This window comes from Microcebus murinus, chromosome 2, assembly GCF_040939455.1.
Source record: "Microcebus murinus isolate Inina chromosome 2, M.murinus_Inina_mat1.0, whole genome shotgun sequence".
Lineage (NCBI taxonomy): Eukaryota > Metazoa > Chordata > Mammalia > Primates > Cheirogaleidae > Microcebus > Microcebus murinus.
This window is the reverse complement of record NC_134105.1, coordinates 57,187,854-57,259,942: the sequence shown is the minus strand read 5'-3', so window position 1 is coordinate 57,259,942 and position 72,089 is coordinate 57,187,854. Positions and strand designations below refer to the sequence as shown.

General features: G+C 33.6%; 1 long non-coding RNA gene across 1 annotated transcript; it reads right to left on the bottom strand.

Moving 5' to 3' along the window:
- Positions 1–36,256: 36,256 nt before the first annotated feature.
- Positions 36,257–70,925, bottom strand: LOC105862097 (uncharacterized). Its single transcript, XR_012923666.1, has 5 exons — positions 70,491–70,925; positions 70,194–70,266; positions 69,722–69,874; positions 66,570–66,629; positions 36,257–36,806 (listed from the first exon to the last, which is right to left on the bottom strand). It is a non-coding gene; the product is annotated as an uncharacterized LOC105862097 (long non-coding RNA).
- Positions 70,926–72,089: the final 1,164 nt, after the last annotated feature.

The following is a 72,089-nucleotide window of genomic DNA, read 5'->3' as shown; positions in this document are numbered from 1 at the left end:
CTCCATGATCTCCTTCCCATTAGGTATTCTAACTACAAGTTTATTTGGCCTCTTGGAATTGCTCCATAGTTCACTGATTGTTAACTTTTTGCAGTATTTTTTTCTCTTTCTGCTCCATTGAAATAATTTATATTGTTATTATACATTTTCCTGTACATGAATATTTTCTTCTGCACTGTTGAATCTTCTTTGTTAAGGCCATCTACTGTGATTTCCATCTCAGGCATTAAATATTTTATCTCTGAACTTTCCATGTGGTCATGTCCTATATATTCCCTGTCTCTACCTAACGTGTCATCTTTCCTCTAGCTTTTTGGCCATATATTATAATAGAATACAGTCATGATGTATTATTCTTATCTACAAATCCTGTCTGTGTCACTTCTGGGTTTGTTTTAATTGATTTATCACTTCATTTTGTGTTATATTTTCCAGCTTTTTAAAATAATTACCAATTTTATTAGATGACAGGCATTGTGAGTTTTATCTTGTGTCCTCGATACTTTTGTATTTTATATTCTTCATTTTTGTTTTGAGATGGGATAGCTTCCCGAAAATAGCTTCTTCCTTTCATTTTAAACATTTTGTTTCCTTTTTTTGGTGATACCAAACAGCTTATTTATTTAATTGCCAACTTCTGAGGCACTCTAAACCAATTCTCCATGAATTGTGAGGTCTTCCAAGTTTGTCTAGTGGGAACAGGCACTAATTCTAGCTCTGTATGTACTGAAGATTCAATTTCCTTCCATTTTTTCAAGTGATTCTTTTCTTAGCTTTGGATAGTTTCTTTTCATATATTAACAACTCAGTACTAAATTGAATACTCAAGGGGAAATCTCACCAGATCTCTAGAGTAAGTAGTATTTCTATGAAGCTATCTCCTCTATGGTACTCTAGCCCTCAAATTCTAATGGCCTTGGATTCTCTGGGATTCAGATCTATTGCCTCAATTTGAGATTACATGGCTCTGACTAGATTCCTTTTCCCTTCACCTCAGCCAGGAATCTTTCTCCAGGAATGAAGCTGGGTCAATCTTTGGGAATTGTCTTGTTTTTGTCACTCAGGGACCACTGTCCTTAATTGCCTGATGACTAACATCTTGAGTGCTATTGTTTCCTATATTTTGTCTGTTTTTTTCATTGTTTGAAATGAAAGGATAATACTAGTCATTTTACTCCATCTTAGCTGGAAGCAAATTATATATACTTTAAAGTGATAAAACTATATATATATATATATATATATATATATGTATACACACACATATATATTCAAAGCAGTCACATGTGATATCCATTTTATTGAAAATGTGTTTATATGTTTCTGTGCATGTATAATTCTAATATCAACAGTGCTTATTTATCCTTTGATACTGGATAATGCTCACCTCTTTGTTTTCTTCAATGTTTAGAATTTTCTACAATGGAATGTGTACTATTTTTATGATTAGAAAATAATAGCTAAATGACATTTTACTCAAAATTAGAGTTATGAAACTATTCATACCCTTATTTGTAGTTTCTGCTGTCAGTGTGTGAGTGCCAGGTCAAAAAAAATGCAGAATTCTAAAATGAATTCAGGGGGTATATTTGTTAATAATAGAGCTGCCAGCTTGTTATAAACACTGCTGGACAGGTAGTTTTGAGATACGTAAATTTATCAATTAACCTTCTACTTATCATCATTTGTTCTCTTGATTAATTGTTGTAGAATGATGTTTAAATATCTATGTATATATTAAAATGTGACTGATGTGGTTAGCAAGCTAAAATCAATCCAAATAAACAGTAGCAGGAAGGATGGTCTTCTTATTTGCTGATAATTAATATAAATGATGCACATCAGCTTCCTAATTATTTTATTATTGCTTTTATTTTTATTATTATTAACTACAATTTCTAAAAATTTGAGCATGCAGTTTATAGTTTTTTTGATATGAAAGGGTCAGCATGATCTGCTTTTAAAGTGATTACCAATCAATTGAGTCTATTTGAGCGTGTGGTCATTCATTTTCATTATTAAACTCTTCATGGGAAAGATATTAATCCTTTCTCCTGTAGTTTATCAACAGAGGCTCAGGGATATAATTTGATTAGTATCAATGAAACATAGTGGTATAAATGCCTTATTGCCTAGGTTCTCTCTAGATAATTTTTTTCATTTACTCATATATTCATCTTTAAAAATATTATTCTTAAAAATTAATCTATATTCAACTATTCAAGGAACTGAGTATGAAGAGAAAAATAGTCCATTATTTCATGGCCTAGAAAGAGGAGAGAAAAATACTAGATAATTAAAAATAAAGTGTTGTATGAAATTATTCCTTTTCAAACTAGTATGGAAGAGTACACGGTCTTTTCATTAACAAGCAATTCACATTTGCACACAATGGACTAGGTATTGGACAATTCTAAAGGGCAATTGCTTTGTGTTATGTGATTTACCCGATAAGGTAGGATGTTCAGTCTGACCTTAGGAAAAATTACAAACTCAGTGACAAGTTTTTCTTCTGAGGCTGTTATTTGAGACTCACACACAAAGTGAAGTAGAAAATTGAGACAATTCTCTTGACAATTAAGGTTGTTCTTAGGGTTGCATCACCTAGACAATTGTCTTAGTTCTCTATTTTACTTTTTATGTGTAACCATCTTGCTATTAGCATAAAAGTTTTTTGTGTGTGCATTTGCATGTGTTGTTTTTTAAACAATTTTGGTAATATGGGGATATACAACTTTGTAAAGCCTGTCAAGTGATTCTTAAATTGTATGTGAAAGGGGAATAATCTTGCATTCCATTTTTAATCCTTGCATTGTCATCACTAATGACAAACTTGATGTTGATGTTCAGATCTGCAAATTTTAATTTTTTAAAAAATGACATTATTTTCTGTCAAAAAAACCAAATTTTGAACAAAACGGAGTAAGTTACCACAAAAAATAATAGTGCTAATACACTGAAACTCTTAAATGTCTACCATTATGCTAATTCTTATTTCTCATTTCAGAGTTATAATATATGCACTTGGGCATCCAAAGCTTATGTATGCAAAATATTCCAGACCACACAAATAAACAAAAAAAGGTCTGCATTATCAAATTAAAGATTATAAATGAGAGTAGTTCTTGCAAGGAATAATTCTCACCTTGAATCATGCATGAAATAAAAATCAAAGAAATAATGTGAGACAACCATGCAAGTCTTCTTTTAATGGATTGTGTCTCAATAACTACCACATTCATTAAAAACCTTCATCCAAATACATTATCTACACCTTCACCATGCCACTTTACTCTGATTAGACAATTTCACTTTACAAAAGGATGAAAAATGAATGTGAACAGAATGGCATAACAAAATATTATTTTCTTTATACTAACATGTTTTTAACTCTGATTTAGAATATTTGAAAATTAGGGAAATATTTTCATGGTTTTGAATTGTCTTTAGATATGTTTCCAAATTTTGATTTTGCTTTATTCTAAGTAGATATAAATAACAACTATATAGTAATCTATATAATAAAACATTATATAATATTATCAATCATATACATTTACAAGTATAAATAATAACATGATATGCACATATATTTTCCTTAATGAAACATTTTTCCCTTTTAGAAACTAAATGATAACCCCATTATTTATTTTAAAATATATGTATATATGATTTCATTATTTAGTGTATTACTTGGTTCATTACTTAGTTTCTAAGAATGATAAATAATCTCTGATTAAGGGAATATAAGACAAAATTCAATCTCTATGGTACTGGATTTCAATTCATTGTACAAATTTTTAAAATGAGGTAACACATAAGTGTCTTTACATATTTCCGAAATATCTGAGCAATTTAGTATATCTCATGTTAGCAATTAAAGGGTTGTCTTATAAAGCAGAAAAGAAAGCAAAACAAATTCTAAAATTATCCAAACAAGTTATATTACTAAATATCTAGATTGTGATGGATTTTTATCAATGATCAATGATTAAGATTTTTTTGTAAAATATGTTTTAAATATAAAAAACATAATTGTAGTAAAAAATTTTTTTTAAAAACATAGTACCTAAGATCAGTAATCATATGACATAAATTCAGATTTTGGTAAGTCTTTTTATTTAAAGGTTACTTCAGAAAGAATCAAAATCAAATGCCTACAAAAGGTAGACAACAAACATAAAGGCTTAAGCTATTTCTTATTCTTGCCTAAAGACATAGATAGAACCTGTGATCCACTATTCAAATCAAAATGGTAATAATAGACATCCTTGTCTTATTTCTGATTTTAGGGGAAAACTATTCAGTTTTTCACCACTAAGTATGATGTTAGCTATGGGGTTTGTGTAGATGGCCCCTATCAAGTGGAGAATTCATCTCTTTATTACTATTTTGTTAAGTGTTTTTTTATAATGAAAGGGTCTTGGGGGTTTTTCAGATGTTTTTCCTGAATTTGTTGAGGTTATCATGTTATTTTTTTCATTATACTGTTAATATGATTTTTGTATGTTTAACCAATCTTGCATTTATGGTATGTAATCCTTTATAGATGTTGCTGGAATAGGTTTGCTCTCTGTTGAGGATTTTTACATCTATATTCATGAAATGTTGAACTGTCATATCCTTTTTTGGGGATATCTTTGTCAAGTTTTAATATCAATAGGTAAAAATGAATGAGTAGATAGAAATTCATAAAATGAGTTTGCAACTGTTAGCTCCTCTTATATTTTTGAAAGAATTTGTGAAATATTAGTACTAATTCTTCCTTAAGCGTTTGATATAATTCACTGGTAAACTGACCAGGAACTGTTTTTATTATTATTATAATTAATACTACTAATTTGACCTCATTACAAGGTCTATCCAGATTTCATATTTCTTTCTCCCTTCCAAGTACTAACCAGGCCCGACCCTACTTAGCTTCCGAGATCAGATGAGATCTGGCACGTTCAGCGTGATATGGCCGTAGACTGGATTTCCTATTTCTTTCTGAGTAATTTTAGCAGTTTGTGTCTTTCTAGAAACTTCTCTGTTTCATCCAGATTATACAACCTGTTGGCATGCAATCATATTATTATTTCTTATTTTCCTTTTTACTTCTGTCAGTTTGGTAGTAGTGTCCCCTCCTTTACTTCTAATGTCAATAGTTTGAGTCTTCTCTCCTTTTTTCTTGGTCAGTCTAGCTGAAAGTTTGTTGATCTTTTATATTTGGTTTATTATTTTTCTATTCTGTATTTCCTTTATTTTCACTTAATATTTATTATTATCTGCCTTAAGCTTGCTTTTGATTTTGTTTGCTCTTCTTTTTTTTCTTAAACTGGAAGGTTAGATTATTGAATTGTGATATTCCTTCCTTTTTAATATAGGCATTTTTGGGTTTAAAATTTCTACTAAGCATTGCCTTTGCTGCATACCATAAATGCTAGTGTTGTCTTTTGGTGTTCATTCATCTTCAATGCATTTTTTCTACTTTCCCTTCTGACTTGCATCTTTGATCCTTTGCTTACTAAAACATGTTGTAAAATTTACCCATATTTGTGACTATCACCAATTACCTTCATTTTATTGATTTCAAATTTTATCCATTGTGGCTAGAGAACATCTTCATATTATTTAAATCCTTTTAAATGTATTGAAATTTGCTTTATGACCTAACACAGATCTAACTTGGAGGATGTTCCATGTGCATTCACAAGAATATATATTGTGCTGGCATTGAGTTTGTTGTTCTATAAATGTCTCTGAGATGTAGCTGATTTATAATGTTGTTCCAATCTTCTATTTCTTTGTTAATCTTCTGTCTATTGTTTTACTTAATATGAGGTATTGAAATCATCAACTATCATTGTTCATTTGTCTATCTCTCCCTTCTATTACATTTTTGCTTCAGGTATTTTGGGTCTCTATTGTTAGGTGAATATAATTTATATATATTTATTATTATAAAATACCCTTCATTGTCTATACTAAGTTCTTCTTAAATTCTGTTTTGTCTGATATAGCCACTACAGCTCTTTTTCATCACTGTTTATATGGAATATTTTATTTCATTATTTTAGTTTTATTCTATTTGTATTTTTCCAAGCAGAGTGTGTCTCCTTTAGACAACATAAAACTTGAGTATGATTTTTTAAATCCATTCTTCCAATCTTTCCTTTTGATTGAAATATTTACATTAATATAATTACTGATAATATGGGGGTTACTTCTTATATTTGGCATTTGTATATGTCCTATATCCTTTTTGCTCCTTTATTTCCCCAGTGCAGCCTCCTTTTGTGTTAAGTAGGTATTCTTTAGTTACCATGTAATTTCTTTGTTGTTTCTTTCTTTCTATTTTTTTTAATGTTTTCTCAGTGGTTTCTCTGGGGATAAAATTAACATATTAAATGAAACTAATCTACTTCATATTTATACTATATTAATTTCAATAGATTATAAAATTTTGCTTCATTATATCTCTATTTACTCCCTCTAATGTATGCCATTATTATCATACAAATCATATGCTATACCTCATAAATTAATCAACAGTTTTATAATCATTATTTTATGTAGTTATCTTTTAAATCATATAGAAGGTGAAAAGTGTTACAAACAAAGTGCATTTATACTGTTTTTATAAATACCTACGTAGTTACTTTTACTGGTGCTTTTTATTTCTGTTTGTGAATTTGTGTTATCATCTAGTATCATAGCATTACAGTTTGAAAGACTCCTTTTGTATACCTTTTAGTGTGAATCTGCTTGTCATAGATTCTCTCAGTTTTCTTTATCTTATAAAGTCTAAATTTCTACTTTTTTGAAGGATATTTTTGCTACACACAGAATGCCTAGTTAACAGTCTTTATTTTTCAGCACTTTGAATAAGCTCTTCCACTGTCTTCTGGCCTCCATTGTTTCTAATAAAAAATTGTTGTTAATCTTGTTAAAGATTGTTTGTGACAAGTCACTTTTCTTTTATTGCCTTTAAGATTTTTTTGTTTTGTTTTTGGCTATTGATAGTTTGACTTAGATGTGTCTAGGTGTGTATCTCTTTAAGTTTATACTACTTGGAGTTCCTTGAACTTCTTAGATGTGCAGATTAATGTTTCTCATCATATTTCGGAAGTACTTATCCATTATTTCTTCAAATATTTATTTACCCCTTTTGCTTTTTTTCTCCCCTTTTGGGGTCCCCATTATGTGTATGTATGTGTGTGTGTGCATATATATTATATGTATACATATATATGTGTGTATATATGTTTGTGTGTGTATCGGTATGCTTGAGGATATAACACAGGTTTCTGAGGCTCTGTTCATTTTTATGCATTTCTATTTTCATTTTGTTCATCAAACTGAATAAAACATCCATTGACATCTCTTCAATATAAAAGTTTATATGTTTTTAATTACAAATTCCAAATATGTTGAAAAAGAGATTTCTTAAAGATTATAAAATATATGCTCATGTTTTTATAAAACTTTTATAAAAATATAAAAACTTTTGTATTTTTACTTTAAATAAATATTTAGTGCATTTAGAATTTTTGGTATATGAAATAAGGAAAGAATAAAGTTTCATCTTGTTTCCAAATAAATAGTCATGTTTTCATTATGAATCTGTTAGTAAATAACTCAATCTCCTCCCTCTTATTTAATTCACAAAAAAAGTTGAATTCAATAATCAACAATTTGATATGGATATATGATATATGACAACACATTGCAAAGTTCATTAACTTGGGACTTGATAAAAGCCTCAATTGAATGTCATAAAATACAGTCAATAATCCAGACAATAATAATAATGATAGTACAATTATGCACAATATTTCTTGAGAACCTAATGCCATTTGTGTAATATGCATTATTTCTAACCAAAGTAACATTTCTCAAGTTAATTACTATAATGCTAATTTTTACCTTATAAAACTGGTGTTATAGATACCACTAGCTTTTTTGAGACAGAGTCTCACTCTGTTGCCCGGGCTAGAGTGCCGTGGCATCAGCCTAGCTCACAGCAACCTCAAACTCCTGGGCTCAAGTGATCCTCCTGCTTCAGCCTCCTTTGTCTTCTTCATAGGTACATAGGCTATATTTGACATTTTCTTTGTAAGTATATGTGATCATGTGACTACATGCTACTCTATGGAATGTGACTGCAATTATTATGTGCCATTTTCTGATTTTCCTAGAAAATCTTCCAAGAGTATCCCTCTATGCTCTTAACCCATATTAGTGTAATAGCGTTGATGATGATGACCCTGAAAACTACATGTTTCAGATGACAGAGATGATATTAACCTCAGTCTCTGAATAACTGCTAATAGGGTAGTATCCCCCCTACCACCATGCCCTAGAACTTTCCTGGATTAGTGAACAAGAAATACATTTGAATCTTATTTAGAAGCATTATATTTTGTGTCCATATTGAGAAGATAAAGTTAAATGCTAATGTAAAATAATATAAAATATATGTTCTGGTCTTAATGATTAGGAAGCAGACAGTAAGAGAAAAGAAGTTACAGTTTGGAAATCTGAAGACCCATTTTAAACAATGGTAAAATATTTTCTAAAACTGTCACCTGCAAAACCATGAAAATCATTCCATGTACCTATAGCTCTAGGAAAAATTGTTGGAAAAAAATAACTACCCATAAGTGTGGATACTCTTTGCTGCTTTTGGAATGGTATTACAACATAGAGATGAGCTCAGGGAAACATTGACTCATTGGTAAAGTGAAGAAAGAGCCTCTCAAAATGTTGGGGGAAACAACTGATTTTGGACCCTAAAGAGTAGAAGATGAGACTGAAAAAGGCTTTGAGCAATAATATCCCATTATGACTTCATAAGTCCCTTTTAGACCTGTGGCAAATATCAGATAAAGGGCTTATCTTCCTACTTAAGACTGTTTTTGTTCACATGATCTAAGGGCGATTACCATTAAGCAGCTAGTATAAAAAAGTGATAGGGTCGGAATCAATAAAAACAAAGAAGCCTTGAGAACCATGTCTATGAGAGTTTCCTACCTTGGGTGAATTACTAGTACCTGAAATTGTCTACTAGCAAATAATTCAGTAGCATAATTGTAAGGTATATTGCCAAACAAACAAGAAGACTGACCAAAATAGATCTCTAGTTGTTTTTATTTAAGCTGTAAATAAACCTTGGGCTTCCAAAGTTGCACCCACAGAAAACAGAAAGTAAAAACTGCACTAGTCCCTAAGACAGCATGCTTAACAGTCACTACTGATATGGCCATGGTGACTAATAAACAAGAAATAACTACTCAGAGGACAAAGTTGGAGCCACTGAAATCACTGAGGTTTCTTTTTAAGAAAATATTCAGGCTATAATCAAAACATCATCCTTCATTGCCAGGGTAGGAGTCTTCACAATGCCTGCCCTAAGAAATATTATCATTCTTTTCTTCATCCTAACAATTTCACTGTTTTCCCATTCCCATCTTTCCAATTAATTATTTTTGTATGGATATCTTTTCCCCCATCTGTCATATATTGAGTTTGAAGATACAGTGACTTGCCTTTTGAGTTTGGATATCTTGAGAAGTAGCTGTACCCTGACCTAACAGCAAGAACAATGCATCACATGGCCATTCTTCATATTGTGCTGGATATTGTTTTCTGCTTCCACAAAGTTTGTTGGGCCATATTGAGCAATATAAAGCCAGTGGAATGTAAGCAGATATGATGTATGTCCTTATATAGGCCTAAGATAACAATTTTCTTATATGCTTGTTTTCTTTGCTGCCTGACTGAGGTACTGATGTCCAGAGCAACCTTGAAGTCAAGTGTTGAAAGTAAGGAGTCAGTAGGCATTCTTGACACACAGCATGCAATACCTCATTACCACACCCTCCTCTGCACCCTTCTCCCTGCCTATCTTACATGGTCCAGAGAGGTTATGTTTGTGACAATTGCATTTCTATTTTTTGAGTCCTTACACTTTATATTTATTTGTAATAGTGGCATGACTACCTATATTTTAAGCTTCAATTCATATAAACAACTCCAAATATAAACCCATTTATCTCCAAATGCTATACTATTAAAATACTAAATAATAATATTCTGGCTTGGCACAGTGACTCACACCTATAATCCTAGCACTCTGGGATGTTGAGGGGGGAGGATTAATTGAGTTCAACAGTTTGAGACTGTCTTGAGCAAGAGTGAGACCTCATCTCTACTAAAAATAGAAAAATTAGTTGGGCATCGTGTCCCTTGCCTGTAGTCCCAGCTACTCAGGAAGCTGAGGCAAGAGGTTTGCTTGAGCCCAGGAGATTGAGGTTGCTGTGAGCTATGGTGATGACATTGCACTCTACCAGGGGCAATAGAGTAAGACTCTGTCTCATATAATAAAATGAATGAATGAATAATATTCTGACTAAAAAAAAAGACGAATTTAAAAAGAGTATATTTTACTATATATATTAACTTCAACACACATATCTGTTACATCAATAAGTGTTATAAAACTTTCATATCAATGTTTAGTCTTATTTTACTATTTTGTGGCCTATACTAGGAAGAAAATCTGACTTTTTAAATAATTTTCTCCTGTACTTGAAATAGTCATATACTTTAATAAATCTATAACTGTTCTATTGTTATTAAGGCAGTTTTATTTTATAAGTGAAATTCTTCAGGATAGGAAAATATATATGTATGTGTTTTATTTACATTCTAATTCTCCTATTTGGTAAAGAACTACAATATTAGCTATTTTTAAATTGATAGATTTTGGCATGCTATTATCTTGGTTACAGTTTTTCTCTTTGGAACATCCACTGGTCTGTTCAATGACATTTATGACTCTGAAAGATTTCTTATGGCAAATAGCATGGGCCTTGACTACCATCATGAGTGTTTCTTTTTCCATGGCTTTAGGATCTGAGGCATTAGTAGTAAAAATGTGAAATCATAGGAGAATGTTCCAAAAACATATCCAAGTTGACTTATTTTACCTCCCTTACACTAATCTAAGCATTTTTCCATGCATTAAGGTTTTCAAGACAGAACATGAATTTTCTTTTCTTCTTTCTTTCTTTCTTTCTTTCTTTCTTTCTTTCTTTCTTTCTTTCTTTCTTTCTTTCTTTCTTTCTTTCTCTCTCTCTCTCTCTCTCTCTCTCTCTCTCTCTCTCTCTCTCTCTCTCTCTCTCTTTCTTTCTTTCTTTCTTTTCTTTCTGAGACAAGGTCTTGCTATATTGCCCAGGCTGGACTCAAACTGCTGGGCTCAAACAATCCTCCTTCCTCAGTCTCCTGAGTAGAAGAGACTATAGGAGCTTTACAGAAATCTTATATATAATTTTTTTCTCTTGCATTTTTATTCTATTTCCCTGTCACAAGTAGAGGTGTATCCTGCTCCTCACAAAACAATCCTGCATATAAATGAAGAAACTATGCTTTATTGTTAAGAAATTTCACTATGTGAAAAAAAAAATGCCTGAAGTGAGCAAAAAAGTATAGAAAAGTGATAACATGAACCCTTCTGTAGCAAGCATATATATTTACTTCCTAAGTGATCTATTCTTTTTTATTCTCTTCCTTTTCAATCCTTTCCTGCTGAAATTGTGCAGAGTGAGACTGACAAGTATTGGCTGAGAATATTGCCAGGTAGATAAATATCCTAATATCTGCCTATTATGAGGCACAGAATCACAGAAAGAAAATGGCTTTTTAATGGCACAATGCAATATAAACCCAACACATTGGAAGTTAAAAGTGATGGCCTCTTACTTCCTTGGACAAAATCATTGTTCAGGAATTTCTCCTCAAAAGAAGTAGTCACCCTTAGAAGAAATATTTTTAATACAATCAAGTAAGCCATGTGTGTATGTGTGTGTGTGTGTGTGTGTATTTAATTTATAAAATCCGTAGTGTACTCTTATCATGTAAGATATTAAGATATTTATCATAATGAAGTCTAAGAAGCTTCAGCAAAGGCCTCTTTTGCATGCATTAGTAATATGATCTTTGATGGCATTGAAAGCATTTTATGACAAAATAAATTTCAGTTATGTGACTATGGCACAAATAAGCTAACAATTTTTGCATTTCATCAACATACTTGACTTCTTTCTAGAAGTCTCAGTTCTAACAAGATATTTTCAAAATGCTTTAAATACTAATTAAGCTGAACTTGTTAAAGGTCAGCATCCCCCCCACCCATTTATCTCATGAGATTATTAATGGACCTGATTTCTTTTAAACCTAATTAATGAATTGCATCATGAATGTGTTCCAAATGTTGATTTTTACATAAATTTAACTTGTTATTAATCTTAAACACATTCTCTAAAGCCATACTTCAGGTACAAAATGGGATTTTTAAAGATATAGTGTTCTTTAAAATGATATAACTTTAAAAGGAGAAGAAAAATAAAACTAATCACTGTTCTACATCCTTCTCCTGTAAATCTATCAAGTAACAACAAAAATTTCCAAGATGATTTTAAAAGTATTGAATCTTCATTAGGAAATAAATGAATGATTGTGATTTCATGTGGGTATATAATTTAAATGGGATACCACACTTCTAATTTAATCCAATTAGTATTTCCTTCTTATTGTAACCAGTCTGGTAGGAAACTAAATTAGGGTAGAAAGTAAACTTTTTGAACTTAATATTTCTGGTAAAAACAGTATGACAGCATTGGAAAGAATGAAAGGAAAAATGATAAAGAAAAGAAACATGACAAAATTACAAAGGAAATGGAAAAGTAAAGGAAGAATCAGAGGAAGTTTCAAGATTAATAGTTACTGTATATATTCTTTGCCCTAGACACAGTAGTCAGTGCTTTTATATAAGCAATCACAATTAATCTTACAGCAACCACTTGAGATAGGCAGGTATTATCAAACCTGTTTTATGAATGACTGTATTTAGGGTAACTGTAATCAAATAGTGACTACTTCATTTGAGGAGAAATTTCTGAACAATGATTTTATCCAAGGAAGTAAGAGGCTATCACTTTTAACTTCCAATGTGTTGGCTTTATATTGCATTGTGCCATTAAAAAGCCATTTCTCTCTGTGATTTAGGGTAATTATAATCAAACCAAATATGATCTATGCCACAAGATCATAAAGTTGTTACTGTTTTTAGAAGTCAGTTAAAGCAGAGAATCATGAAAAATAGCATAAACCATGTATAATACAATAAATCCTTAATGTTAACCTAAAACATTAGAGTACATTTATTCTTGAAAAAAAAAGGCTTTTGAGCAGGGGATTGCTGATTTCCTTCAGTTTTGTCTCACAAAGACAACTAGTACACAGTGTCATGATTTCTAGTTTCTTTTTTTTTTTTTGCAAAAGTGAAGTGAGAAATTGAAGATATTTCTGAAGCATTCCAAATTCAAAATCTTAAGTTTTCATCATCTGAAAGCTTTTCACTTTTCTTATTCATACCTAATTTAAAATTTTTAGAGCCACCTTTATAGATGCTTTCCAACACATTATTTTAATAACAACATTATCTCTTTTTCATAGTAAAAATAAACCAGTTAATACAGAGTGTAATTGAATTATCCAATCATTTGAGATAATGATATATGAAAAGTAAAAAAAAGATTCTTGGATTTCATATGGCTGAACTTGTAGTGTTTTGAGTATTTGCCATGCAAGAGGCAACAGCAACAAGAGAAGAATGGTAGAAGTTGGTTATGAGAGTTTCTACTGTAATAATAATAGCTATCCCTATTCGATAAATGGTGCTGGGAAAATTGGATAACCACATGTAGAAACAAGATCCATATCTCTCACCACTCAAAAAAATTAATTCAAGATGGATAACAGACTTAAATTTCAGACGTGAAATCATAAGATTTCTAGAAGAAAATGTTGGAAACACTCTTCTAGATATCGGTCGAGGCAAAGAATTTATGAAGAAAACCCCAAGGCCAATCCTAACCAAAAAATCAATAAATGGGACTTAATTACATTAAAAGTCTTCTGCACTACCAAGGAAACAATCAACAGAGCAAATGGACAACCTACAGAATGGGAGAAGATATTTTCATGCTATGTATATGATAAAGGGCTAATAAACAGAATCTACAAAGAACTCAAGCATATCAGCAAGAAAAAAATGAAACAACCCCATTAAAAAGTGGGCAAAAGACATACACAGAAACTTTTCAAAAGAAGATAGAAAAATGGCCAATAAACATAAGAAAAAATGCTGAATGTTACTAATTATCAGAGAATTGCAAATTAAAACCACAATGAGGTATCAGCTAACCCCAATGAGAATAGCTTTTATCAAAAAGTCCAAAAACAATAAACGATGGCATGGGTGTGGAAAGAAAGGAACACTTATACATTGTTGGCAGTATTGCAAACTAGTGCAACTGCTATGGAAAATAGTGTGGAGATTTCTCAAAGAACTAAAAGTAGACCTACTGTTTGATCCAGCAATCCCACTACTGGATATTTACACAAAGGGAAAAAAAGTCATTTTATCAAAAAGACACTCACACAAGAATTTTTATTGCAGCACAATCACAAAGATGTGGAATCAACACAAGTACCCATTGATTCATGAGTGGATTAATAAAATGTCATACATATACATCATGGAATACTATTCAGCCATAAAAAAGAGTTAATACCTTTTGCAACAATCTGGATGGAACTGGAGACCATTCTTCTAAGTGGAGTATTGCAATAATGGAAAAACAAATACCATATGTACTGACTACTACATTAGAACTAAATGATCAGCACTCATGTGCACAGATGGAAGTAAAACTCAATGGAAATCATGCAGGTAGAAGAAGGGAGGGGGGAAATCATACCTAACAGCTACAATGCACACTATTGTTGTGGTGATGGGGACACTTACAACTTTGATTCAAGCAGTACAAAAGTAATCCATGTAGTCAAAACATTCGTACCTCCATAATATTCTGAAATAGAAAAGAATAAAAATAATAATAGCTATTTATTGTTCATTTAATTAGAGGTAAGATCTTAACACATACTGTCTCTTTCATTGTTACAACTCTATGGTATAGGTTTTATATTACACATCTCTGCTTTAAAGATGTAGAGAAAGAAGTCAAAATATCCTCTCTAGATTGTTATCAATTGGCATTAACTGGTTAGGTAATTGCTCAAAGACACAAAGACGGAATTTCATGTCAGTCTGATTCTAAAGCTCCTAACTACTACAATTAATCAAGAAAACTGGGGTAACTTACAACATATAGGGAATACTCAGGAGGAGGACCATGAAATTCTTCTCTGAGATTCCTTACTACAAGAAGCATAAGTGATTGCTGGTCCAATATGAAGTACTTCTTTTGAACTCCTTCTCATTTGAACCAAGGTCATGCTTTTCAAGGCCATGCCAAATGATGAAACACTTTTCCCTAGGTAGGCAGGTACTTTGTAACTTGGCCTGGCCTTCCATAGGAAGAGCACCTCTAATTCATTCACACAAGTTAATGTATCAAAGATTAGAATACAATAAATGCACACTTTCATGTTGATTTTCAGAAAGTCCTGAATTACATTTATCCAATTGGTCCAGTCTTTTTTATTGTATCTTGCATTTCTCTAACCCATTCTTTGACATCTGCTGTGCGTATTTTACAGGATAGATGTGAGAATTAGATAAAATGATAGATGAGATGTTCATTGAAAGTATTTTAAAACGACCATAAATATATTAATTTACCTGAATTCCTTTGTTATATATAGATGCATTTAACAACTCAGTTATTAATTAAAATGTAAATAAACATACTTACCAGTAGTAAAAATATCATTGGAGGAAAATGGATGCTTTCTTAAATGGCAAAAGAAGTAAAGAAAAAAATTATAATAAAAGTCCCATATGTGCTACACTGAGCTATGCAAATTATTCTCCAAAGCACAAAATATATCTAATCTTAAATATGCATGTTGGGGAAGATGAAGGAAGAGCAGCACAGTGTGGAAAAGCAGGGGTCTGAAGTCACATATTTTGGTTAAAGATCGTGATTTACCTATTTAGCTATATGATTTCTCTGCACCTTGATTTCCTCATATAAAAATTTGTAATAATAAAATTACTTCATAGACTTGTTATGATGCTTAAATTATATAACACTTTATTAAAATGATGCCTACCATATCTTAAGTGCTTAATAATGTTATCTTTATTTCCTTGCTCAGGTTAGCAAATAAAGAAAAAGAACTGGATTTCAATTACACATGGAATAATAAAGATGATGATGATAGCTGCTGTTTAATGTGCATTTTCTACATGCTCTAGGAGAAATGCTTTGTAAATGCTATCACATTTACTATAAAAAATGATTCTGTGGGATTGGTATCCTTAGTTTGATTTAACAGATGAAGATCTGAGTGTCATGAAAATGAAGTCCAGGATTAAACAGCAAATAATTGGGAATAGGATTGAAACCTGGTATGTCTGACTCTGACGCCCACATTTATAATCCTAACAATATATTTTTTTTTACAGGAGCCTGAGGCAAGCTAAGGAGAAGGTATAGGTGATGTCATAGCCATGGCATTACTAGAAGTCTTGAAAAAAAAAGAAAAAACAAGAGTAATGGTTATTCTTTCTGTACAGGAGTTCTCATAAACTGCCTTCCAGCTACCACAAAAGGGCAAGGAGCCAATCCTCCCTAGGGGAAAAGAAACATTGCCATGCTTTCCGTTCTGTCTCTCAACCCACAGTTATCATCCAGTCAGCTTTAGAGAAAATGAAGTTTAATTTCTGTTCATGTCTGTACCCAAGGCCTTCAAAGTATTTTTCTCTACTTGTTTAGAGTGAAAATCATAAAAGAATCAAAACTTCACTCCATCTTTAGAGCTGACTCGGAAAGTGGGGGGGAGAATACATCATGCCATGTAAACTCCCACCCAGGTCTGATCAGTTATTCAATAAGTACAAATGGAGGGTCACCTAAGTGCGAGGAGAGAAATTGTAACTTGGAAGGAAAAAAAAGCAAAGAAATCCAATATGAAGAAGCTAAAGTTAAGCTTGTCTTAATCTAATTTTATTCTTGTTTATCTGAAACTGTGTCCCTAATTGGAGACGAAAAAGACTAGTAAAATAATTTTCATTGAACCATGAGATTTTCAACAATAAAGCTAGAACTATTTATAATTCATTTTACTTCTAAAACAACACAGGCATATTTTGAGGCTTTGGTGGTAGCGGTGTTTACAGAGAATTGTTAAAATGTAATAACTTTTTTTTTATTATCATTATTTGTAAATGGGTGATTAGGGCAACTAATGTACACATTTTCATACTAATTTGTGGCATAAGATGCTTTTTAATTTTCTATATCACTTCGAGTTTATAACATATTTTATATAATAATTATTCTACTTATAACACAAAAAAGAAAATTAAAGATAAGAGAAGTAAAGTAAAGAGAACTAAATTTTGACAAGAAATCGTCAGTCAGGACTAAAGCCAGATTTTTTAGCAATGAAAGCCTACGTACTTTCAACAAAACTACACTAGATTTAGGATTTAGAATTTCATGCTTTTTTCCATTTGCAAATACTCCACACAAACAAATAATTTAAAGTCAATTTTAAAGTTATATATTTCTGCTTTGTTCATTAGAAAGTCCATAGCAGTGTTTTTCAAACTATAGATTGAAATCCCTCAATAGATTGTGAAATCTATTTAGTAGTTCAAGACCAACATTTTTTTAGATTAATAGAGTTTCAATTATGTAATAAAATTTTTGATAGTCCCATGTTTTGTATAACAAGCTACTCTAAAAATCCAGTGATTAAAAAATCATTAGTGTTTTATTGATTTTGTGAATCCAGAATATTCAGACAGATAACCCTGGGTAAAGATTGTTTCTGCTTCAAGTAGAAGTTTCTGCTTCAAGGAGTTGGGATGCCTCACATGGCTGATGAATGGCTAGGGGTTGGAATAACTGGGAACTGGTCAGGAATCTCTCTTTCTCTGTCTCTCTCCCTTTCTCCCAACCCTCCCCTCCTGCCTGCCCACTTGGACTCTTCACTTAGCTGGCTTGGGCTTCCTCACAGCTTGGTGGCCTTAGGATATATGGCAGCAGAAGGGTCCGAGGGCATATGTTCAAAAGAGCCATGAAATAGAAGCTGCTAGTCTCCCAACGACTGTGCTAGAAAACTGGCAAAATATCACTTCTACCATATTCTATTGGTCAGAGCAGTCACGGAGCCAATAAAGATTCAAGGAGAGGGGATATAGACCTTATCTCTCCAGGAATGAAATTTCAGGAAGAATGTCTAAAACTGTGTGTGAGTATCTTTAATCTACCAAAAAAAATTAAGGATTGTTTCATGAAACTTTTGTTTCTGTTGTATATATGTAAGTGTATACTTGTTTAAGTTATATGAGATTTTTTTTGGGGGGGGGTGAGTAAAGTTTAAAAATATGTGAAAGCCACTAAAGTTCCATTTTTATATTAACTGTATTTAGTAGTTCTGCTCAATGTTACTTTATTATAAAAATATACAACTTAATTTGATTTACCCTATCTAATTTATATTCACTTTATAAAACAAATAAAATTATTATATAGAACAAATTTTGTATATAGTACCCATTTATATACATTTGAATTTTCTAGACACAAAATAATTGCATTTCTAGATTTTTGCATTTCTAAATTTTCTAGATATGCAATAATTGCCATTCTGAGAGCAGTTACTTCCATAACATTTTCAAATTCCAAGTTTTCCTCAAATATTGTCTCTAATCATACATCAGAGAAGAATAAAGTATTACAGGTTGTATTTTTATCTTATAAATGTGGGAAGTAAAGGGTAAATGACTAGAATAAGGAAACATAAAATGATACATATGAAATAATAAATTGATGAAATTTGTTGAACAATTACTCCAAGAAGTAATTTATTTGCAGATCTCTTTGATATATATATTAGTTACATGTAATTCGCCAAGAAACATGATGTCAAGAAGTGCAAAAGCCAAATCACACAATTGGCTGGTAGACTTGAAATACAACATAAATATTTATAAAGCTAGTAACATGTTCATAAACACCATTCCATGCTATTTCCTAAAGGTTTTTTGAATTTTAGACCAGAGGCTTATTTCTCCATACTACCTTTTTATTATTAATAGATCCTTTATATAAAGGACATAAAATATGAAAGATGTTACCAAACATTTAGTTAGATTTATCAAATTCTTAAAATGTATTAATAAAGCATTAACAGGTTACTTGCAATGCTTCTAATGCAATAATGGGAAATCTTCTAACACTAAGGGGACATTAGAATATTCATTTAATCACCTTTCTTCAGATTAAAAACAAAGCCTCAGAAAATAAAACCTTACAAATTTTATTTTAAATAGTTATATAAAGAAATGCCATGTCTCTTGGTAATTCACTATGAGATGGTTATATTAGAAAGGCATTTCTTATATCTAATTTCTGTAACTTTATTTCCATCTCTAAGTAATACTCTTTCATATATAATATTACTAAATTATTTTTGTGGAAAATAACTTTGACCAAGAGATGCTAAGAGTTACTTAAAGGGTATTAAATGTTTAGAATGACAAAGCAAAAATGAATAAATAAACATTTAAACAAACATATGCATGAACAAATATTTTTTATAAATAGCTACTAACTGTGTGTTTCATGGCATTTTACATAAACTAAAAACATACAGAAGCAGACATTGTGACAGTCACCTGGCACAGGCTATAGGTGGGACATACACAAATTAGATGAGAAGTAGTTAAATAGTTATTAAAAGGGTTTAAAGTATATTATTTGCCCTGTTTTTTAATATATGTTCATCCTTCCATTAGTTTTCTACTGCTGTGTAACAAATTACCACAAACTCAGTGGCCTAAAATAACACACATTTATTATCTCACAGTTCTCATAGCTCAGGAGTTCAGCACAAGTTATCTGGGTCCTCCATTAAGGTCTTGCCCAACCAAAGATATCAGCCACGGGTACAATTCTCATCTCAGCCTTGGGTCCTCTTCCAAACTCATTAAAATTCATCTTGGCAAATTCCATCTCACTGCAGCTGCATTCTTGCTAACTGTTGGTCAATGAACACTTTCAGCTCTTATTGCACACCCCAATTACCTTGCAACTTGACTCCCATAGGCAGTGTGCAGCATACCTATTGTATTCTTCCAGATCAGCTAGAATGTCTGCCTTTTTATCCCTCTCTAGTCTGATAAGATGGAATCATATATTTGTAATATAATTACAGGAATGATTATCTCATCATATTTACAGGTTTTACTCATACTCAAGGATAGCTGATTATACAAAGTGTGTATCGGAGGGAGCTGGAAACTTGGCCACCTCAGAATTCTGTTCTCTGCAACCCTGTATTATTATATGATATATAAGTTAAAAAGAAACATTTATTAATTATTGTGCTACTATTTTTTATTCATCTGTTTATATTAATAACATGAATGCAGGGGCAGAGCAAGATGGCGGACGAATAACACCGCTAGACAGAGTGTCTCTGCAGAAAAGACAGATTCTAGCAGAAATTAGAGGAAAGAAGCAAGAAGACAAGCATACAGCGGACAAGGGCCGAAGGAGGGGTACCTGAGACCCTGGGAGACTCCACGGGAGGAGGCTGCGGAGGAGAACTGGAGGCTGAGACCACCGGAGCAGCCCGGAGACCAGCGGCAAGGGTAGGTGGATTTGCTGTTTCCCCTCCCCTGCATTCGGGACTGCTGGTGGGCTCCCCAGCAGGTGGAGAGACCTGCGGACACCAGCCCAGAGACCGCCGCCGCCTGCCAACGGTGAGCCTGTAGCAGACGTGGCACCAGGTTCCCAACTTCCTCTGGGCACCTCCGTGTGCACAGACCCGAGCTGCGCGGCAGGCGCCATATTGCCTCCTCCTCCCCTCCCCTGACCCTACCCGCGGCTGCCCAGAGAGACAATACAGCCACCAGCCGGAGGCACCTCCAGGGAATGGGACCTTCCCGTTTGGGACCCTACACCTGACTCAGGGGAACTCAGACTGTGAGCTCCCTACCCGCCCGCCCATCCAGGTGCTGCTGGCACAGTGTTCCCAGGAGAACGGTGCCGACTCAGAGGCTGAGAGACATAGACCCAGCTTGGGCTCCCTGTGGGTGAATTGGGAACAGAAATCCTCTCCCTGGTGGGGATACAGTTTGAACTCTGGGACCCAGAGGTCGAACCTGCAGACCAGATCCCCTGCACCGAGGGCTAGCATTGCCCGGGGCACAGAAGGGTTATATGTGAACAGCCTACTGAGGTGTGTGTGCCTCCAGGGGCGGATCCGCGTCCTAGAGGGCAACCCTCCTCCCAGGAGGAGGCCGTGTGCCCAACCCAGGTGGCGTTCCTGTGCAGGGAACCTCTCTGCCAGCATCACAGTCCGGGGAGGCCTGGTGGCTTGTGGTCTGGCCTGCTGGCAGAGGCCCAGGAGTAGCCGCGGAGTTGGGGAGGGTGGAAAGAAGCGAGGCCCGCTCCAGACTGCAGGTCTCAGACAGCCCCACCCCCACACACAGACTTTCTGGCTGAGCGGGACCATTCCAGCCCTGCCCTGACAGCTTTTCCTGGAAGCAGAGAACAGAACTTTGACCCCTGCTAACTGCCTGAGGGCAGGTTTACCCAACCCAGCTCCGCCCAGAACAAGAGCTGTTAACAGGACACAAAATCAACACCATAGCCTGTTCCTCCAAGCAAACGCCACCTACTGACAGGGACAGCATCTTGCACAGCCTTTCCACGGCACCCACTGACTCAATATACAGGGAGTGGTCCAATTTCACCCACAGACACCACCTAACGCCTCAGAAACTAAACAAGGTGTGTGAATACCCAAACAATAACCTAAGGAAAGAAACAACAACTGATCGACATGGGAAGAAATCAGTGAAAGAACTCAGGAAATATGAAGAACTAAACGGAAAACACACCCCCAAAGAGGAGCACCAGCCCCTTAGAAACGGACACCAACCAAAATCAGGCAACCAATATGACAGAAGAGGAATTTCATATGTGGATCATAAGAACACTCACCCAGCTGCAACAACAACTCAATAACCAACACAAAGAAACCACAAAAAGTCTCCAGGATATGGGAAAAGAAATAGACACAATGAAGAAAAGTGTAACTGAACTCCTGGAAATGAAGAATCAATTCAAGGAACTACAAAATACAGTGGAAAGTCTCAAGAACAGGGTAGATCAAACAGAAGAAAGAATCTCAGAGCTTGAAGATAACACCCTCCAATTAAATAAATCAGTCACAGAAATAGAGCAGAGAAACAAGAGAAAAGAGCAAAGCCTACAAGAGCTGTGGGATTATGTGAAGAAACCTAATGTGAGGGTCATAGGCTTACCAGAAGGGGAAGAAGACAACACTCAAGGGTTGGACAAGCTGTTTGAAGATATAATAGAGGAAAATTTTCCAGGTCTTGCTCAAAATCTTGATATACAAGTTCAAGAAGCTCAGAGGACCCCTGGGAGATTCAACGCAAACAGGAAGACGTCACGACATGCAGTCATCAGACTGACCAAAGTATCAACTAAAGAGGCCCTTCTAAGAGCTGTAAGAAAAAAGAAGCAAGTAACATACAAGGGAGAGCCAATTCGAATAACATCAGACTTCTCTAATGAGACTTTACAAGCAAGGAGAGACTGGGGCCCCATTCTCACTCTTTTGAAACAAAACAATGCCCAGCCTAGAATATTATTCCCTGCAAAACTAAGCTTCATATATGAAGGAGAAATAAAAACATTCTCAGACAAGCAAAGGCTCAGAGAATTCACCAAGACAAGACCAGCCCTACAAGAAGTACTAAAAACAGCTTTATGCACGGAACATCATAATAATAACCCACGAATATAAAAACAACCAAAACCCAAAGATATTAAAGGCCAGATATTACAATGGCTCAAGACAGAAATCATAGCAAAACATCCAACCCAACAGAATGATCAGTAATCTACCTTACCTATCAGTTCTCTCAATAAATGTGAATGGCTTAAACTCTCCACTCCACTCAAGAGACATAGGCTGGCTGAATGGATAAGAAAATACAGGCCAAGTATATGCTGTCTTCAGGAAACACATCTGACCTGCAAGGATGCATATAGACTAAAAATAAAAGGGTGGAGATCAATATTCCAAGCAAATAGAAGCCAAAAGAAGGCTGGTGTGGCAGTTCTAATTTCAGATGATTTAGTTTTTAAACCAACAAAAGTAGTAAAAGACAAAGAGGGTCATTATATAATGGTGAAGGGCACAGTCCAACAAGAAAAGATAACAATTTTAAATATATATGCCCCCAACTTAGGTGCACCCAGATTCATAAAGCAAACCTTACTGGAGCTAAGCAAATGGATTAATAGCAACTCCATAATCACCAGAGATTTCAACACCCCACTGACGGCACGAGACAGATCCTCCAAACAGAAAATTAATAAAGAAATAATGGACTTAAACAAAACTCTAGAACAATTGGTTCTGACAGACATCTACAGAACATTCTACCCAAAATCCACTGAATATACATTCTTCTCATCAGCTCACGGGATATTCTCTAAGATTGACCATATCCTAGGACACAAAGAAAATCTCAAGAAATTTAAAAAAATAGAAATCATACCATGTACCTTCTCAGATCACAGTGGAATAAAAGTAGAAATCAACCCTAACAGAAACTCACATTTCTACACAAAAACGTGGAAATTAAACAACCTCCTACTAAATGATTACTTCATAAATGAAGAAATCAAGACGGAAATAAAAAAGTTCTATGAAGAAAACGACAATGGAGAGACAAGTTATCAACTCCTCTGGGACACAGCTAAAGCAGTTCTGAGAGGAAAGTTTATCTCCATAAATGCCTATAACCAAAAGACAAGAAGATCACAAATAGACAATCTAATGAAACGACTCAAAGAGCTGGAAAAAGAAGAACAGACCAACCCCAAACCCAGCAGAAGAAGTGAAATCAACAAAATCAAATCAGAACTAAACGAAATTGAAAACAGGGAAGCTATTCAGGAGATTAATAAAACAAAAAGTTGGTTCTTTGAAAAAATAAACAAAATTGACACACCATTGGCTAAGCTAACGAAAAGCAGAAAAGAGAAATCTCTAATAAGCTCCATCAGGAATAAAAAAGGAGATATCACAACTGATCCCAAAGAGATACAAGATACAATTTATGAATACTACAAAAATCTTTATGCACACAAACTAGAAAATGTGGAGGAAATGGACAAATTTCTAGAAACACACAGCCTCCCCAGGCTCAACCAGGAAGAAATAGATTCCCTAAACAGACCAATTTCAAGAGCTGAAATAGAAACAGCAATTTAAAATCTCCCTAAAAAGAAAAGTCCCGGTCCAGATGGCTTCACACTTGAATTTTACCATACTTACAAAGAAGAACTAGCACCTATCTTGCAGAAACTATTCCACAACATCGAGAAGAACGGAAACCTCCCCGACACCTTTTATGAAGCGAATATGGTCATGATGGAGACTCAGACTTTTGGCGGGAGGGGGGGAAATGGGCATTTATTGAAACCTTAAAATCTGTACCCCCATAATATGCCGAAATAAAAAAAAAATAATAACATGAATGTGCTATTTGACAGTCACTGTGGGTATAAGGTCAAGTAAAATATGGTGCATGGTTTCCTAAAGCATTATTCTCTCATAGTAAAAGATAACTAAGTCAACAATTATCCTGATAGATGATATGGCTGAGGTATAGAAAAGGTGCATTAAGATCAAAAAGGAAGCTTATGTAACTCAGACAGGAGGGTCAGAAAGTCATTGTAGATTGATACTAGAATTAAAATTTAAAGGACATGTAGGAACTTGCTGAATGACTAAGTGAATTGGAAGCATTCCAGGAAGAGAAAAAATTATATAAGGAGAAAAACTACAAATGCTATATTATACCTTCAAGAAGTATAAACAGTTGATATACCTGGAAGGAAGAGTGCCTATAAACTGAATGTAGCCTTAGCTGTAATTGCAATATTAATAAAATCTATATTAATTTAATTAGAACTAGAAAGAACTATATTGAGTTAATTAGAGCTGGATCACTGATGTCAGAGTGAGTTATGTTACACCTAATATTGGTGGCTGAAATCAACATCTTATGACATGAAGTAGACAATTTTAATATTTCCTAGAACAAATAACTTTTTAATTCCTTTAAATCTAATTTGTAAGGCATAAGATAGATTTTACTCCAAAAATTGACCATAATAATTTATGTATTATATGGTAACCTATGGTAAAGTATTTTAATACATTATTATAGTATGTTAAAAACCCTTAAAAAGATGGGTTACATAAGTATGATGCTATAGACACCTAATAATAATCACAGCTATTTCTAGCATTCACATTAAGTGAAATATGTAGAAAGGGGCAAACAAATGAATAAATGAATGGATAGATAAATAAATAAAATTAGAGCACCCTCTCCTGTGTTCGGATCATGAAACTGCCATCATTTCCAAAAGGAAAATAATTCTGAATATCTTACTTTGTCATAATGAAGTTCCTTTTGTCACTTTTGTTTTCTGAATTAATCCTCATCAATCTTATCTTTAGTATATTTTATTCCTCTAGAATGACATAGTTTAAGTCTAGATAATGTGATATTCAAAAAGCAGAAAAGCCTGAAATAAGCATCTATGATATCAGAAAGACAAACTATAAGGAATGTCTCTGCTCCACAGTGCAGGGAAGACAGTATGCCACTGGGGTTAAGAGCAGGAGTGCTGAAGGCAGGCTGCTTGCGTTTGGATTCCTCCTCTGTGTTCTATGCGTGATCTCGAGATGATTATTCAATCTCTCTATTAAGTAGAGATAATGAGAATACTATCTGACTCCTAAAGTGGCTTTAAGTATTAAATTAGTTAGTATATTCAAAATGCTTAGAACTATGCAAGGCTCAGAAAGTTTTAGTTTTTGTTATCAATGAAACAAAGGTGGTGCTGAGATGAACAGAGGGGAAACAAAGGAGCTGGGAACTATTACGGTATTGGATGGGAACTCTCCTGTCAACTCCTGTTAAAATTCTCTGGAGTCAGGCTTTAGTTCAGGACATGGCTGTTTTCCCATGGAGAGGAAGCCTCAACAGCTGTTTGTGGTCATTAGCCAAATAAGCTATGCCACCACTGTGGTATACCAGGGCCCCAAGGTGACATGGCCACTGAGGGAATGAGTGTTAGAATTAATAACCTATTGAATAACCTAACTAATAACCCAATGAATATTGGGAAAGGGTGCAGCTTTTTAAAATGCCATGATTAAAATAGCTTCAGTATAGTCATTTACTGTGTGTGTGTGTGTGTGTGTGTGTGTGTGTGTGTGTGTGTGTGTGTGTGTGTGGCAGGTCGGGGCCAGTGTTAGCGATAGATTCTAGGTGACATTATGCCCAACAAGCCAACTGAGATTTAACATTGAAGAAGAGAAAAATCACAGGAGATAAAAGAATGATCGGTGGAAATCATGACATCTCCTTCACATCAGGTTAAATTTATAATCCATAGTTATGATCCCCTTTGGCCAGTAACAATGACAAACCTCTTCATCAGAGCTTTTAACCCTCCTTGTGGTCAGTGCTCCAAGCCTGCTAAGGGTGAGCAATTGTTTCACACACACAGAGTTGCCCTGAGTGGCATTTTTCAGCTTGTTCCTCTAATTGAAATACATAGTAACTTAAAAAATAGAAGAGCACAGAGGAAGTGCTCTTTATAGCACTGAAATGTGGCCTTGGCTATCACATGTTGCCCTGCCTCCAAAATGCTGCCCTTTGTTTTACAATCACATAGTAAGGGACTATCCAGTGCTTTCTGGGAGACAGATGATATTTCACAAGACTGTGACACCTTTTCTAACCTCTACAGACATCTCCTAAAGCAATTAAAATTTTTTGAAATAGTAGCTTTGAAAAAAAAGCAAATAAATAGTTTAAAAAACCAATGAAGAGGATTAGTGTGAGCCACATCCTCTTTTTCATATTTACATTCAGAATTTTAATGGCACTTGACTCTGAAATCATTCCAGTAAAGCGGAAAATTAATATTTTAATATGTCTACCACTCCAGCAAGTAGAAATAAGTAAAGTGGAATACGTTGCAGAGAAGAAAATGTTTTAGTATTAACTAGGTTTATGAATATTTATCACCCTTACCCATCAAATATCTGCTTTTCAGCGTGCCCATTCACTTACATATACAGTAAATCATTGCAGAAAACACACTAGCAATTGTTTTACATTTTATAGAAAAAGAGGTTACAATTTCTTCTTAATATACTTTGATTAGATTTTTGTCATAATTTTTTTACCAAGTGAATCCAAAGGAGTAAAGCATTGCTAATAATAAAAAAAAAACATTATCCAACAGGTTTTTCATAGAATGGTGCCATTATCATTTTTTTTTTCATCTAGATTGGGGATGACAGAGTAACAGGAAGAGATAAAAAGGTCATAAAATGGCTTTGCTGTCTATGATAATGTCTGGAAATCTCTTTTATTGTAGGGTCAAGAGTTATAAAAATTTGACCCATATGACTCTGTTGTCTTCATTATATGTATGAGTTTGCTTATTTTTTGTAAGAAACAGCCTATCCAAGTGATTCATTAAGACAAACAAATAATAATCAATTAACAAAGCCAAAACAAATTATTACTTTTAAATAAATCTTTACAGTATACAAATGGAATCAGATTTTTAAACCATGCACACAGTTATATTATTACTATTTTTATCTAACTTAATAGACTATTCCATTCCATAGTTTAATAGCTTTCAAAAATGTACTCAGTTTCCACTACTCCTCTCCATGTATACATACATATACATACATGTTCATGTATATGCATGAACACACACATATTTGTAGTAAAAGCAAAACTGTCTGTAAAATTCTTCTTTAAAATACAAGGGACTAAAATTCCTATAGTTAGATTAATACTAAAACTTTTTTTTTTATTGAAAAAGGATATATGCTTTTTCCATTGAAAAGAATCCAAATGAAGGCAGGAAAATAGAGCCAGCAGACTGCTGTAGATAGGGATTTAACTTTTTCAACATAACCAAATATATATAGAGAACTTTTTACCAAAATTATTCTTTATAAAAATCAGAGTTATCTTTTTATGTCCTTAAAAATATTCTCTTATTAACAGGAACTCCCCCAATTACTGTATTACAGACAGTATTGTTTTTGGGGGGAGAAGACACAACAGCCTGAAATTATTTCAGTTAATGCTAGTTTGACCCTCATATACAGAATAGAATTTTAAAAAGTAGAAAATATTATCAGAGATTTAATAGCTGTTTATTCAGAAATTAATTCACTATCGTAAGTTTGAGGTATTTTATTATAATAAAGAAGCATTTTAAAAAGCATCTTAGAAATGGATAGAAGAAGCAATGAGTGACATTGAAAGATTGCAAATATATATTCCCGGGAGGAAAAAAAAAGAAAGAAAAGAAATTGTCCACATGCTATGTGAATGATATTCTGTGACTTAGGATAAAATTCTTGTTGGTTCAATAAAGATTGTATCTCAAATAATAGGATGGGATTAAGGGTGAATTTGGAAGTTAGATGACTTAATATATGTTTCTAGTGGGAATGAAGACAGTGATCCTGAAGGTGTACATGTTAGTTGAAAAAAGTTACTTAGTGAATTGTGAGATAGACAAAAGTAACTTTTCTAAACTAATTCATTATTTTATATATTTAATTTTAAGTGCTTACATAATTAAGTTAAATATAGAGATTTACATTACTACATGTATTTATTGAATATGTATCTGTTTATATATTCTTGCTAGATGAAATGTTTGGTTGGTTAGTCAAAATTAGAAGATCAGATTATTTGTGGGTACATAAGGTATTTTAAAGCATATACAATTAAACTTGACATGAATATATTTGCATCAAAGCTATGAAAATATTTAATAGTAATATCCTGAAATTCTCCTGATATTTTTACTATAGGCAGCTGTCTGATTTCCAATAGGATGATCCCTTCATAGCACTGTCACAGTTCAGACTGATAAATTTATCATGGCTTGTCAGATACAGGTAGAGTACAAATCTCATTCCATTTGATGTCTCTTACAAATAATCTGTTTATAGCATTCTTCAAATACAAATGGGTCATTCTAGAGGAAGAAAATTGGGCTGAGAAATGGTCCAAATGTATCCATTTTTTTTATCACTTATTGTTCACACTAAACTTCACAAAAGGTGTTCTTCTCTAATCTCCAAGGCACATACACAGTACACAGATCACAAGTATACTGTATAAAACCATTTTCTGACCATAATGGTTCCATATACTTGTGAAATACCACAGAGGTTTACAAGGTCTGAAAGTCTTCAGACCTGAACATTCTTCTAACTCTTTGGTAGCCATTGAACTAGAATCTTAAAAAGGACTATTAGAACATGACAATTTTTCCTTGATCCATGCTGTCAGAGGATACATAGTAGAAAGAATATGGGTCGCGAAGGTAGAGAGACCTAAATTGAAATCTTGTCCCTGTCAGTTACCACTGTCAGTGTAACACTGGGCAAGTTACTTAACTCATTTAATAAAATAATACATTAACACCAACCATGCATAATGGTGATGGGAACTCCAATTAGTAATAAGTACTTATTGAATACCTATGTGTCAGCTACTGTGCTAGGTGCAAAGAGAAAACAGCTATTTGTAGAAAAAAAAGAAGAGGAGAGCAGAGAAGAAAAGAAAAGCAGATGCAGTGCTTACCCACAGATTTTATCGTGTATTAGGGAAGATAAATTATAAACAATTGATAGCATTAAATATGGTAATGTGAAAGACTCTTGTGTCAGAGAATGCCCCTACAATTTTAACAGCATTCTTTAACAAATAGGCTTAGGTTCAGAAAAATGAGACTCTGAGGCAAAGACTTTCCTATCTGTAGTTTATTTGGGACATAGTCCTAGGAGGAGGTACATGTGGGGAAGTGGTAAAGTGAGACAACAAAGTGACAAAAGCTATTGAAGAGTGTACGTTAAAGATCAAGATACTGCTGTGGGTTATTGCAGCTCAGTCCCACTGAGACTTCTCTGAAAAACCATATGAGGATCCGGAGATAGAATCACCACTGAAAATAGTTAGTTAGGAAGCTAAAGAGTTTATCCACCAACTACCAACCCTTACTGGGTAACAGTTGTCCCCTAGGATGTGAACTCCCCTTTACATCCAGTTTACACCTGGCTTGAGGTTGAGCAACTTCTTTGATATCCTCTGGTACATGAGAGTTGAAGGTGCCTGGAATGGAAAATTTTGAAAATGCAGGAAACTATCACAGCCTTAGGGAATTCAAATGGGCAAAGGGATACAAGGTGTGACCACAACAGTCTTTGCTTTAAGACATTGCTGAAATATTTTATCTACCAAGATTGAGAGTTATACTTTTCCTCCAATAGCTCTCATCATTAAATACACACCACTTTTTTATATTTCATTTTGATTCTACATTCAACTAAAGGAAATTTGTAAGAAGTGTCTTTAGTTGCAACTTCCAGTTCAGTTGAACACACAGTAGAGTATGAGGACAACATGTTTTCAATTTCTCATTCAGTCAGCTCTTGTTCAGCCCTAAACTAGCTCTGCTGATTCTACAAGAACAAGATGCGCAACCAGCTTTACTTCTTTCAGCTGCCATTGTCCATTTGGCTTGATAGAGTTCAGCTGTTATCCACTTCCATCGTCTAGCAAAATGGCTACATGGAGCGATCGCTTTACCGTCTTCCCTGATTGTCTCCAATGACAAGCAAGGAGGCCCTTTGTGTTTTTAAGGTACTTCTCATCATTCAGTGAAACAGGTAGAGGATACCAAAAATGCCCACCTAAATGCCCACCTAAATGCCCACCTAGTAGCAAATGTTTACAAAGTCCTTCAGATTGACAATGTGAAAAAAGAGGATTTGGAGTCAGATATATCAGGCTTTAAATTCTTGTTTCACCTTTCCCTAAATATTTGACTTTAGAATGTTGAGTTACTCCTTGCAGCCCCACTAAAATCGTACTGGTAAAATAGTAATACTATTAACTATCTCATAATAATATGGTGAAGAATAGTGAAATAAAATATGTAAAATGACTAGTACAAGGGCAAGTTTGTAGAATACATTCAATAATGGAGACTATCATCATTATTAATAGCAATAATTTTCGAGCAAGTCATTATGCTTATATGCCACAAACTACAAAGAGGATATTGACAAATCTTATTAAAAATTATATAACAGGTAGATGATAAAACTATTATAATGTCTCTCAAAGACAAATATAATGACTTTTCCAATTTCTTTGCTGTTTCACACTACATTTCTTCAGTTTATTTTGTGTTAACTCCTTAAGGCTAGGGGAAGGGAAATAATTTTATATACTACATAACGAAATTTAAGTTACAATATCTAAATTGTAACAATGGTGGGTATGCTAAAGGATACATCAGCAAATGTGTATCTTAAATCTACCTACCGTTTACTGCACAACTACTACTGTTACTTATTCAGGCTTTATGCTGCCACTTACATGTTATATCACTACTTTGAATTTTTATGTGTATTTTATATCACCACTTTGAACTTTTATTAAAGTGCTCAAAGTAAATATGAGTCTAAGAACAAAGAAAACAATAAGAAATAATATATACTTAAGTCTCTTTATAAAGGAAATAATCATTTGTTTGAAACAATGTCTCTCTTTCAGTGTATTTAGAACCCCTTTGTTACTCTTCAAATATATTTGTACTTTTCCATTTGAGATAAACCAGCAATAACCTATGTTCTTTTGTTAGTCACCATAAATTATAATGATATTGGTCATTAATATTTACTGCTTAAATAAACAGCATTTCCAAAATCATTACAGCATTACTTCTGATCTATATCCACACCCAAATGAGAAACATTGGAAATAATATTTATTAAAAATCAGTTAAATTTCCTCATATTGATTCATGAATAATAAATATTGGAAACCATTGCCTCTTTATTGTGCTTTTATTTCCTTCAAGACATCAGGTTTGCTGATAAAAACTTAGTTAAGATATTTCAGAGGTTTGCTAATTGCCCACCATTTGATAAAGGTCATCATTCACTAGTCCAATAGTTCCAGAAGTTTGGTACCTTGCTTATGATGGAGATTTTTCTTGTACAGAATCTTGCAGGTACACACCAGACCTATATAAACCAGTAAAGAGGAAGATGATTGATGATTAATGAAAACATTACCTACAGGCTGACAGCACCAGGGAGTAAGAGTTTACACTAAATTGGAGTGAAAAATGTGTTACTACTAAGAAAAGATAGCAAGTACCTGACCTCAAATGGCAAAGAGAAAAAGAGTTCTAAGTTATTTGGAAATAAAAGTACACATACACACTATTCTTTCATTTATATATTAAGCACTTATTATCTAAAATATGGTTATGTGCTCTGGGAACTATAATAATGAATGAGGAAAGAATCCTATATATACATATTCTACCATAGATTTTACATACAAAGTGCCATATTGTCTGACACATAGATCAACCAAATTTGTCATTGATTCATTTATATAATATGAAAAAATTATGAGCATTTGTAATTCTTATAAAGTTTTTTTCCTATAAGATAATAAATATAAATATTTATTTAATAGTCATTATTTAAATGACTAAAAAGGGGATGTCTCTTGCCATATCATTTGGTTCTTTTGAATTCTAATAATTCTATATAATTTACTTTATTTCACCTCCCATATATTGTATGATGTTTATTTACTAGGTTAGTACATGGCTGCACTGAAACAAGATAGTATGAATATCCTGCTGTCTTTATATGTTTTTATTTTCTTATTCTAGTCTACCAATTTATCTCTCAAATTCTTGCTAATTACATTATTTAGGGCATAATTGTGCTCTGTGCTACTCTTTATAATTAATAGAAATTTTCCATTATAAATGACTTATTTTTAATGCATAATTTGTTGTATGTTGCTAACTTTTAAATCTCATTGTTAAGAATATAGTGGTGAACACAAGGACAAAAATATCTGCCTTCCTGGAACACAAGTACTAGTAGAAGAATGATTATAAACAAACAATTACTATCTAATAATTGATATATTTTTGTAACATAAACTATTAAATAATAAGCATAAATGACATATAACATATGCTACACTGTCAGGCATTTTTAAGTGCTTTGAACAAGAAATGTGGCAAGATGGGATATGAAAGTGACTAGATTGGAAATATGTGGGACTATTTTACACAGAATTCTCAGTCAGCGAAGGCCTATTCTAAGAAAGTTATATTTGAATAGAGAACAGAATAAAATTCAATAATAAGCCATGCAAATTGTTAGGGCAAAAGTGTTCCAGCCCAAATGACAGCTGGTTCAGAGGACATGAGTTGGACATATACTTAACATGTTGAAGGAACTATGAGGACATAGTTAAAGCAAAGTATGTCAGAGAATACATAAAGGGTCAGATAATGTGGAGCCTCATATTTTATTGAAAATACTTGTAATTTTATTCTTTAAATGTTACAAAAATCTTCTAATGAGTTTTGGGCATAATCTCATTTATGTTGGGAAAACTTTATTGTCTACTGCAGCAGAGAGAAGAGTACTGAAACAGTTGAGGAGGCTATTGCTAAACTACAGGCCATGATGATGGTGACTTAGGTCTTCCTGGATCTTTTGTTTGCTTTCTCTAGATAAAGGAAGCTCTTGGAGTGCAATACTTATAGCATTTATTTATTTTCCTAGTGCTAGAAAGGATACTCCATAAAGTAGGCACTCAAAAAGTACCTCGGAAGTAAACAAAACAGTTGTGACTTGACTGGAGTTTTAGTCTGAGAAAGGAGGAAAGATAAAGACTAAGACTTTCTTGAAACATATCTTATTATAAATTTTACAATTTATCAATATGTCAATGCAATAAATTAACTTTAATATAGTGAATACAGTAGGTTAATTTTCTCAATAAATTCACACCATGGAGAATATGACAGTTCTTACAAGTGGAGATCTTTCCTCTGATACCCTTTAATATGTCATTTAATGTTAAGAGTGATAACCAAACATGGAAATATAATTGATGAAAAATCACAAAAACATTCTAAATTCTACATTTTTAATCAGCCCCTTGTTCATAATGGTCTGATTTTACCACAGTGTTGCAAAGAGCCCCAGGGATAGATGATGAGTCCTAAGACTATCTCTAACTGAGTGACATTTGACAAAATCTTGAGTGCTCTAACGGATAGGGAAAATTTTGTTTCTGCTATCTAGCTCAGAGGCTAGTTATGAGAAACCAATATAGTGAAGCATGTGAAAACAATTTGATCTCTAACTCATGGCCTTAAATGATCCTCCTTCCTTAGCCTCCCAAAATGCAAGGATTACAGGTATGAGCCACCACCCTTGGCCTTCAATTTTATAACTTCAATGTACTACAGATTTGTAAACTATTATTATGCCAACAAATTACCTAAAGGTAGCAGACATGGCATGCATGATGGTGACTTTAGTTTTCTTGTACCTCCTATTACTGCTTTATTACCCTAAATATTAAACCATCAATTTTGTTGTTCATCCTATTCACTTTATTCTTACAACCAGTGGCTCCCAAAGCAGACCACACATCATCTAGAGAGCTCATTAAGAAACAGATGACTGGGCCTCACCCCCAGAGTTTCTGAATCAGTAGTTCTCAGTAACTCCTGAGCATTTTCATTTCTAACAAATTCCCAGATGATGCTGATGTGACTGTTCTGGGGACCACATTTTGATAACTACTGCTTATGGGCAGGATGATCATTTAATTGAATTAAGAAAAATGTTTAATTTTTGGCATTTAACTGAAGTGTCCCTCAATCAACCTGTACACAGAATTTATTTGAAATTGTATATAATGGCTTTTCACTGACCAACAAAATAAGTGCTTCCGATGAAAAAAAATTGAGGTAATCACATACAAATTTGAACATTTTGATGACTGGCATACTCCTATATTGGAACTCCCTTGTATAAGCTAATAGACATGAATCTAAATTCCAAGTGGCAGCAGCAAACCCATCTCTTACTAGAGTTGAAAGTTGAAATTACATATCTATTATTCATTATATTAAAATCACTGAGGTGTAAAATTATAGGCGCAGTGTCAAGCACTATATATTATTTCTTTATTCAGAAAAGTCAAAATCTTTTGAGTGTAACTATATTTTTGATAATAACTTTCTTTCCTGTGTTATGACCAAAGGAAAAAAAAAACAATCAATAATTTTTTAGAACAGCTGAAGAATTTCTTGGGAATATAAGAAATAGTCTACCAAAGTGCTTTTGGAGAAATACTACAGTCACTGTAAAGACAAAATAACCATGTAAAGGAATAGGGACCATCTTTTATGGTCCATTCTTTCAGCTTTAGAAAATCAAAGCCACTTAGTACAATACAAATTAAAGTTCAAGAACAAGGTTCTATTTCTAAAGCATTTATTTAAATGGTATATGCCTTTCTCTCACTCTTCCATGGTGTATTAGATTTCTGCAAGTTAGTATTGATGATCACCCTTTCCTTAGAATAGAAACATGGTACAATCCTTCCTTGGTTCCAAATGGGTTTTTACGTATTTACATAGAGGAAACAAAACTGTTCTCTCCACATCTCCCTGAGTCAGACCCATCCATGAAGAAAAGAAACATTATATATCCAAGAATGAGAGAGAGGAAGAATAAGGTAGAGAAAACTGATATTTCATTTTCTCTGTCACACAAATATGCTTCTATAGTTGTTGTCTCTATTAAACACAGGTTTTGCTTTCCAAAGAAAGGTTGGACCTTCTTTATCCTCAAATATATAGTAGTTTCTCATGTGTTTAATTTTTGATCATGCTGCAATTAATTTGACAATGTATTAAGTCCAAGGCCTTAACAAATGAATAGAGAAATTACAAAGTAAGAGAGCAAGCTACAGAAAACTTCATTTTATTCCAAGAAAATGGAGATTCTGTTCCCAAAGAGAAGGAAGAAGAATTGAGCTAAATACTGGTACAAAGAGAGCTACTCCTTCTGTTTGTTTGTTTCTGTGGATGTTGGTGGTTTGCTGTGTCAGAAAACATTAATACCTAAGACAATTTTAGATAGAATGTTGTTACTGCTTCTAACACATGTACCTATTTTCCCTTTTGGGACATTAATGTACCCAGACACTAGGTTTTCCAAGTGCCATTGGAGTTGCAGAATTCCCAAGATGGGTCTTTAGCTAATTTGATGGAAGGAATGTTGAGAAAAAAAATCAGATGTTATAAGGAAACTTTTAATATTAATTGCTCATTTTAGACACTCTGCGTAATAAGTAAAGACAGCTTGCATACGCTAGAGTCTGTTTCCTTTAGTGGTAATTCACCTCAGTGGAGTTGTCATATAAACTTGGTCCTCCTCTGAGAGTCCTTCCCCTCAACTGCCAACAATAGTGTTTGCTTTCTGGGCTGTCAATTCTATTGGTTCAGTTTCAGTTTATGGTCACAGGTATGTAAAACACTCAGGTGCCAAAAGATGGGGAAGATTCTAGTGAAGCTTGAACAACTCCAAGTCAGTAGAGGCCAGAATGACTAATCTCAGTGCTGCTTAATCAGAATTACTTCTCCACAGGTGACAAACCCAGTTCCAGTAGAGATTTCAGAGTATTGGTGGCTGCTTTCAAATGCCTCACAGAATTGTGCTTCTGAATTCATTTATAAAGATGTGCTTACCTACAATGAAAACAAAAACAAATTTTACAGTTTAAAACTGAGATAACGTTCCCTTAATAAATCCCTCCTCTATTGTTTAAAGAAACAACCCATCAAGCATGGTACATTCATTTAAACAGCCTCTTTCTAAAGTGCTTTGAGAATATGTATGCAAAGGAGGTGGAAAGAAAATATGCCAATTGTGCACCTGCTTCTATATGGGAATAAATAGGTCCAATTACTAATTGCTGCAGAAAGTATTGATACAATGTATAATTTCAAATGCTTATCCTAGAATTCAAAACGCTATACATATTTCTGTTAGAAAGCAGGGACCTTCATTGAGCCAAGGCCCCCTTGGTAAATCTTAAGCTTACAGACCAAGACTCTTAGCCATTAGCCATGAGACTGTTCTCCTGCCATCACACAAAGAACAGGCTTCATAAATCATCACTGGTGTCCTTGATTCTTTGGAATCACAAGACTTTGGCCATATTATTCCAAAAAGATAATTTTCACAAGTTATAGTAATGAAGAGCAGGAAAGCACAGACTCCATGAGAAAAAACAAAACAAAACAAAACAAAAAACTCCTATCTTTTTTTTCTCTGTTCTGAAATATTGTGCCTACCCCACTTCATAATAATTCTATTATAGAGTAGGAGGTGAGTTTCCCAGGACCTTGAATGAACAAAAACTATTATGATTTGATGCTATCATTGTGTCAATTGTCTCAATTTTATGCCAAGGTAGATCTTATCACCACAAAGAATTGACCAGGCTGTGCCCATATTTTAATAATAGAAATTTTCTCCTTGTTTACTCACCAAAAAAGCAGGGGTAGGGTGGAGTGTGCAATGTGTGTGTGCATGTGTGTATGTGTGTGTTGATTGATGGGGGTCCTCTCCTATTCAAACTTATGAAATAAATGAAAGAAGTCTGCATTTTGGTGGAAGCTGAGAAAACAGGGAGAATGATAATTAATTATTGCTTAACAAAATTTCAAGATATTGTATCTTGAAATTTTAAAAAACAAAAAATATTTTTGATGAATGTCTATATCTTTAATTTTTTATACTGCACTCATTCCTTTATATAAAAATAATTAACTTAGGATCTAAATAGGGACATATATCTCTGTTGCTATCTCGTACTAACAAATCACTGCAAAAGAGTAGCTTAAAATATAAATTGTCATTTATTTTGCTTAAGACTAGGGAATGACTGGCTCAGCAGTTCTTGCTTTCATTCTTGCATGGGGTCATCTTGAAGCATCTTCACATGCATGTCTGGTACCTAGGCTAGTAAAGTTCCCAGACAAGTAGGCAAACTGGGCCTCCTCTGGCATCTTTCTATGTTGTCTTTATACAAAGTGATCTCATGTTAACTGAACTACTTTCATAGTGGCCTTAGGGTCTTGGAGACAGCATTCAAAGGGTCACCAAGAAAACTTACATGGTCTTTGGTAACATAGTCTCAGAAACCATGGAGTTTCATATTCACCCCATTCTATTTTCCTCACAGTTCTAAAAGCTGGCCCCTTTTTAAGGAGGTGGGTAATGAATTCTTCTTTTTGATGGGGGAAGTTTATAAAACTTTCCAGATATGTTTTAAAACCATCATGGTAGTTCCCTCCAATTTCTTGCTAGAATTACCCAGAATGTCTGTCTACATATAACTGCAACCTGATAGCCTAAACAGAGTCAATTACAGTTTCCAAGTACCTTAGCTTATAAAGTCTTTCTTTTTGTGATGATACCAAAATGTCAAAGAAACAATTCACGTGTCACTTTTCCATTGCCATCAATTATGTCATCCTCTAAGTTACTTTTAAGTTACAGCATTATCTACACAGGCTATGTGGAACAGCTATTAATAGTTGGGATTTTTTAAAAAGTGTTTAATGTACAGAACTGGGTAATTCACACTTCATTTTTAAAATTATGATTATAGCTAACACTTATATACACCAGACTCTTTTCCAAGCACTTTAAATTAAGTCATTATATTGTCCCAACAACCCTGTGAAATAGTTATTCTTATTATCCTCATGTTACAAATAAAACTGAGGCCCATAGAAGGTAAGTAACTGCCGAAGGTCACACATTTAGTAAATGGAGGGGCTCAGGTTCAAACCCAAGTAGCTGGCTCTAGAGACCATAATTGCTGCCTCCTAGTTAGTATTAATAAGATCAGCTCCTCTACAGACTAGATGGAAATTGGCCCTCAACCACAAAGTAGCAGGAAAAGATTAAATATATTCCTATGGGAATAAGAAGGACTAGCTTAGAATAGGGGATTTTTTTTAAGGTGATCTACCAAGTGTCATGGAGATTAGTTCCCTTTGTTCAGGATTAGTTATTTACCTTGTGCTATACACAAATGACAGCTCTCTATCAATCTCTTTATGCATGTATGTATGTTTCTACCTAGCTACCTATCTAAGTAATTGGTCTATCTATCTATGTAGAGGTTGAAATCTCTGAGAAGCAGTCTCTGAGATAGAAATTATTGTACAGGAAGTTTAAGAAATGCTTAGGATGGACACATATAGCAGAAGTGGAAAAGCAGGACTGAGCAGTGGAAGAAGGTGGACAATGAGACCATCATAGCAGAAGTATCAACTAACTCCACAGGGAGCTCTGAAGCTGGGATGGTGCTTAAGAGTTGTACTGGGTTAGGGCAATGGGACCAGGTTTTTATAACTCTGATATCAACTGTTAGATACAGTCCACCCTCAAGGAGGAGACAGGACCTTGAGCAAGGCAACTTTCTTTAGCTAAGGGCAATTCTTGAGAGGTACAAAAGTCATCAGTTGTCAGTCACACTCCTAGCTGCTGGTAGAATAGGCCCTTCAGCACTGAAGAAGGGACACCAATGCATGTGCATGTACACAGGATATATATATATATATATATATATATATATATATATATATTTATAAATTGCCTACATGTACTTCTCTATTTGCATACTGAATATTTCTAAAGTGAATTTATGTTTTCTTTTAAAGTAAGACATAAATATAGAAGTTCAAATATATGTTTTTTGAATCTCAAATTATTTTCTTGTTCACTCCCCACTTTGAAAATAATTTGCCATATAAAGATAATTATTTTCACACGGTTTATTTTCTATTGATTTGCATATGCTTCTCTTTGATATGAAGAGATTTTGAGGTGGTTTAAAAGATATTTCCAGAATAAATATCAGAATTCATAAATAACATAAATGAAGGAAATCAGGCCAAGGGAGAATTAGAATATGAAAAAAATAAAAGAATGAAAACAGTTGTAAAGCTAATAGATTCATATAAACAAAAGGTTATATGTTGCTCTACACTTTCAAGATATGAGGTACAAATCTGGTGCTGGGCTTCTGAGCAACAGTAATAAAATAAAATAGAATCTATTACAAGGACCAATGTCTATGAAATTAAAAATGTACCCGGTGCTCATGGGAATTGTGAATTTTCCTGGTACTGATACCTTAGAGAAATGTCACCTTTGGCTTTTCATACAATTTTTTTTTCAACAAAAATTGATACGTCTATGAAAAGCCCTATACATAATCAAGTAGAAAAGCTCGAATACTTTCAAACTATTGAATATAAGTAAAAAGACTACATAACACAATGAGGGCAGTAGCAATGACTGCAGGCTGAAATAACAAAAAGAAAATTCATGGAGGAGGTAGCTTTTAAACTAAGCATTGAAGCATGAGTTAGGTGACAGGCACTTATAGTTTAGAAAGATAGTCCTGCTAGAGAAGCTAACATGTATAAATATATGAAAATGGAAGAGAAAAGGCCAAGCGTATTTGTAAAATTAGATAAGATTTCTTGATATCTTTGAAGCAGCTATTTAAGGTTAATGAGTATCAAAATATTAGCAAAAGTGATCTTCTGAAAGCATTGTTTAGACATGGAATTGATATGACTAAAATATATTTCATTAAAAAGTATTCCCAAGGCAAAATGCTGTATTTCAAGATGTAGCAGAAAAATAATTTTATATTTTTTATTAGAAAGATGGTGCTCTTTTAAAAATATTTACCATAATTTGGAAGGAAGATTAGTAGCTACATGGTGGTGTCATCTTGGTAATATGGTTTTACAGTTGCAGAAAAATGGATAACTCTTTTATGGAAAAGAAGTTTTGCCTGATAAAAATTATTTTTTAAATTGTAATTCAGATTTAAAATTAATTTTTTGAACTTTTGTTACATTTTATTATAAAGGATTTTTCCTTAATTTTTTGGTATAACCTACAATTAATTATTTCAATTTTATTGACATTTATTTTTAAATATATGAAAAATAATCATGATCTTTTAAAAATATTAATTAGTTGATCAAAATATGTGTTAGGAACAAAATGAAACTACCTGTATTTGTTTTGGAGATTTTAATCATCATGCAAACTAATATTATAGAAATATACCTAACTATATGAAACATTGTCCTTATAGAAATATAAATGTGGTTATAAAAATTTCAAAATTGAGTTATTAGAATTTTACTCTACTACAATGGCTACCTAAATTAAAATTTGAAAAATAATAGAGAGGAAATTTTAATAAAATATATTTCTACCTAGTAAAGTGAGATGTTATAACTTTGGGGAAGATATGACTAAGCAAAGTGAAATTTGTATATATAACAAATTTGTATATATTAACTTGATATAGAACATAATATGTAGCACCCTGCAGGAGTGAACATGTGCAGTTAATTGAACCCCTTTCAACAATATTGGCTATAGAAAAAGATTTATATCATCCTGTAATTAAGTAATATGTCATGGAATATACAGGTATTTTTCTTTGTTGATCTTGAATATAATGTGGGTCTCTTTGGGGCCAATTTGAGCTCTGTACTACTTCTTAAACAAATAATCATTCCCCTAAATCTAAATCCAAAATCATTTGAGCTTTAAAATACATATATTTAGAGGAAATTTCTTACAGATATCATGGGTATATCATACTGCAAATGCCTGGTGAACCTTCCTAAAAATTCTCTTTAGAAAAGACTCTCAGTAAAATAGCTGGTCACAGAAGCCTCTAAAAATCTTCACTTTTCTTTTTCCATGCAGTTGCTCACTATTCACTTACCTCTCACTGCTGCTTGTTCAAGGACCCTTCTTCTTGCCTTTTTGTTAAAACCTAGGTTCTGAAGAAATGACCCTCCCTGCCAACATAGGCTCCCCTCAAAAGGAAGAATCCATGCCTGGAATTGTGCTAAATACAGTCTTCTTGTTATAGTTTAAGATAGCCCAGGATCAATGTTCTGATTTTTAAATATTATAACATTACAAGCAATGTTAGTTACATTGGATTAATAATGGTTACATTGGATTAATGTGTCCATTGAATTTAGCAGGGAAATATTCAGCATTTCTCTGTCTCTGAATTTATTTTATTTTTTTACTTATAGGAAACTATCATTTGTGTAGAACATAATATTTTGAATACCATATATTATCTAAATACATTTTACTCTATAAATGCATGTTTTTCCAAAAAATATAACATAACAATATTCAGTATATAAAATTTGTGATAGTTATGTTTTAGAAACTCATGCCCTCTTATGAAAACATAAAGTCTATTTGTATTTAAAAATTCTTTTATTTTCTAATATAATTAATATTCTAACGTTTGTGTACCTCCTCCTCTTTGGTCTTATCTTATATTCTGAGAAATCACCCTGGTCAAGCATAGACTCCAAAAGAGACTCTAAAACTTTATGTGCATCTTTCTTCCATATGCCATTTTATAGTGTGCAAACCACTTTTAAACGTTATTATTTCATTTGTTCTGGAGTGACAATGATGACTCTAAGTAATTAAGTGGTACTTGCCTATGGTGACAAAAGGCAAATAGTGATGTCATGATTATAATTCATACAATTGTGTGTTTTCTATCATACATCTTTTATTTTAATATTTGAAAGGTGTTCTAGCCCTTCCAATGCAGTATACAAAATGCCACTTTATACTATGACACCAACAAATACCTCAAATACTAGTGCTTGCTTCTTTTATTTTTTTTTTTTTAAGTTTGACTTTGGGGAGTGCAAGGTTTTTAAAAATTTTAATAAAAGTTGTCCATGCTCTTGTATCATGACATTAATTTAGTTGTTAGTTACTAGATAGGAATAGCATAAGTGGATATCTTTATGGGTTTTCTCATCTATTAAGATAACATAATTTATAGAGCATTTTCTGTTTGTATTTGTTAGATTTTTTTTAAATCTCCATATTCTCAAATTTATACTTCATGTTTAAAATTAGCCTAAAATATCATTTAATTTAAACCTAAACACTTATCTTTTCAAAAAATAATACAATACACAATGGTATCAGTATCTACATTTGAATATCATGTCTCAGTTTCCTGTTAAAACACAGCATCATTTAACTCATGTATCACTGAAAATTTACAGAATTCAGCCACTAACCAGATATTTTCCCCTTGGATGATTGCTATATCTTTACCTAATCCAGATACCTAATCCAATTATGCCAACAATTAAAATATTCTGAAATAAGTCCTTTTCAATGTGATATAGCGGTAATGGAAAGCTGGACCATTAAAGTAAATACAGTCTTCAAATTTTACAGCTCCAGATGTTTATGTTGACATTTTTGTATTTACTATTTTTTCACAAGAAAAGAAGTATATTGAAAGAAACAACTTTTGAGAGAAATACTTCATTTTCACAATCCTCACAATATTAACAGGTAGGGGTTTTGATAGTTGCTGCAGGCTATTTTACCTACTGTCAAATTCTTTAACATTAATGTATATTGTTTTATGTTATTTGGCATGTAAGGATAATGGCTCCAAATGCACTTCTACTTCTTAGTAAAAACATACACAATTCTCTTCTGTTTCAAAAAATGCTAGAAATAATTTTAATTCCTTTTATACTGGTTTTACTGAGTTTTTTTTATAATGTACTACTTTCATATCCTGATCTAATTTCTTACAGGAAGTCATTTGGTAGTTATCACCTCACCACCCCAAGAACCACTGACCAAACAAGAAACAATGCTCTCAATTTTGTTCTTTTAAAATTTCCTCAATTATTTCTCCAGTACATTTTAATGTGTATATTTGGTTAAAAGAGTCAGAGCAAGGTCATTTGAGCTATTCTGGTATATAATTCTGGTAAATAAAGGTATGTGTCATTAAAGACATTAAGAAATACAACACTGACTAGATTCTCCACCACTTCTAATAGTTGGTAAATTAAGGAGTATGTATGTGTAGTGCCCAAATGCAGAACTCTGCCTATAAAATCTAAAGAGGTGTTTGTATTTCTAAAGCTTATATACGGCCAGTCTCTGCTTGCTTTTGTGACCTCCATCAATTAATTCACACATACTCTTGCTTCCTAGTGTCTGACCTCACAGCAAAGGAAGAAATAACACAGGGTGAGTTTCCCCCAGAGACACACAAAATCCAATAATCCCGCTAACATTTGTTCCTGTATAAAAGGCCAAGCCTGCACTCTAGCCAGGTGGCTACCCACATTCCCTGCTGTACTTTCACAATGAGGCAAAGGATACATTTTGCCATTCACGGAATTTCAGGTAGCAGTTTTAAGAGATGTGGTCTCTAAATGGAGAACAAGCAATATATAGTTCCTCATTATGATAAGATATTCTTGTAAAATCAAATTACTCTCTATAAAACTGCACAAAAAAACTGTCTTTGGTAGTCTTTTAGTAACAGGAAGTGGGATGGAAATTTTTCTTTTGCCTACATCACAAAAACTAAGTTCAAGTACTCGCTTTCTAATAAAAACTTCTAACAGTTGGGGGGAAACAACCCCTTTAGGGTTTATTAAGATGGGACAGAATTAACCATGCCACCTCTAGGTACCTCCTTGTTATGGACTGAACGTGTTCTTCCAAAATTCATATGTTAAAGCCCTAATCCTGGAAGTTATGGTATTTGTGGGTATGGTCTTTGAGATGGTCTTTGAGATGTAATTAAGTTTATATGAGGTCTTGAGAGTGAAGTTTCCACTATGGGATTAGTGTCCTAACAAGAAGAGTAAGAGACCAGAGCCCTCTCATGCTCCTTGATTTGAGAATAGAGAAAGAAGACAGCTGTTTGCAAACCAGAAAGAGTGCCCTCGCCAGACACTGAATCTGCTAGCACCTTGATCTTGGACTTCACAGCCTCTAGAATTGTGAGAAAAAAAAGTTTGTTGTTTAAACCATAACTGCGGTATGGTATTTTGTGTCTATGGTATTTTGTGATAGCAGCCTGAAGTGACCAAGACACTGTTCAATATTCACATTCTTATCTGGAAATGGTTGTGAAGAGGTTGTACAAGGTGTATATTCCATAGAGGTTACTGTGTCCATGCCCATCTGTCTCCAAGCAAAGTGAAGGAAATCTAAAATAATAGCTTGTAGAGATTGAAGGTGCCTAAGAGATGCAAAGACTGGCAGTTCATTCACCTGTTAAACATGTCCCAAACACACTGATCTGCATAAGCAGAAGAGAAAAATGTGGGGCAGCCTCTAAAAATAATGAGGATATAGGCCACAGGGCAAAAGTCCCACCCCACACCACCCTCCACAAGGCAATTAATACAGTCCTGCGAAGAGTAATCTGAGTTTACTAATATATTTATATTGCTCACGATTTTCCAGAGAAACAGCATTAATGGAATGTTTGTATTTATAGAAAGAGATTTATTTTAAGCAGTTGGTTCATGTGATTTTGAGAGCTGGCAATTACAAAAACTGCAGTGTGGGTCAGCAGGCTGGACCTATGGAGGAACTGATGTTGCAGTTTGAGTTCAAAGGCCATCAAGCCAAAGACCAAGTACGACCTAGTGTTTCATTTCAAGTCCAAAGGCTGCCTACTGCAGAATTCCCTCTTGCTGAGAAAAGTTAATCTTTTGTTTTATTCAGGCCTTTAATTGATTGGATGAGAACCAACCACATTATGGAAGATAATCTACTTTACTCAAATTCCATTGATTTAAATATTGGTCTTACCCAACCAAACTCTCACAGAAACATCCAGAATAATGTTTGAACACTTATCTGGGAACCATGCCCCAGCCCAATTGACCTATAAAATTAACCATCACAATATCTTAGCATGATACTGAATCCTCATAGCTAACTTTTCTTCATTTAGATATCAGGTGAGGACGCAGTGGCATTGACTATCGTTACTACCTATGAATGTCTGAATTTTTTCAGTCAAGGGAAACTAGAAGCAGTTGTAGTTGAGCCACTTTGCTAGTTCATGAGAAGTTGTCCTACTATGTAAAATACCACTGCCGCAGGCACAGAAGGGTGGAATGCCAAGGGGGCCTGAGCCAGATTTCCCAAATCGGGGAACTATGCAGTGGGAGGACCACAACAGCTCCAGGAGAACTGGCACTTGTGCCCCAGGACATTGGCACACATACAACACAGGGGATATCCCTGGTGTGGGAACAGCTGTTTTAATCAACCAAGAAAGGAATCAATGATAGAACTTGCTCATGAAGAGGCATGTGTAACTTTTCCCCTTCCGTCAATGTGCCCCAGCACACTGCAGGACACAGAATTTAGGAGAGATGAGGAGAGACAGTGTCTCAAAGATGGCCATGTTGCTCTCTTTCCCCCATGAATGTGCAGGGATGAGGAACAATCATTTCAAATGGCAGAGGAGGAAAAAGCTTTGAGCTGAAGATGAAGTTGAAGTTTAAAAGCACATAGATTTAAAAACAGGAAGTTTGAAAATCTGCTCAACATTTTTTTTAGGAATAACAAAATGTGTGGCAGGATATGGCTGGAAGCAATCACTGAAGTTAAAAAAAAAAAACACAACATCATGTTTATAACTTACTCATTTGGACCAATTAATAAATTAATGCATGTATAAGAAGAGAGGCAATGCTATGTTAGCTATTGTGATAGCTGAAGCCTCCCACCCCAGCAGGCATTCTATTTCTGTTATCAGGGATACAGCAATCTGTTTCTATGGGGAATTTCTCTGTAACTCCAAGTGGTCCTGCTGAGACTATCGGTCATGGTGCCCCCTCACCTCAGCCACAGGCCTGAACACTTGGCCCAGGTTAGGGCAGTCATAGTTTCACTGGGTCATATATAGCAAATGGGCAACAGGGAGACACTGAACTGTGCTTGAGCTACTAGAATCCTATCCTGACATTTTATGAATTAATTTTGAGTGGTATATCAGGCATAGTCTAGTCAAAAGAATAAAGTCACACCAGTTATTGAATAGGAGTATTTTAATAAAAATATTTTTTAACTAAGTAACTAAAAGTATGAAAAGAGAGTTCTAAGGTATCATGGAGGTAACAACCATAGGAAGCAGCTATCACTCTTAGGGAACAAAGGCAAGAGGCCAGAATAATTAAAATTTAGAAACCTAGAGCATGAGTCCCAAGAATGCAAACATGGACTACAGATAGTCCCCAACTTGTGATGGTTTGAATTAGGATTTTTAAACTTCACTATGAATTTATGAGGGTATTAAGTGCATTTTTGGCTTACAACATTTTTGACTTACAATAGGTTTATCAGGACGCTACCCCGTCGTAAGTTGAGGAATGTCTGTACTGAAAATGAAGTGCTGCTACTTGGTACTGGTATCTCTGAGTTTGTAGGATCGGTCCTTGGGTGGCCAAGACTTCTAAGCAGAGGGCTCTGGCAGATGGCCTTCGTGTTCCCAGGAGGCGAGTGATGAGGGTGGACATGTAAGTGATGGGAAAACAGCCAACTGTATTCAGCTGCTGCTGTGGGGAAGTGTGTGGATGATGCCCACAGGAACAGGAAGCTGGCCAAGCACAGTGGTTCATGCCTGTAATCCTGGCACTTTGGGCGGCTGAGGCAGGAGGATCGCTTGAGGCCAGGAGTTGGAGTCCAGCCTGTGCAATAGTGAGATCCTGTCTCTATCCCCAAAAATACAAAAATAAAAACATAGGAGCAGGAAGCAGTCTGGAAATCCACAGGGAATAAAAAGAAATGAGCAAATCTTCCCTCTTCCTTTTCCAGCCCTGCTGTCTCCCTCTAGTGCCCACAGGGAGCTTAACAAGGAGGCAGCTAACAGCAAAAATATGGCTTGTAGAGTCTCAGCCCTAGAATCACAAAGCAGAATATTGAAGGGTGGATTGGAGTAGAGAGAAAAGAACTGTATAACTTATGTGGAGATGTAGCTCTTCCTTTTGGATAAGGAGGTAAGATGAATCTGAAACTTTATTAGGAAACTGTCTCTCAGCAAATCTCAATTAGCCAATGTCAAGAGAGGAGCAGGTTCATATTAGCCACTCAGTTCTAGAGGCTCTCCTTGACCAATAAGCTCCTATTTTTTTTAAATATACTCAAATAGATGTTCCCTGACTCCTTTGCTTTATAAATATATAGAGTGACTCAGGAGGATGTGACCCTCCTGCTGGAGCTTGTCGTATCCCCAGGTATGCTTGGCCTAAGGATAATTCTCTGTAGAATAATGAGAGCACAGGGGATTAGGTATGCTCCATTTGTAATTTTTTTCCCAAGAAATCCTATTTTATATTTATACATATGACATTAGCAAAGCATGTGCCTATTATCTCCACAGGATAGTTAAAATCTATACGTTCATATGCCAGGACATTGGCAGTTCACTCCTGGCCACGTTAAGGAAACTCATTTATAGTAGGAATCTGAGGAAAAAAAAAACCACTAAGGAGAGGTGTTAGCAACTGAAGGTTGTGGCCCCTAAAATTCATATGCTGAAACCCTAACCCCCAATGTGATGGCCTAGCAGGCAGGGCCTTTGTGAGGCAATTAGGTTTAGATGATGTCATGAGAATGGAGTCCCTGTGATGTTAGTGCCCTTATAAGAAAAGGAAGAGGCACCAGTGTTTCCTCTCTGACAAGAGGCAAGTATAAAAAAGAAATGACAGTGACCACAATCTATGACCTTGTATACAACGTGATCTTTACGGACTCCCCATATGATGTGAGGCAACATATACCTTTCTTTGCTAAACTATGTGGGATTTAAAGCCAAGGACATTTATTTTTTTTTAAGAGGTAGTTCCAAATAAAATAATGATGCCATTTGTGAAATGCTTTACTGAACAAATGATGATGAATCTCAGATACTCTTTCCCTAACCATATGGCTTGTTGGACAATAAATGAAGATCAAGGACACAATAATCCTTCATTTTAGATAACCATGCTCCATGTCACAACAGTCCAAAGGGGCAGAAGATTTAATTATTGGATTTGAAGGTAAACAATGAGTGACAAACGGCTTCCACTTCATCCAACAATTAAAACAGCCATTTTCATAGATATATTGCCATGGGAGAGGGCAAATTTTAATTAAATGAACTAAAGTTTATGTTCAGTGGTGGAACTGGCAAAACTTGGAGTCCATCCAATTCCTGAATTTCCACTGCATCAATCCTACTAAGGGAGCTAGAGCATTGTTATTTGCAAAGACAACAAAATATTGGTTGTGCAGAGCCAGGTAGCAAGACTTCAGAACTTCGAACTTACTTTCCAGCATTTCAGAGAATAGTCTAGCATACATGCCTCACCTAGTTGAAAGTGAAGGTTTCTCAGGAAGTAATATAAATCATGCACTGTCATTTAGTGCTCATATGGATCTTATAAGCAAGGAAGGGAAGCTCATGATATTGCTTAACTGCAAATGGTGCCCTAAAAGAACCAAGACATCACCTGGGATTCCCTTTTTCCCTTTAGGATAATGGCCTCTTCTAACTTTAGCCATATTCCCAGAAAAATAAGAAATCACCCAATAATCCACCTGTAACTATAGACAAGCATCTGCAAATTGCTAGGGAAATATATTAATATAAATTGTTACCAATACAGATTGTCACCAATTGTTTCCAATATCCTCACCCTCAACTAAGCCCTAAAAACCACATAGAAATTTAAAAATATTTCTATAATAATTTGCTTTCTTATTTTCCACAATTTACAATTTCAAACCTTCATGATCCCACATTTTGAATGTCCCCCATTGCTATAAATCTCAGCTTTTGTCTTTGTCTCATACTTGAGAGAAAATGTAAACCAAAAGATATGAACTGGTCAATCTTGCCAAAATCAAAACCATAAATTTAATTGCATCTATAACTATCTTCTCTTATTTCCACTTCCATTTTAATGATGAAATTATCTCTCTCCTAACGAAAGCTCTGTCTCCATAAGCACTGAAAGGCATGATTTTATACCACCTTTCTTATAAAATTAAACAGATGATAAACTCAGAACAACAGCAAAAGAAGAGAAAAAAAAAAAAACTTAAAAGCCACAACCTTCCTCAGTTGTGTTCCTGTCTCTCTATTCATTTATTCTGCAAACTTCTAAATAGAATTCACTAAACACACTATGTCATTTTGTCCAATTTCTAACCATTCATTTAATCAATTTTCCAATGTTTCAAATTGTTTTTCTTAGAAATAAAACTTTAAAGTCAAAATTGAAAGCCATTTGTATACTTTTCCAAATCTCATTTTCCTCCACTATTCTTAGAGGCATCCATTCTCCTTACATTTTTGTGAATTATTTCCTGTCCATAAGTTTTTATGGTTTAACCACACACCCATCAGACACACAAGCACATGATTTTTTACCTCATTAAATTTTCCACTTATTGTACATTTTTGTACATAGTTTATACATCTTGATTTAATCTCACAAGATTTTTTTTAATAGTTTTATCTATGTTGGGGAATCCCAAGACTCAGTTTGCATTGATTACATACATATCCTCAGCTAGTATTATGACTTTTAAGTACTATATATTAAATATATTCTTATAATTCATGAATTTACCTTTCCATTTCTGACACTTCCCCAAACTCCATATTCATACACCCAATTGCCTACTTAACATCTCCTTTTGAATGTGAAATAATCTTCTCAAACTTAAATTTAATTCCAAATTTTTAAATTTAATTTCTAAATTTCTTTCAAATCTACTCTCCCCACAGTATTTTCTATCTTTGTAAATGATAAATCCATTATTGCATTCATTCAGATCAAACATGAATCATGATGGTAGTTTTCCTTGAGCATTTTGTCATTTTTATTAACTATACTCATTTTCAGTAAGAGCTGTCTTCCATAGGAGTCTACCTAGTCTCATGACATAATCTTTCCTATGGTTTCTCCACTTCTATTAGTGTCAACTGCAAATCTTTTAGCAATTGTCTTAGTCTGTTTGTGTCGCTATAAAGGAATATCTGATGCTGGGTGATTCATAGAAAAGATGTTTATTTGGCTCACATTTTACAGGCTATACAAGAAGCATGCTGCCACTATCTACTTCTGGTGAGGGTCTCAGGAAGCTTTCACTCATAGCAGAAGGTGTAGTGGAATTGGCATCACATGGCAAAAGGTAAGGATCAAGAGAGAGAGGGGAGGATATGCCAAACTCTTTAATAATCAGTTCTCAAGAGAACAAATAGAGTAAGAACTTATTCATTACCTTGAGGTTGGCACCAAGACTTTCATGAGAGATCCATCCCCATCCCATGTACCTCCCACTAGACCCCACTGCCAGCTTTGGGGATTAAATTTCAACACAAGAATGTGGAAGGCACAAACATCCAAACTGGATCAACAACAAAGTCATCTTTTTGAAAGGTGTCTGATCATGCCAAATTTGTTTCCCACTATATCTGGCCTCTGCCTCTCTAGTCTATCTTGTGACATTCTCTACACTTCAGCCACAATGGCTTTTTCCCCAATCATTTTCCAGACACAGAGACTTGACACAGATTTCCAGAGCAATGTCACTGTTCCTGCTTCTACTTGTGCTTGATTCCCTAGCGCATGTACCTTCATCCATCAGCTTAAATACTACTTTCAAAAAAAGGTTGTAATTGCTCTGTTATTCTCAGTCCGGATCCATGTCATGCTTTCTCATAATGCCCAGTAATTTTTCCTCATATAATTTAAATGTTTTGGTACTTGTTATACATATAGTCACGAGTACATAAATTTTGATTCATCCGTTTTTGGCTCATGACACTTGTTTGGCCCACTCATGACTCTTTCTGGGATATATATATATAAATACTTATTTATAATGCAAAAATCACCCATGAATCCACCACCAATAACACCTAAGAATTTATTTTACTAAATTCTTTAATACTGCTTTAAATCTACTGATGAGCTCCTGACCCATATTTTTTCTTTACTTTGCTGTCTGTAGATAATTATTATTGTAATTCATGTTCATCATTTCTATTTCTTAAAATTCCTACATTTACTTTTAGTTTTGTTTATTTTTTATTTCACTCAATCTATTGTTTTATTTCACTCAATCTACTGTTAGGATATCTACTATAGTTTGTGACTATATTTCATTCATTTTAAATTCTGGATAATATTTTATTATGTCAGCATACTACAATTTACTTGTGCATTATTTTTTAGATAAGTATTTAGGTTGTTTCCAGATTTTTGTTATTGCAAACAATGATACAGTGAAGATGCATACAAAGATCTTCTGGACATATGTGGTAGGCACAATTTTGGCTTCTGTGTCATTTGCTCCTTGGTGATACTTTTATGAATATGTTACATGGCAAAAGGGCTTTGTAGATGTAATTTAAGATTATTAATAAAGTCATCTTAAATTAAAAAGATTGTGCTCTATTATGTGGGTGAGCCTAATATAATCACAAGCACCCTTAGAAATAGAGATCTTTCTCATTCTGGAAGAAAAGGAAGTCAGATTTGAAGCATAAGAAGAATTCAGTTTGTTTTAGGCTTAAAGATGAAGTGACTAATGGAGGTGGAGCAAGTTGTATGGGGGAAGGGCACACTTGTAGCCCTGGCTTGGGCGAGGCAAGGGCATTACATCTTAACCAAAATGTTTGTTCCCCCATAATATAATATTCTGAAATTTAAAAAAAAAGATGAAGTGGAAAGAAAATTGGGACTTCAGTCATACAACCCCAAGTAACTGAATTCTGATCTGAATGACCTTGGAAGTGAAATCTTAACCAGAGCCTCTAGATAAGGGCTTAGAACAGCTGATAATTTGATTTTGGTCTTGGAGGACCTGAGCAGAGGACCCGGCAAAGCCACATTGTACCTCTGATCCACAAACCTGTGAGACAACAGGTGGGTGTTTTAAGCTACTAAATGTGTGGTAATATATTAAAGAAGCAATAGAAAACTAATACCAAAAAAGAAAAAGAGAAAAAGAAAACTAATACAACATGTCTAAGTGTTTCTCTTTGAGTATAATGGCTCTATGGGTCCAGAGGATGTATCTGTGATGTTCACTAATGAATTTTCAGTTTCTAACAGTGCGTAGTCCAGTTTGAACATTTAATACCATGTTTCCCTGAAAATAAGATAGGGTCTTATATTTATTTTTCCTAAAGAAGACACCCTAGGGCTTATTTTCAGGGGATATGTTATATTTTTAAGTACGGTACAACAATCTATATTTATTCAAATATAGTTAAGTCGTCTTCTTCTGGAACATCATCATAACTCTCCAAACCCCGAATTCCATCCTGGATTTCTTGCAACTCTATTTCCTTTAGAACCATTGGTCTCAATGGTTGAGCAATAGCGCTCTCATGGAGCAGATGAGAAGGGCTGCTCCTCTTCCTTACTGCTCCGTGTCAAAATGCATGGGTAACGCAGATATGCTGCGTAGCCACGCCCATCACTAGGTCTTATTTTCGGGGTAGGGCTTATATTACACAAATGCTTAGAAATCCTGCTAGGGCTTATTTTATGGGTAGGTCTTATTTTATGGCTTATTTTGGGGAAACACAGTACCCATTGTTGGACTAAATAAATATACACAACACTGAAGTCTATAAATGTTTAAAACTAAAGAGGAGAATTTGGTACGAAATAGGATGATACATCAGATAAAAATAAAATAATGAAAAAAACAATTGCATTATATTAAATAGTAGCATAAGAAACCAATAGCTAATATCTGTGAAAATATAACATTCGCAACATAAATTATAAGGTAAGAATTATCTGCAGTGCCCACTGTATATTTAATAACTTGATTTCAAAAACTGGTTTCTTAATATTCAAACATTTTCAGAAGGAAATGATATTACAAGGAGCTAGTCAATTTCCAAAATCACCTAAAAGCAGCAAATTAATTCATTGCATAATTGGCTATTTCCATAAATGATACAAGATGAAGAATAATCAAGTCAAAATAATAGTAGAAAGCACAAAACAGCAAATGGTAAGATATGATTAGAAAATAAAACAGAAAAAATTAGGGACAACATTTGATACAATTGTAAACGATAGTAGTTTCACATGACAAATTACTAAAATAAAACAATACTTTGCCACAGTATGTTGTATAGTTCAAATGAAGTTTACAAAAGACTAGAGGCAAGAGCACCAATAAGGCCTTTGCATTTCATTCAACTGTAGGTGAAATGAGTAAATTTGAATTTTGACAGTTCGGATAGAGACATCTCAAAGATCATTTGTCTAGTGCTTAATGATGAATTGGATAAAAGAATGAAAGAGGGGAAATGCTAAGGTTTTTATGAATATTCATTAGACAGTGTGGGTGTGTTGAAGACTTAGAAAATTCTTGATCCTAAGCTTATAATTTAAAGAAGAAAAAAGACCAGGTCATTTCCTATTCTGTTCCATACAAAGTAGTCTCTACAGCTTGATTTTGTGCAAGAATAGTTTCACTGATTGTCTAAACATATCTTTAAAATGTTCCCATTATCTCCTCATTTTATAGTCTGTAGAATTTTCATCTATTCTACATCATTCCAGATCAGACTCAAAATTTTTTGTATTTAGTATAATTTTCTATGCTAATATATTAATACAATTATTCTGACACATTGATCATACACCATTCTTTCTGCCTTCATTTGGTTGGGCAGCCCATATCCCAATTTGGTGGTGGATGAGTAGTTTCTGTTGACAAGACCATCCAGAATTTCACACTGGCTACTTTATTTGGTTAAGCTAACTCTACATTATTAGCTAAGCTATAATTAATCTGTCTTAAGTGCTTAATTTTTTGTTTCAGCATGATTTGTAGTACTACAAAAATACTTATTTTTTCTCTTTCTCTGCTTTATATTTTCCATTTTCCATAAAATGTTTTATTTTTTTAACCAGTTTTCATCCACCATTAATACAATGCAATATCAATAGACCATAACATTGCATGTTTATAGTTGAGAAGTGAAAACTTCATATTTTTCCATATGTAGATCACAATTTAGAAATAATCTGAAATTCTTCTATTTCTGAATTTATACTATATTACTTAATCACTCATTTTCTTAAAGAATTTTGATACTTTAACACACTATGGTATTTTCATAAACTATGGGTTTCAAATATATACAAAGAAAATTACAGTAGAAATTATGCATGTTTTTAATATGTTTATTGAATTTTTTAGGTAGAAGGGTTATTTGTTCAAAAAATAATTCTCACAATTACTTTAAAAGCAATCAGATTGGTATATTTATTTATTATTAATTATTTATAAATTGTCTCAAACTTAAAAATATAAGATAAAGCTTTTCATTGTTAACAAATAACAAGAAAGTAATATATAAATTATGTATGGAAAAATAATAATATTTAACTATAATGCTAGGTAGTAAGCTCCTGAGGCAGAGAGAACTAAATTATCTGTACTATATAATTTATAAAGGTGCCTCTATTATAACTGTAATACTTAACACTAAGCCTGTGATTTATACATATTTATTGAATGAATATATTGGTGAATGTATTAATGAACCCAACTAATAGAAAATAGTGATTACCTAAGTTCAGTACGCACTTAGTTGTAAAAAATTAAAGTTCAATGATAAATTACTACAATAAGCAGGTGTTCATAATCTTTAGAATAGGGTATATAAGCAAGTATTGGTTTTTTAGGCCATAAATACATCTTTTCTGCTGGAGAAAAGTTTGGTGGACCATCCTATTAAAGCACCATGTTCAATCAGTTTAATGCTATTAGAATTGAAAGGATACAAAGCAATGGATTGGAAACATTACTCTATCTGGCTTTTTTTGTTTTTGTTGTTTTTTTTTTGCCTCACCTGCAGTGGTTCAATAAAACCTAAAAGAAGTTATTTTGAAAGAGTAGATTAAACAAATGATGTAATACATTGCTAATCCTAGTAATTGGGACTATACATTTTTTTTAAAAAGTTGCTGCTATAGACAAATGTTTGAATTGTTGAAATCCAAAAAGGATTTACAATAGCATCCTTAAAAGAGTAGTAGAGCAATTGCTCTTAGATGTTACTTGACTTCAATAAGTCTTTTAAAATGGTATTAACCTAAAAAAAAATCCTTAAACCTTACTAGAAAGAACATGCTTGAAAATCAATTAGAGATGGATTTTACAAATAAAGTAAAAGGTAATAGAGTAAAACTAAAAATTATCCTAGGTAGATTCTCATGATTTTGAGATTGGCACAGATGTCTTAAACAGGACACACACACACACACACACACATCATTTATTATAAAGGAAAAGATTGACAGTCTAGATTGTATCAGCCTTGAAAACTTCTATTTATTAAAATATACTTTTAAGAGATTCAAAAGGCAAGCTAAAAAAGAGACTCTAACTGTCATACATATATCTATTAAATGACACCTAGTCAATAAATCTTACAAATTAATGAAAAAACAATAAACTTCCTTAAATGAATGAATGAAAAAATTGAGTAAGCTTTTCATGAAAATGGAAATCCAAATGGCTAATAACCATATAAAATAGTACCTACCCAAAGTAATAAATCATCAGGGATGCAAATTAAAACCCATTTGAGAAACTGCTACATAGCCACCAGAATTAATAGAACTTAACAAAACTCACAATACCAATTTGGGGCACATAAATTGATCAATAATACTCTCATTCACTTCTGGTTGTGATGGAAATTAGTAAATTCAGTGTGTTAAACTGTTGGTAGTATCTTCTTTTACCAAACATATGTATACCCCATGACTAAGCAATTCCACTCCTGTGTATGGACCTCACAGAAATGAGTAGATATGTGTAGCATAGACATGTACAAGAATGTTCATTAAGCATAATTCACAATCTCTGAAAACTAGAAGTGATCCCTATCAATAGTAGAACAGGAGATAGATGCATTATATAACATATTCATATAATAAACTATCGAATATTATATAGCAATGAAATAGAAAAGACTACTGTTTACAAACAGCAACAATATAATTCGATCTCATGGACTCATGCTGAGCAAAAGAACCTCAAACACAAAATAGTACATCCTACATGATTGCATGATAAAAAGTCAAAATCAATTGAAAGTAATCTAGGTGATAGGAGTTAGAATAATAACTACCTTTTGGGGGCATAAAAATGACTGTCAAACAAACACACGAGAGTTGTTTATGGTACATGTTATATTCTATCACATGATCTTGGCACTGGTTACCTGGTGTGTTAGCTTTATTAAAAAATTTATCACTGCATAAACTTAATATAAAATTGGTAGATATATTTTGCACTTCCATAAAAAGTTTATGCAAAAATTAAATAAAATGATACAAAAATATCATGTACAACTATGTACAATTATTTCTTTTTAATGGATTAAACAAACCACTTCATAGATGGTTGATGCAACATTTAAACTTACTAATTAGTGTCCAAATATCTGGTCATAGTAATCAAGATTGTTACTATATTTTGTAGAAGTTACAGTTTATCAATCAGACAATTTATAAATTTTACCTTCTTATTTTTATCTTTTTGGTTATAATAGTATAAGATTTATGCTTCAAATTGGTCAATTCCATTTCAATTTTTAAATAAACAAAGCAAATGTTAATGGAGATCCAACTAGTGTAGTCTTAATTCAGATATTTTTGTTATGAGTTGATTTGGATTTCAATATAAAGAAAAATTCTATTAACTACCAATCTATTCATTTGTACTTATAAATATGTATTTCAAATTCATATGCCTCTTCATACCCGGTAATAATGATAATAACAAACATAATAAAATACTTTTATTGAATATTTCTTAGGGCCATTCACCATCAGGTAAACATTGTATCTAACTACCACATTTAAAAATAACAACACTTTATGAGGCAATGTATTTTGCCTTATTTATTAAAAGGAAACTGAGTTGTAAAGAACTATGTTGAACCTGATACATATGCCAGGTGCTAGTACTTGAGTTCAAACCAAGCTTTCTGTCCCTAAAACAGCTCCCATGCCTAACCATTTAGCTTAATGCTAAGGAACAAATCCTTAGAGGTTTCAGCCCTACTTAATTCCAGAGATGGTAACAGTTAAAGATCAATTGTAGCATCTTGATGCTGTCTTTACATAGCTTTCTCCTTATTTACTTAAGTGGTCTCAATTTGTTTCTTATGCATTTAAGTGCTCAATTATGTTAATGTTGTTCCCTAGGGATTTGCTCTTCCCTCTCTCTGCTTTTTGTTTACATGATCCCACAGGCTTCCCTTATTGAAGGATAGGCTAAACTTTCTCCTTGATGAATTTGTCATACCAAGCTTTCTTGGGCTGTATTCTCTAATATTGCTTTTTATTGTAGCAGAGATTCAGATACAAGTACTCTATGATTTTTGAAATTTTAATGGATTTTTTCTACAGAATGCTTATTAATTGATGCACCTGCCTGCAGAGAGGTAGTGAGTGTTTTTGACATATACTGATGGTTTCATTTTATTTCTACAGATGTTGCTATAAAGCTCAACCTAGTTATATCTTTCAAGCAACATATATCATCAGTATTTAGAAAACTGTATTACCATTCAAGAAGTATTTAGTTTCTAGGGTTTCAGAATGAGAAGATTTATGCATTGTGTGTTACCTATAGTTTAGGCTGATAATGTTTGACTGGATTATAAAACAGATTTCAAATGCTGAAGGCATTACACACTGAAGAGTAAGTGTCAGCCTCAGGTGTTTTGATTGCTTGCTTGTTTACATATCAAATATGTGCCATACACTCGGTGAATGTACCACTCGTTCTTTATCTTTTATATGAATGTTCTGAGACTAGCAATAGCCAACCTATATAGAGGAGAGAGCAAAGAAGTATGGTTTTTGTTTTTGTTTTAATTCTGCAATTAAAGCAGTGGACATAGAATTCCAACAGTTGCAAATGTAAAATGATGACAGGTTTTGTTATATTTCAAACATATTATCTCATCCCCACTGCTATCCTACTTTATTTTTTATTTATTTTTATTTTTTACTTTTTGAGACAGAGTCTTACTCTGTTGACTGGACTAGAGTGCTGTGGCGTCAGCCCAGCTCACAGCAACCTCAACTCCTGGCCTCAAGGGATCCTCCTGCCTCAGCCTCCCAAGTAGCTGGGACTACAGGCATGCACCACCATGCCTGGATAATTTTTTCTATATATTTTTAGTTGGCTAATTAATTTCTTTCTATTTTTAGTAGAGACAGGGTCTCGCTCTTGCTCAGGCTAGTTTCGAACTCCTGACCTTGAGTGATACTCCGGCCTTGGCCTCCCAGAGTGCCAGGATTACAGGCATGAGCCACCACGCCTGGCCATCCTACTTTAACTGTCAAAAATGTTTGTGTGTCTTTTTATAACTGGAAACATTTAGATTCTTATTGTTAAAACTATTTTATGTGTGAATTTTAAATAAAGTAAAAATTTAAAAACTACTCTGTAAGCCTTCTTACTTGTATGTCTCTCATTTTTCCTCTGCCTCCATCCCTAGAATATAACATCCTCAAAAGTAGAAACTATACATTTTTGTATTTCTCCACAATTTTTAGTCTAATTTACAATTCAGTTGTGTGGTAGATAACACATAATATAATATTAATTAACACGGCAGGTGCATAATATGCCCTTGTGTGATGCCGCCTATAGTGAACATAGTGGCAGCATTATCTTTAGCTGCAGCTACTTTCTTTCTCCAGGCCTTCAAGCACTTTGATTTCTAATTTGCCTAAATTATTAGAGTGTCACATTCTTCAAGCAATGAACTCGCAGAACAACCTATACTGCAGAGTGAGGATCCCAACAGCTAGGTGAATCTCAGTTATGGGGAATACAGGGTAAATTAGCAACAGAGTATAGGCAGTAAAGCACATGGTTTGGATTAAAGTTGTCTCTTGCATGTGAACAGGTTTTAGCCTCTGGTTGAGAGGTGGAGTAAAGGTGGGCGAGAGTTGTGAAGAAGGAAAGCATAAAGAGCAAAAGAATATTGTTCCAGTTATTAAACAACAACAACAAGAATGAGTAACAGGCCGGGCGCTGTGGCTCACGCCTGTAATCCTAGCTCTTGGGAGGCCGAGGCGGGCGGATTGCTCGAGGTCAGGAGTTCAAAACCAGCCTGAGCAAGAGCGAGACCCTGTCTCTACTATAAATAGAAATTAATTGGCCAACTGATATATATATAAAAAATTAGCCGGGCATGGTGGCACATGCCTGTAGTCCCAGCTACTCGGGAGGCTGAGGCAGAAGGATCACTCGAGCCCAGGAGTTTGAGGTTGCTGTGAGCTAGGCTGACGCCACGGCACTCACTCTAGCCTGGGCAACAAAGTGAGACTCTGTCTCAAAAAAAAAAAAAAAAAAAAAAAAGAAAAAAAAATGAGTAACAGACAATGCATAAGCAAGGGAACCATGTTTGGAAAAGCAGGGCCTAAAAGGATAAAAAAAAATTGTTGGCTGGGAAAATCAGAAGCTTGGTTTTCAGGATGGGATATGAGTTGAGAGTCAAATCACAATAAGGCTATTCTGATATTATTCCCTAAGTGTTGGCTATAGCTTCTCAAATGTCTGCCAAATAATAATCAGGGGTGACACAATAATGGGGCAGGACTGAGCCTACATGCTAAAGCCAAGTGATTTCTGATTTTAGGAAATAGATTTAGAGACTGGAAAAATATACATGCCTGAAAGATGGGGAAAAGAACTATTTGTGTTCTCAAGGGCATTTGATTTTTCAAAGTTATATCAATTTTGGAAGAAAGACTTTGGGCTTAGAGAAAAAGTTTAGGAATTATCCATTGATTTATTTTATCATTGATATCAGCCTCATTATTTGGCGAGATGAAAGTATGCTGTATTGTTTCTTGTCCATGGACATATTTATCTGAAACTGATTTTAAAGATCAGGATGAGTTCAAGTCAATGCTTTATGACCAACATCTTTAATGTCTTGTCACCATTTTTTCCTTTCTTTCTGAAATCCAATGATGCATTTTATTTCACATATCCATCATCACACAGAAATTTCCCAAAGAATGATGGTAATCTCAAACTTAAATAATGTAGCATTGTAAATTTTGTGATAATACCTGAGCGCTGATTCTTTACATTCTAAGGATTTTGCTTTGAAGCTATATTTATGGGACATTCTCTACATAACTTGGCTTTTACCGCTTTCAACTTTTTGACCTGGCGTTTAAGCACACTTTCTTAACACTTTCTTAATCTAACAAATACTAAAATATTTGAGATGCTAATTTTATAAATGCTTCAAGCTTCCTGTGTAGAGGACTGGTGCAACTGATTAATAACTTTTATTAATTTATAACATTTAATTATATCAATAATTATAATCTAATTCTTGTTTTATTATTTCTATTCATTATGTAATCATGGACAATAATTTAACAGGTGTAATGTTTCATATTTCTGTTACAGGTTTAATTAACTGACAGATCTGTACCTCCCAATTTCACTAAATTAAACAAACAAGAATGTGACCTTATTCAGCAGTGTCAAAACTATAGGTGTTGATAAACAACACTCTTAAATTCATTGTCACATTCAATTAGTTTCTAAATTACACCAAATTGTTAGAAAAAGAATAGTAATTTAATAAATGATTTTATCCTAATTAACAAAAATATATTCTGAATTACATTTACTGAACAAATATTCTTCTGCTCTCTATATCAGCAATTTATAATTGAGTTCATCAGCAGAAATTTGATATGTGCCACAAATGTGAATCTTATTAAAAAAACTGAATATTACAAGAGAAAAATCTACATCAAATTCTATGTGGGCATGTAACAAATTTAAATAATTTTTTATTTTGAATAAATATTAAATGTATATCCATCAAAACAGTGTCTTTTATTGAAGGAATTCAATTAATTGGAATTGCCCCAAAAGTATTTTAATCAACCTCTGGTACACATTATTACTATGTGAGAAAGATATGTTTAAAGTAACTAGGAACGAAGTTTAATATGATGTAGTGTAGTGCACTAGTGTAGTCAAATAAGGGTAAACAAAAACATGCATGTATTGCTGGGAAGAAGCCTCTTTAAATGTTTCCATAATGTAAGAGGCTCTAACACTTAAGAAGAAAGTTGCATTTTTAAAGTAACTTGCTTTTGTCTTTTATGTACCATATTCAAATGATCTCTTGTCTTATATACATGATCACAGATAGTTTGTCAATTGATACGACTGACTGCATTCTAGTTACCAACTGTGGGCAATTAACTTTTTCAATTGATTTGAGTTGTTTATTAAAAGCCATGCTGACTGATAACTGCAGTTTTGTAAGCTAGTTCTGACAGCAATTATAAATAAACTACTCCATTACATAATTGTAGGTTAATTAGACCATTAAAAAATTTTGACTGATTGAATTGACTTATTGTCTGATTGGTCTGAATGAAATTCAAGAATATATATTTATAATAATACAGGTTGCAGTAACTAGTTCCAGTGAAATAGTAGTGTAACTATCAAATAGTTTATAGTGCATACAGATATTTTTGAGTTGGTATTTATAAATGAATTCTGCAAACAAAGTACCCCTAAACCACATAGTTCTGCTTTTTAAAAGCTAGAATTTACATAGTATAATTTGGTTTTCACAAGCCATATCTGTGAGCATGAAGCAGAGATGTTAGTATTTGGGAAAGATACTAGAAGATGCAGTCACAATCATGGGTTGCCTAAGGCAGTCATCTGTTTCACCTAACTGGTACGGGTCACTTTATCCTCTAGAAAATTCTCAAGTTTAGGAGTTTTCAGAAACACACTAAAGAAAGAGGATCTTAAATGGAGAAGCAATCAGTATTTGAGCCTGTCGTTCTCAAACTTTAATAAGCATGAGAATCGTGTGAAGAGTTTTAAATAGACATTTCTTAATGCCACCTCCAAAAGTTTCTTTTTCAGTAGCTCTGGGATAAGGCTCAATAATTTGAATTAGTAACAGTTGCCCAGGTGATGTTATGCTGCTATGGAGAGACCACACTTTTGAGAACCACTGGCTTACACAAATCAAGCTTCATTCTATTTCAAATTTCAGAGTTGTAAGGAAAATTCATCTTTATAGGCAATTGTTTTCTTAGGCCAAACTAAAATAATTGCCGGCGTGTTTTCCGCCTGCCTTCTTGGGAGGTATGAGTCAGCACACTTATGTAATCAAGGTGTTATCTCCTATGTGGACCCAAGTGATCACGCTTTCCCATGGCATGTTGCCACTATGGTTCTGAGCCATATATAAACTCTTGCCATGTTCTTGGCTGTGCTCTCTACGCCACTGCATCCTCCCAACAATAAAGAACATATCTCATTTGCCTGCTGCCACCTACTTCTTCTTTTAACTCCTGAAAGCCTACTCTGGGGCATTCACTAGCCATAAAGCCCACTTCCCACAAGAGTATAAAAGGAAAAAAAATTAAAGAAAATAATGAATAACTATGAACAAATAAAGGCATGTGTGAGAAAACTATTGGACTGGATATACCCAGATAAGTGTAATACTGACTTAATTTCTCTTTATCTTTAATTTTGATGATTTTCCAGGGATGATCTACCTATTTTCAAATGATGATGGGTAGTAACATACAATGCTGCTAATTGCCCTTATAAAAGCCTTCTCTTTGGATATCCAGGGTCTTTTGACTTTCTTTATGAAACTTAAGATTGTGTTTTCTATGTTGGTGAAGAGTGTCATTATTAGTTTGATACAGATTGCATTAAATCTGTAGATAACTTTGGATAATCTTGATATTTTAACAGTATTAATTCTTCAAATCCATAAACATGAGATATCTTTCCATTTATTTGTGTCCCCTTCAATTTCTATTATCAATGTTTTATAGTTTTCATTGTAGAGATCTTTCAACTCCTTGGTTAAGTTTATTCCTAGATATTTTGTTTTATTTTTTATAACTATTTTTAATGGAATTGATTTCTTGACTCTATTTCAGATAGTTTGCTATCAGCATACAGAAATATATTGATTTTTATATAATGATTTTGTATCCTAGAACTATACTGAATTTTTTTTACTAGTTCTAACAGTTTTTTTGGTAAATGAATTAGAATTTTCTCTCTATATAATCATATCATCTGCAAATACAGACAATGTTGAGCAAAAGAAACAAAGCTTGAAGTATCACACTACCAGATTTGAAAATGTACTACAAAGCTATAGTAAACAAAACAGCATGGTACAGGCATAAAACAAACATATAGACCAATGGAACAGAATAGAGAACCTAGAAATGAATCTATGCATTTCCAGTCTACTGAGTTTCAACAAAGATGCCAAACATACACATTAGGGAAAGAATAGTATCTTCAATAAATGGTGTTCCGGAAACTGAATCTCCATATTCAGAAGAATGAAACTATACCCCTATCTCTCACCATATACAAAGATCAACTGTCAATGGATTAAAAATTTAAATGCAAAATCCAAGACTTTAAGACTGTTGAAGAAAACATAATGGAAATGCTTGATGACATTAGACGGGTAAGGATCTTTTGAATAAGACCTCGCAATCAACAGAAGCTTTTAAATTTCATCAGGTCCCATTTATTTATTTTTGTTGTTGCTGTGATTGCCTTTGGGGTCTTCTTCATAAATTCTTTCCCTAGGCTAATGTCTATAAGAGTTTTTCCAACATGTTATTCTATAATTCTTATAGTTTCATGCCTTAGGTTTAAATCTGTTATCCATCGTGAATTGATTTTTGTGAGAGGTGAAAGGTGTGGATCCTGTTTCAGTCTTCTATGTGTGTGGCTATCCAATTTTCCCAGCACCATTTATTGAATAAGGATTCTTTTCCCCAGTGTATGTTTTTGTCTGCTTTGTCAAAGATTAGATGGGTATTTGAGGGTAGTTTTATTTCTGGGTTGTCAGTTCTGTTCCATTGGTCTATGTCTCTGTTCTTATACCAGTTTCATGCTATTTTAGTTACTATAGCCTTGTAGTACAGCTTTAAGTATGGTAAATTGATGCCTCCCAATTTGTTCTTTTTGCTTAAGATTTCTTTTGCTATATGGGGTCTTCTATGGTTCCATATGAAGTATAGAATTATTTTTTCTAGATCTGGAAACTATCATGAGAGCAGACAATCTACAGAATGAGAGAAAATATTCACATTGCTACACATTGATAAAGGGTTGATAACTAGAATCGACATAGAATTCAGGAAAGTCAGCAAGAAAAAAATCAAACAACCTTATTAAAAAGTGGGCAAAAGAAATGAACAGAAACTTTTCAAAAGAAGACAGACTTATGGCCAGCAAACATGAAAAAATGCTCAACATCTCTAATCATCAGAGAAATGCAAATCAAAAACACAATGACATATCACCTCTTCCCAGTTAGAAAGGCTATAATTAAAAAAAAAATGCTTGTGAGGATGTGGACAAAAGGGAACTCTTGAGCAGTGTTGACGGGAATATAAAGTAGTACAGCCATTATGGAAAACAGTATGGAGTTTCCTTTAACAAAGTAAAAAATTGAACTACCATATAATCCAGCAATCTCATTACTGGGTATATATTAAAAGGAAATAATATCAGTATGTCCAAGAGACATCTGCATACACATGTTTATTGCATCGCTATTCACAATAGCTAAGATGTGGTACATATATGCAATGGAATACTGTTCAGCCATAAAAGAGAATTAAATCCTGTCATTTGTGACCACATGATTGAACCCGGAAGACATTGTGTTAAGTGAAATAAGCCAGGCACAGAAAGACAAACAGTGCATGATATCATCACTCATATGTGGAATCTATGTGGAATCTATAAAAGTTGATTTCATAGTAGTAGGGAGTAGAATAGTGGTTACGAGAGTCTAGGGATGGTAAGGAGGAGGGGCCAGGAGAAGTTGATCAATGAATAAAAAGTTACAGTTAGATAGGAAGAATAAATTTTGGTGTTCCCAGTAGTATGACCATAGCAAATCATAATGTAGTATATATTTCAAAATAACTGGAAGAGATTTTGAATGTCATCACCACAAAGAAAAGATGCTGAAATAAAATAAAAATAAAGTGTATCACTTATAAGCAATAAAAAAGAAAGAAAAGATAAACATTTAAAGTGAATTATATAGTAATTATCCCAATTTGATCATTATACAATGTACACCTGCACTAAAGTATCACATTGTACTCCATAAATATGTACAATTATTGTGTCCATTACAAATAAAAAATTATATTATAAAATAAAAATAGATTTAAAAAAGCCATTGTCTATTTTGAACTGATATTTTTGAAAGACAAATGTCTACCAAATAGGCTACATAGGTGAAAACTTTTTAATAAAAATTGATTTTAACTTTCTTAAGTGGAATAATTTTAATCCAATAAAAAATATGCAACTTGAAGCATGACCATATGGGATTAAACTTTCTCAAAATATCTATTTAGAATCAGCAGGATTTTTAACTGCATAACTAATTATTTTATTGATTTGATAGAGGTTCCTACCAGCTGTGTACCTTGGTCCCCATGTGGACCTCTCAACAATCACAGTGAGCTACTGAACACCTGTCAGGAAGGAAAAAGTATAATGAATTGTAGAAAATAACATGAATTATAAAATGTTCTACAGTCTAAAACCTCAATGTTGCATAATATGTTTTAAGTTTATTCTCTAGCTCATTTTCCTCATCTCTCTCTTAATATCCTACCCCCTCCTTTCTCAGAAAAGGAAGACTAAAAGACATGGCAATCCCCAAACTCCACCAGCTAGTTGCACTAGACATTTCTTCAAATTTCTTCCTTTTAAATTTCCTTGCTTTCTATGTTATTATCCTATTCTCGTCTTTGCCTTTCTTAGTGACCAACAACTGGCTCTGGTAGGTGTAGTGGTTTTAGTTTCATGATTAGGGCAGTCAATCAACAGAGGAAATTAAAACTGCACTTTGACATATATCTGTATATATCAGACATTAATGCATTTTGAAAGGGGCAGCTGAATTTCAAGATGGTGAGAATGGTGTGGAAAATTATATGTGCATATACAGGTTGCATATCCCTTATCTGAAATGCTTGAAACCAAAAATGTTTTGATTTTGAATTTTTTCATATTTTGGGATATTTTCATTTACATAATAAGATATTTTAAGAATGAGACCCAAGACTAACATGAAATTCACTTTTGTACCATACACTGCTTATACACATAGCCTGAATTTAATTTTATAAACATTTTTAATAATTTTGTATACAAAACAATGTTTTGACTGCCCTTTGACTATGACCTGTCGTAAGAGGTCAGGTGTGAAATATTTTAATTGTGGTGTCATGTTAGCTTTCAAGAAGTTTCAGATTTTGGAGTCCTTCAGATTTTGGAGCACTTCAGATTTTGGATTTTCAAATTAGGGATGATCAACCTGTATAGGCATACGTCACAGATATTCTGGGCTTGGTTACAGACAATCACAATAAAGTGAGTCACACAATTTTTTTTTTTGCTTCCCAGTGCGAATAAAAGTTATGTTTATACTGCACTGTAGCCTATTAAGCATATGATAGTATTACGTGTAAACAACAATGTACACACCTTAATTAAAAATACTTTAATGCCAAAAAGTAGTAGTAGAAATGTTCATTCCTGTTCAGAAATATTTATATAATGTCATTTGACAAGGACACTTTTTGATCCATGCAGGACTGGAAAAAAAGAAGGCTTTTAAGATTATGTTATCAGTACTGAGTTTTGCAGTGATAAACTCACAGGTAAATGTCCTTTTGATATGTTGATTGGGCCAGGGATAAAGACTTACATAGGCTTCCGTATTTTTAACCCTAATATATTCTTAAACTTTATGTCAGTTTCCCACCATATAGCTTAGTAAAAGAGCCAAAACAGGTAAGTAGACAAATAATGCTGCAAAACAAACTATAGTATTTCTTTAAAAAGCAAAGATGCTAAAAAAAGTTCTGGAGTATTTAGATGGGAATATTATATTTGATAGGTGGAATCAGCATTATTAAGGAGTGTTTTAAAGGGGTACTTCTAAGTAATTTGGTTTTAAGTATCATTTTTGATTAGTTCAATCAATTAAGAATTGAGAGTCAGTATACTTTAGTGGAAAGAGCAAAGACTTCAGAGTTTTGAGGAAACATTGAGTATTGAAACCCCAGATATTCTGGTTTTCTCTTATTTCTAGCAAGTCTTCACCTCTCCAAGCCTAAATTTACTTTATATAAAATGAGGAAAATAATATCTAATGCCCAGAGATGTTTGTACGATTAGATTAGAATATCTAAAGCAAATAGCATACTTCTTGCCATGAAATAAATTCACACTGAGTAGTAACTATTATTTTAAGCTACATTCTAAACTCCATTGTATGGGATTTCATTTATTAGCCATATACTTTGACAATATCCCTGTCTTCCACAGACACTATTATAACCTTCTTGAATTTTCATTGTTTAGGTTACATACGCTTGCCATCTTCGCTGAAAATGTTTTTCAAATCAAAGTATTAATGTAAGAATAAAATATCACAAAATATGATTACTTTGAGAAATATATTGATTTAAGGTTATGTTACATTTATATGCTCATGATGTAAGTATTCATAGGAAATTTAGAGCTATTACAGTATATGTGACTTTGATGCAGTTAACAATATAATATGATTAAATACATTAGGTGATTGTGTGTTTAATAAATCATTTTGCAATGTAAAAATAAAGTTATTTGAAATAGAAGAATGGAAAAATAAATTGTAAGATAACCAGAATTGGTGTGTTGGACTATGCCGATTTTTCAGTAGGGCAGTTGTTTTTGAACCCTTGGTGCTTCTTGTAGTGCCTTGTAGGATATTCTTGTAGAAATATCCTAGATATTTAAAAGAAAATAAACTTGTGAAATTGGAGTTAACATTTCCAGTATGTTCATTATATCTTCTTATATTGCAATTGGTATTAGTTGGTACTTAATAAATGTTTGTGGAAATTGTGACTAATCTGAGTCAAATCTGAGGCATACATTTAACTTTTGGCCTTTATAGTCTGCATTTTTTACTCTTGTTCACAGTTCATCTGATTCTGATTCATAATTACATTTTTACTATTTTTTTTTAGTATATGCTTTTCATTAATATACCTGAAATCCTATGTGAAATCAGACTAATCACCAAAACAAATAGACTAATCACCAAAACAAATAGACTAATCACCAAAACAAATAAACTCCCAGGTCAGTATTTGTTCAGATAAAACTTGGCATCTGTATCATCTATGTTAAAAAAAATTGCAAAATAAATAATATTTTGTATTTTTGTGTGTCTGTGTGTTCTAATAAAGGGACACATTTTCTATGGTCACTATCATTAGTTTGTCACGGATATAAAGGAACAAGGAAATATATCTTAGTGGCTTGACCAGAACCATTAATAATAGGCTGTATTATTACCTCTGTGACTCCCACTGTCCTTTTTGACACACTGAATGGTAAAGTGTATGTAGATTTCTCTCAGCTTTTCAGAATCCAAACAGGCTATATGACCAAATAATCCTTTTATGCAATGTAGTATAGTTTTTATACATTTTCTAATTTTCTTTTTTCAAGTCATGTATTTTTCCTTGGTTGCTTCTGAATAGAGGTATTTAAAATAACTTACTCTTTCTCATCCACTTTGTTGTTCTTCCATTTATCTTCCTATGCAGCTTTGAACCATGCAGTGCCTGATTCTTGAAGCAGGAAAAGCAGGTGTCCTGTTTGATTGTGGCCTTGAAATCAGGCCACATGAGAAAAGGGACAGGCCAACCAACTTCTGTGGAAGGAAAGTTGGACTAAAGGAAACTGCTTCAGACAAGAAATCTATCTACAAAGAAGTCATTAAGCAAGTATCCAGAAATCCTTCACATGAAGAGATAGTATGTTGTTGGCAGTGTATAAGACAAAATGAATATATGTGTATTATCAAGGTGAAGCATGTTTCAAAGCAACTAAGTCTTTGAGTTAGTAATCATTCATTTACTCATTCAACAGTCATTCAATCATTTATTCAAAAATATAGCATCTACTAAATGTTAGTCATTGTTCTAATCAATACCTGGGGATACCAGAGGACCTTAAACAAAACAAAGTACCTGCACCAATGAAGTGGTTATTCCAGTGGAAGAAGCAGGAAATAAACAAATATAATATCACAAATGATAAAGTCTGTAAAGGAACATAAAACAGAATAAGAGGATAGAATCTGTGGCTATTATTTTAGATAGAATGGTCAGGGAAGTTCACTACTTCTCATGTACAACAGAGAAAAAAAAAAGATCTACATCTAGTCTTCTTTACTTTCCAATGAATACTGATACAATTTTTTAAGGAATTCTAAAGATTTTTCGGGAACTTGATAATGTCATCCCCCTGATTATGTTTTAGCTTACCGGAGACAATCAGCTCTCCCCATTCAGTTGTGCAGATATTAATAGTCTGGTAGAAAATATTTTGTTTCCCAGCAGTCTATCGAGCTTGCAATTCAGCATCTGGTTAACAGTGAATATAGCAGAGATAGCATTCCTAGGAGGAGAGAAGTGGAAAGATAAAAACTACACCTCATGACAATTCCACAAGGATTTTAAACCAAGAAAAGAAACCTGGTCTTTTGGAACACCTTAATCCCTTATATTTTACTGGGTACTTTCTGCCATTGCTTTTTGGAAACGCTAGCATAACGCATAAGACACCCCACTTAGTCAAACATTCCTATGGTCCTCTTGGTTTTCAGTATTTCAGAGATGTGGGATTGAGGAGAAAGAATATTTTCACCAGGTCCATCAGGCCAGGATGTGTCCCTGTAATTCTAATCCGGAACTTAGAACCCATATTCCAATAGAGATGTTATTATGAGATGTTATTGCACAAGCTACTTAGGGCTTGTGGTAATATTATTTGCCCACTCTATTATTTATTTTCATTAGCTTCGCTTGCCTTTAATCTTATATAGTCATATACATACATACACACACACACACACACATATATATAATGCATACATAATGTAACTATATTTTATTTATATTCTCTTTGGAATTAAAAAGAATTAAAGAATTCTTTAATTAAGAATTTAAAAAATATTAGTGAAGACCAACTTGGGAAACAACTTATAACCTATAACCACCACAAACAATATTATATGGTAAAATGAATTCCAGATGCCAAACAAATGACAACAAAGTACTAAGAGAATTTTACCTGTTTGTCAAGTTGGAAACTGGTTTGCATTGGAGCTTCTGAATAGAATCTAATAAACTCTCTATAAAGAACAATGGAAGAATTCAAGACCAGCCTCAGCAAGAGTGAGACCTCGTTTCTACTAAAAATAGAAAAATTACCTCGGCATCATGGTGCACCCACTTATAGTCCCAGCTACTAGGGAGGCTGAGGCAGGAGGATCGCTTGAGCCCAGGAGTTTGAGGTTGCAGTGAGCTATAAGACGCCACTGCACCCTACCCAGGGTGACTCTCAAACAAACAAACAAACACCAGAACAATGGAAGACATAATTGCCCACGAAGCTTACACACAGTATCATTCTCTATAGAATGAAGAAAAACCAGAAAATGACTGATTTCCCACATATAAGTTAAAATGATAGACTATCATATAGTTGCTCCCTTACATTTTTTCCTTTCCAAAATGTCTTTAAAACTGTAGTATCAGGAATAAAACCTCATAAAAAATTTAATATCATGAGTTATTTTGTAGAAGGGAAATTAATTCACATATATTACTAAATAGAAGTCCCGAATGGTAAAGCTCTTCCTGGAAAAGGTTATTTGTAATGACCAAATTCGTCACTGTTTGGAATCTCGTAAAGGTCATAATAGAAGGTTTTCACTTGTTTTAAATAAAATTCTATATTTTAAAAATAAATATGCTTTTCTTCCATTTCATAGAAATATCAACGCTGTTTGCACTATAATTTACTTTTTGAGCCTCTGACATTTACCCAGCTGACTGTCTTTGGAGAACAATCTCTTGACT